The sequence below is a fragment of the Gymnodraco acuticeps genome, unplaced genomic scaffold (assembly GCF_902827175.1).
Source record: "Gymnodraco acuticeps unplaced genomic scaffold, fGymAcu1.1, whole genome shotgun sequence".
Classification (NCBI taxonomy): domain Eukaryota; kingdom Metazoa; phylum Chordata; class Actinopteri; order Perciformes; family Bathydraconidae; genus Gymnodraco; species Gymnodraco acuticeps.
In genome coordinates, this window is record NW_022990295.1 from 1911256 (window position 1) to 1983344 (window position 72089).

The 72089-nt window shown below is 40.4% G+C and overlaps 2 protein-coding genes across 3 annotated transcripts; one reads left to right on the forward strand and one right to left on the reverse strand.

Moving 5' to 3' along the window:
- The first annotated feature begins 12792 nt into the window (after nt 1–12792).
- kiz (kizuna centrosomal protein) lies at nt 12793–40359 on the forward strand. Its single transcript, XM_034222543.1, is given in 16 exon segments — nt 12793–12831; nt 12833–12942; nt 13475–13537; nt 14413–14575; nt 15823–15879; nt 17154–17763; nt 17836–18094; nt 21513–21632; nt 22296–22460; nt 24398–24548; nt 26417–26573; nt 27007–27069; nt 28341–28424; nt 29018–29087; nt 35893–35939; nt 37142–40359. Coding segments are annotated over 16 exon segments (2262 nt in total). The 3' UTR covers nt 37246–40359.
- Nucleotides 40360–63784: 23425 nt separating this feature from the next.
- On the reverse strand, nt 63785–65882 carry nkx2.4a (NK2 homeobox 4a). Of its 2 annotated transcripts, none has more exons than XM_034222445.1 (2): nt 65406–65882; nt 63785–64828 (listed from the first exon to the last, which is right to left on the reverse strand). In XM_034222445.1, exons 1-2 carry the CDS (start codon nt 65773–65775, stop codon nt 64161–64163), a joined length of 1038 nt encoding a protein of 345 aa, XP_034078336.1. In that variant the 5' UTR covers nt 65776–65882; the 3' UTR covers nt 63785–64160. The 2 variants fall into 2 exon arrangements, with proteins under 2 accessions (XP_034078336.1, XP_034078335.1); XM_034222444.1 differs by having other exon boundaries at nt 63785–64855.
- Between the last annotated feature and the right edge of the window lie 6207 nt (nt 65883–72089).

Consider the following 72089-nt stretch of genomic DNA (forward strand, 5'->3'; position numbering starts at 1 on the left):
CACACACACACATATAATCAAACACATGCAGATTATTGAAAAGATTCACCAACCGCACATGGTCTCGCACCCTATCAGAGAGCCATCCGGTCATTTTCATATTCATATTTACATGTATATGAGAGTCGCGCATTCCAGGAATACAGATCTATTTAAATGTAGACAGAATCCGTAAATACCCCACCTCCGGAGAGCCGGGAGAAGGGGAGAGACGGAGAAAAGGAGGCCAGTATATTTATTTGAGTGACATTGTCTAAATTGAAGTTTGACACTCTTCACCACTCTAACCTTTATGCAAATGTGAAAACATCTATATGTGATGGACAGAATTCAATTAACTGAGATGACAGAAAATAATCTAGTGAACTGAATACATCATGCAGTTGAAAGTAACATAATCATCCCAGTAGGAAAGGGTTGGGGGGGCAGTTGGTGAGAGACGGAGAGGAAAAGAGATGGAGAGAGAGAAAAGGGGAAGGGAAGAGGGGGGGTGGAGGAATGGGAGGGAGGGCACAAAGGAAGTAGAAGATAGAGCCCATTTCTCCGGCGTCTTATCGAATGGCACAAGCTCTATTTCTCCAAAGCGGAGTCTTCAGTCCACTAAACTCTTGATCTCAAATGAGAGACCCTGCAACACTGTTGCTAAGCAATTAGGGGGGCTTATTGAGCAGCTGATTCCCACCGCTCAGTGTCCATCATTACAATTTTTCCTCAACCTCATAGACTTCCATACTGATGAACAGCGGCCAGCGCCCAGTGACCATGCACAAGAAAATGGGCTTCTACGGGAAGGCTGCAAATTACCCCGTCGCACACGGAAACCCTTATTTCACCCAATATAGTAAGGCCCCCCCCAAACAACTGTTACTGCTAAGGGTGGGAGAGAGAAATTGATTGATATTAATAAATCCATAAAATTCTGTTGCAAAACATACATATTTTCACAACTCCTGGGTGTTTTCTATTAAATCCCACAGTATAAACAGTAATAATCTTGCTGAAATAATTGAAAGTCAAAGCAAAAATCATAGGTGGTTCAGATAAACTATCATCTAAAAATTAATTAAGGAAACAATGCAATGACTAAGTGGTGGGATAGGAGGAATCAAAGGTGCAACCAAACTTGCCTCACACACTCTGCACACTGCACACACTAGTGAGCTGTTGGCCAGATGGGGGCACCCTTACCCAAGATATGAGAACCCATGCTACATGAATGGAGCAGTCTGCCACAATGAAACAAGGAGGTGTGAGTACGATTGGGAATGGGAAATGCCAAAACTATTCAAAAGTTGAAATGCTTAACAATATAAACACCACTGTACCAAAACAGACTAAATTAAGAGCATGTTTATTGCATTTGGTCTGGATATTCTGTGAGATTAAAATAGAAGGATTTTTTTTGTAAAATGTTCGTACAATTTAGCCCATATGGACTCCAACACATTTCTCAGTGTGTTTTCTGGCCATTCAGTGACAACATTGTATGACCCGAGGCTGCCAGAGGAGTCTATTGTGTGTTTAGTGCAACCACTAGGTGGTTCTGTGTCTGTTAGTATTCCTGGGGAGCCACTCAGCCTCAGACCCAAGCTCCCAGGAAGTGCGCCGGACTCTGAGGAAAATATTCGTAGTGTAGTACACTTCAGTCGCTGGGCCCAGAAATACTTTTTCCCATTGACTTACATTGGGAAAGAGACGTCTGTAAACTGTTGGATAATTTTTTTTAAACAAAATAAACTACCCAGTATGAACATTTGTATAGCCCTTATTAAAAACATTCGGTCCTCAAGTTGTAAAATGTGCTAATAACGTTATTCTGAGAGTTATTTTCCTCGGCATTATGAACGCGGATCTAACCCACGGGACCGCGCCGCCCGGCACGTTCATGTGACACGTTCAGTACTATGAGTTTTACCTTTACCCACGGATGCACAATAAGAACGGATTATATGAATACTTTCGTGACGTTTCGCTCTCTCAAAAGTTGGGCCATTTTGTCTTCATGCGCCAATGAGCAACTCTCATAGGAATGAACGAGGCCCCGCCTCCCACGCTGTATCCAGTTTTTATTATACACCCCACTTACACGCAAACGCAAACACATAAGAAAAAAACCAAATACGATTTCAAAAAAGTCTTCCGTTCACACGAGACCGCTCGGGAGCGTTGGAGACGCTGTAGTACATATGCCGGGCCTGTAAGTGGCGCTGTACTTTTGCCATAAAATACACCAAAAGCAGCGAAGAAGACCCCCGAGCATGGTTGCCCTTCTGTTTATGCCCCGCGGTGGATATAGCAACATGTAGTTCAACTGTTCATGTAATTCTCCATGTCCACTTGTTGCTGATGGTTGTGGTAGAGGAGCTGTATATTTTGCACTAACATCTGTAGCATGGTCGAGCTGTAGATTTTGCACTAACATCTGTAGCATGGTCAGTAGCAGTAGCAGTAGCCAGTAGCTACTGACCATGCTACAGCAGTGAGCAGCAGAGGTGGGGAGAGGTGGGGCTATGGCTTCATCGTTATCAGGAAATGATCGTATAGGGCGTACACACGGAGCCGTTTGGCCCCCACCCAGAGCGTTCCGTGCCATCCACCTTGGGACCCGTTATCGTTTGCGGGGTCCGTTTCTACGAAAGAGAAAAGTAGCGGATACAACCGTTTGCGTTCTCGTGTAAACAGCACATCAGTGGATTGGAGTTGTGTTTACATACTGAATTTTACAAAACTGTTCGTCCTCTTCTCCCATTAAATGTGAAAAGAAATGTAAAAAATCATAATCAGAGATCTTTGCCGATGACATTATGTATTTTTAAAGTACGGAATGTGACACTGTAGTCAAGACAACCAATGGTATCAATCAATAGCATAACACACTGCTTTACAAATATCTTCTCAATTCACACATCTTGGCTAAATTGTATTAGAATGCTGATTTAATCGTCATAATTTACATGAGGCTGAAAAATGGCATAGCAGCACTGAACCGCAGTCGTATGGACGGATAAGTTCTCCTCACCAGATCTCTTACATATAATATAAGTTCCATTAGCCCCGAAATGGCTACTGTATGGCATTTAATTAAATATAGCCTTTCAAAGAAACCCACGGCAAGCAATTTAGAGTGTGGCAATATTTGAAGCCTGTGTGAGGTTACTAGTGCTTTTAACTACTGCACCCACTGCATAAACTGTTAATTAACATGTTTAGAATGAAGTAGATTTGCCATGCACTAATCATTTTCTAATTCACTAACAACTGCTGCCTTTCAAACGCTGGACAGTAATCAACATGGCGGTCCTAAACATTACATAATCTGTAATTATGTTTCCACTGAAAGACGTGAAGAAATATATTAATAAATATACATAAATTAACAAAAGCCTATTGATATGATTGGTTAATGGATGCCTTTACGTGTTGTGAAGGTTTATTTGCCATGTATACACATTCACAGGAATGCAAGAGAGGAAGATTCAGAAGAGAGCGTGTGCGTTCTCAAGTGCTTAATACATTTCACCAATTTCAAATGGAATGTTTCCAGCTCCTTGGAAATATTCTCAACAGCATGCAAATGTATATCTTAATGTGTACAAATAATGTACGTATAAGAAATATATGCTTATTCCACGTCGCTGTTATGGAAATGAGTCCACCCAAGGGGTGCAAGGGGTGGGCCTGTCCCAGAGGCCCCAGTGCACCATGGGTAATATTTTGACTCCTCGGGTATAATGAGGGAGCTGTGGCTCGGCTGCTGAGAGGGAGAGTGGCAGCACTCCAGCCCTGACCCCCTCCGAATCCTGGGAAACCCATCCTGGACTGACTCCCGCCTCAATCACAGCTTTAGGCTCGAGGAGAGACCGACTGCAGCTGCTCAGCCTCAGAGAGGAGCGGGACACTCAGTGTACCTGTGTCAACAGCTTAAACATTGGACTTACTCTGACTTCAATCCTTCAGCAGTCATTCACTTGCAGCTCTTACAGGATCATCTACAATAGATTGGGCCCACTACTGAGATATAAGTACCGGAAGATTAGGGAGATCTTTGCCAATGCCTTTCATTTTATGGCCAAAACAGTGATAATGCAAAAAATTGCTATGGTGTAATAAAATAAATCCTATTTATATTATTATAGCCAGTGGGAAAATTAACCATGTGCTGAATCAAGAAACGTGAATGGGAAGCTTCATAGCTGCAAAGGAATAATACGAAGCTTGTGAGCTATAGGCAAACAGAAGATAAAGAAAGATAAGCAAACCTGCTGGGGTTCAACAGTTTTGTATTACTAATGAACAGTTCAAAAGTAGTTACTTTTTATCTGTAGTTTTGTTGCATCACACTTAGGTACAGGATCAAACACGCAAATATTGCGATTGAAAGAGGACTAATAAAGAGGAAAAGCGCTGGGGGTTCAGATGTATTTATGCATTCCTTCCATCCCAGAGTCCTGCGGTTCAGTCACACCCACACACACACACACACACACACACACACCACACACACACACACCACACACACACACACACACACACACACACACACACACCACACACACACACACACACACACACACACACACACACACACACACACACACACACACACACACACACACACACACACACACACACACACACACACACACACACACACACACATCAGGAGAAGATCACACAGTGGGCAGGCAAGCCTCTGCTGCACTGGCTGTTGTCAGGTGACTCTCTCTGGCTCCGGTGGCGGCGGCAGATCCCAGCAGGAGACTTTGCTGATTGCTGACCACGCACACAACAATGTCGCCTGTGAACCTACCGCTTTACGGCTGCCCCTGCTTTGATGCAACATCTAATTGGCCGAGATGAACTGTTTCTGTGGCAGCTTGGGGGCCCGGCTCCACTGTACGCCAGTCCACACTGCCACTGTCTGCCTTTAATGAGGTCCCCTCTGCCTCTTGTGTGTGTGTACTGTATGTGTGTGCAAACTAATATGTACATCTGCCCCTATGTTTCATCTACTTTTATGTGCAATGGTTTGTTCATTTGAGTATTAGAAACTCCAATTGTAATAAAGGATAATCAGATATTAAATAATTTTGAAACGAGAACGAATTGTGGGGTGGTGACACTTCCAGCTATTCTGTGATATGATGTTGTGCGTGGTAGAATTAAGATGGAGAGGTTTGGGGCTTAATTGCCCGGTGGTTTGTTTTCTGTTCTTAACACAGCTCGAGGTACTAGTGATTGGCTTGGGCGGTGACAGGGTGCGGTCGAGTAGAAGAAAGAGTGAAGGGTGTCATAGTGGTTTGTTGTCGCAGGCCCTTCACTTCTCAGCGCTTGGCGATGGGGCTGGAGCCTGTTGTCACCACGGAGGGGCTGCGTGTGAGTGGCGCTTTATTTAACTTCCTCTCAGTGCTGGAGAAACCAGCAGGGCCTGGTAATGAGTCAGCAAACAGGACTCGCAAGGAAGAGCAGCGTTCCTCATTTCTAATTGCAGCGAGGGATAGCAATGTGTTGCCTTGTATTTCAGCAAGAGGTTATTTTTAAAAGGATACGCTGTTGATCATAATAATTTTTCATAAGAATCAACTTGTGTAAAAGAACATTAGAGCTAATATTATTTCACTAATACCCTACAGCTACATGAACGTTGCGTTGACAATAACATGCCAATAGACGTTTTCATGTTAGAAACGAAGGGCAATTTTAGAAGCTGTGCCGCTGTGTTTATTTGCATAAAATTGAAGAAACAAAAGTATTGTGTGTGTGTCTCAGCTTACTCACCAGTGCACAATGACTGATTATGGCAAATTACTATCCCTGTACGAGCTGCAGAGAATCCACTCTCTGTGCTGTACGCAGCCCTGAAGCAGGGGAAGAGAAATTGTTCCGCCCAAGTACCATAAAAACAGATTGGAAGCTCGGCACTGCGAATTAGCTGCACAGGAAGCCCCCTAAACCCCCTGTTTTATTCATGAGCATGAAGGCTATCGGAGTCTAAGAAACCCCTGTGGTCTTGCTCGCTACATCAAGGTTGCACGCCGCGTCCATGGAAGGTTGCATTTTTTTTACATGCCACATTAAAAAGCATCAGAGATTAACTGCTGCTGTCGTCTGGAAGTATATAAACAAATGATTTAGAGCGAGATCAAACCACTGCTCATGTTGAAAGATTTGTAATGATCAATCATTCAATTCCTGATTCCTTGAAAAGTCCACAAGTTACATTTTGGGGTTCAGGGCTTTGTTTAGCCAACCAGGGGGAGAACTAGTGTTGGAGGGGAGGGGGGGAACTTTACACAACTGTTGAGAAAATGCATTGTTGTTGGTAATCCTTTGGAAATTGAAATAGGGTGAGGCAGTGGCTCCTATGGGAGAGCGATGCAGTGGACACACACATGGCGGCGCCACACTAGAGCACTGCAGAGCCTGAGAAGTTGGTGCTAGCCACAGGGGGTACAGTGGATTGGGGCCAAGTGAGAGGAAGGTGAAGGGGCCACATCTGCAGAGGGGAGAGCACTGTAGAAAATGAGCTTTCAAGTAACCAATGTCTCCTGCAGTCTGTTGGTTACTGTGCACTGTTGATCCTACAACAACTTCTTCACAGTGGAGCATATTTTATTATGACAATACATACTACGTACGGGCAATGCAAAACAACTCTCAAAACCAGGGGATAACACAAACTGTAACAGCAATGGGAATTTCCAGTACAATATTTTTTTGTTTACATCCAAAAATATGATTGAATTAAAAAACGAATACAACCTGCATGGTGTGAACCACCCCAGGCTTTTAATCTCTGGCAACCCTCTTTCATATGCATAAGATCAAACAACTCACTTTACCAATAAGAGGGGAATTCATTGGTCAATTTCCCTATTATGCTAATAAACATGCGGTAAAACAGAGTTGCCGGTCCAACAATGACCCAGTAGGAGTCTAGTTTTTGTTTTTCTCTTTTGAACTCCACTAAAGCTATATCTCACTATTTCTGGCCACATTATATGTTAAATTCAGAGCCCTGTGTCCTTTTTTGCTTGTGTTGTCCCGGTGCCAACATTTCCTAATTGTCCTCTCTGAATTTAGCAACTCGGTCTCTCGTCATTACGGAGGCACTGAAGTCCTAATGAGTAGAATTGTTGTCTGAAAGATGGCCCCATTTTTTCCCTGCTGCGAAAGCACATTAGATCCAGACAGCTCATTTCCATTCCCCCTGTCATCTCTCTAGAAATGACGTGCAGTGCTTGAAACTGTTTATTTCCAAATTCAGACCTCCTCCGCGGCAGCCATTGGCTTCAATTACCAGTTTTTCCTGAGCGGAGCCATCAGGCAGCCTGACACTGAGGTCCAACCTAATTCCCACCTTCTCCAAAGTCAAGAGCATAATGTGCAGATAAAAAAGGTGGAAAATAGCCTACCACTCATTAGCATGCAGCACCTGCCTGTTCATTTGCTTGCTGCGAATGAAAGTTCTGACACTCAGCGCCTTGTGCAATGCGAGAATAGTCCTCTTCAGACTGCCTCCTGTCCTTACTGCCATGGAAAGGTCATCGGCAGAGGTGTGCGCTCACCAACCCACCTGGGACAGGGGTTAGCTGGGGGTATTGATTCAGGGGGAACCTCATTACCTGCTGAATCAACATATTATTGCCATGTTTCACCCAGTAGAATTGTTTACAAGTGTCTTTAGCGCGGGCAAAAGCCTGCTCTGGTGGGTCACGACCGCATTCATTAATCTCTGATCCCGGTGATTATATGTTATCTGATACGCTGCTATCTGGCATGGCCGCATGAGCAGGGCCACTGGCCTGCATCGGCCTGGGCCCATTACAAGCCCTCTCTCTTTCTCTCTCCGTTTTTCTCTCCCTCTCCCCCTTGATCCCTCGTTCCCTCTGTCTGTGCTCCCTATGAATGTATCCATTAGCCTGCCGATGTGTAAATTGTTTTCACCTGCACTGCGGGCAGATGGGGTGCAGTGTCTCTGTCGTGATTTCCTATGCATGAGCTTTCTAATCAGTCGGAGAGTAACATGATTCCCTTGCTCCTTGCTCGAAAAAAAAGGTGAGCATGCACACACACATCGCATACATACACACGCATGTTCTCGCACTCACAATCTGCAATCAATATGCATGCTGTGTTGTGGGGATATTGATGCAGTGGTGCCGGTGACAGGGTTCATTATGAGCTCGCCTTACAACACGCTGATGGCTTAATACAGGGGAGAGGCAGTGGGCCTGAGATGATCCCTGCCTCTTCCATTCCCAATTTCAGTTCAAATCGAAAGGATAATTTGACCTGGAAGACTAAACCCACATAAGCGCCATGATATCCAGTAGCAGTGTCAATCGAGTGTGACCCATGGAAGAGACAGGAGAGGATGCCCCTCACGCAAACAAATAAAGCATTCCCTAATGCATTAATGTGGAAGTGACATGTGCCCTTTGGCATCTCCTGGAGAACGGGGTCAAATAGGCCACCCAGGACTGGATTGGCTCTTTGAATGTAGGAAGAGATGCTCATATAATGAGCTGTCTATTCCTACTCAGACAGGACGGACCCTGGTTTTATATGTAGAATGCCGTATAGAAATTGCTGATTAAATCTTCCATTATTGCATTTTTACTGTATATGAATAATGTTTTTGAAATGATGCTGTAAAACAGACCAACATTCTATAATCCTAGAATGCGATGCATGAAGATACTAGCACATCATCTGTATTGGCAGATAAAGGCTTTAAAATCATATGTTGTTATCGGACAAAAATAAACGTTTCCTTTCATTATAGGCCGATAAAAAAAAAGATAATGCATAGGCAATTCAAAATGTTGAAGTAGTAGGTGCAAAAACAATATTTCTATAACAATATACTGTATGTCGGCGGTGTTGCCAGCCTGTTGGAGTGGGGTAGCATTTTCTGATTTGTTTAAACATTTATCGGAAAAATAATGAAAAAATGTATGTATTACATGTAACTTAAGTTGAAGAATTGTGCCCACTGAATGTGGACAGTTTGAAAAGCATTCTATTTTATATCTGCATCTGCCAATGAGCCGTCATGCTTACAGGAAGCATGGTAATAGTTCAAATGTATTCTCTGCAATAAGGTGGAAATATGGGTGTATACAGGTATCTGCAATCGGCCAAAATAAGTTGTCAAATATCAGTAAAAAATGTAAAAATATTATTATTATATAAGTGAACCCAAGTGTAATGTTTTCAAAAACCTGAATATAATGGAACATACAGATGCACAGTGACACAAGATCAAAAACACACACAAGCTGTCCACTAGTTCAGCACCAATAATAGGTTCACTTCAGTGCAAAATACATGCTGCCTTCCAGCCTGAGCTGGTAAACATGGAGGTGGAAGGGCACTGTCTTAAGGAAGGCCGGGGATCAGTGTAACCAGCCGGGCCAACTACAGGAGCAAACATGAAGCCCCTGCTGTCAGACGCCTGACCCGAACTGCCCAGCCCACAGGAATCTCATCATCTGACAACCACACACGCTGCCCTTACTTGCTGCTGCACACCTGTGTAGCTCTCAGCTGTCTGTCAAACTCCAGGCTCACAGACTCTTGTCAAACTCAGAGATGATCCTCTGCTTCCCGTCTCTCTCGCCCATTGACAGGGTCTGCTTGTGGGCCGTGAACATGTGAAAATGATTGGAAGGGTGAGACTCACTAGTGGCGGATGTCCAAGGGAAAGAATAACAAAAATGAAGGAAAATAAGAGAATGAATCCACTCTGCAAACTACGACATCACAAGGCGTGCATGCACTAACAACAGGCCACTGTCATTAGACCTGGGAGTCTTTGTTCACAACCACACTGAAGCATTGTGCTCTCAGACAGCACTCGAGACTGGCCTGATGTTTATTCAAATAACCAACAAGTGCAGCATCATGCACAATCTGATCTCCTCACTCATCCTGAGTGATAGAAGGAAAGAAAAATACATTTTAAAGAACGAATAACAGAAAAAGTACCTAATGTGTTTTGACACTGCCTAGAACAGACTCTTGGTGTTCAATTTCTTCATAAGTTGTAACTGGAAAAGCAAGCATTGGAAACTAGTTCCCCTCCACCCGATTCTATGTTGTCAGCTTTCTTTTCCGTGAAATTATAAAAGGGATTTGTTGCAGCTTTTCATCCACTTGATAGCACTTAACTAATTGCTGTCTTCTCATAGACAAAATTGCACTCGCAAAACATACACACACAAATAAACCACAGGCAGGCAGGCAGGCACACGTGTGCACACACACACACACAAATGTACTGTTATATTGTGTACCCTTTTTAAAATCAGCCCTGGGTCTGAACAGATACTACTAATATCATCGTCTGGACACATTTAATCTTTTTTAATATATCTTTGTGAAAATCAAGCTATACCTGTGCCAACTACAAGTGGCTACTTTTTGAAACGATTATAAAAGCCCAGTCAAATCTCTTCCGCTAGTGGTATCAGCCAATTATAGAAACAAGTGACCATTGAATTAACACATGGAACTTGAAAGCTTTTGCACTCTGATGTAGAATGCTCTCCGGAAAAAAATATGTCAGACCTTAATTTGCAATTGCACAGGGAGTCACCCGAGTGACTCCCGAGTCCTGTGTAAACAATGGGCTTTAGCTCAGTGGAAACACAATGGCATTGTAAATGTTCAAATGTGTTGATAAATGTCACAGTTCTTCCTCAACATTTTGTGTAAATGCTATCCAGACAGGACTTTGAATGAACGAATAACAAATGTTCAGACGAAGTTCATTTTAAACTTGCAACAATAGGCAACTCCTACGCCTTTTTTCCTTCATAGATGAGAACTGAGGATTTGCATTAACCCCAAACACTGCTTCAGTATCTAGGTGATAGTGAAAGGAGTGAAGGGAGAGCCATGAAAACCAGAGCTGTGGAAGAGCAGCCACAAAAGACAGATAAACCCAACGCCACAGAGAGGTGAGCCAACTGTTCCAAGTCTCACACAAGGGGAGGAAGAAAAAGGGGAGGGGGCGGAGAAGATAATTTAGCATTTGTGTAAGCTGTTTATCAAATTATTAACTGCACAGATGTTTCTGACTAGCTAGGGGCTGAAAATGGGCTCTGCCAGGGAGGGGAACAAAGGTCTGAAGGATTCAACGGAGATGTGCACTGAATATCAATTTAATTTACTAGCTGTTAATTCTTATGCAAATTGTGACCTCTGTTAGGGCATATCAATGGCCGTACGCATTGTGTATGTCTCCAGAGGAGCAGCAGGCAGACACACTGTATAAAACTACAAATAGGAAAACTCATATTTTCAGAGTAGCCATTTATTAAATCCAATTTAAAAAACGTACGCATGGCACTTTTTTAGTTTTTACTGATAAACACTTGTAAAGGCTATACCAACTTTATCATCAAAACTGTTTTTGTTAAGCACCATATAGGCTGTAAACATTTCAGGAAGCAACTACTGAAGATAGATTAATGTAGAGGTATGAATGCAGTTGAAGAAAAAAATCGGTGTAGAAGAGCAAAAAGACAAATAATTATGAGCTTGGAAGTTATGTTGTGCATTTTCCTATGCAAATTAACTGAAATCGGACTCACCAATATGCATTCGGCTTCAACATGTCTTTACTTTGGATGCAGTCTCACATGGTGCCAGCATCTTGATGAGTGTTCTGCCTGATACACAAAGTAAATGAGAAATCATGAGAAAACCGTGGTTGTGAATGTTGTCTATATTGTGAACCACATTAGTCTGAAAATGATTATTGCACAGTATGAGATCCAACAAAGGTCGATCCCCGGCTTCAACCTCAGCTGTGCTCAGCTGGAACAGCAATGTTGCAAGTCCAATTTTCTTCATAACCTCCGAAGTACCGCCTTTCAGCTCTCTAAAGCACAAACAAAAAGCCTGGCATCAATATCAATTATACATGCAGGAGGCAAACAAGGGGATTTATTTGACAACAAATAGCCTCATAGAGAGATGCTGAATAGGGCAGATTAGCATTAGAAAAGGACAACAAAACTCCCCAGTTCAACAGCTAAAGAGCAATTTGATGGGACTGGAATTGGGGAAATTGCTTGATTAGGGTGTGCATTTGGATGAGGCTGTCAATTTCATAATCCCAGCAAGGATGTGTAGTGTTGTCGCTTTGACACAATGATATGCTGCTGCAGTCAAAACATGACATTATAAGAACTGTCAGTTGTGAACTTTGATAATGCAAGACAAGATCAGGGGATGATACAGTATCCATCTGGGTAAATGAGACATCAGTGTGTATCTGATAGAGAGGGGGAGTCTTATCAAATGAAGATACATAAATCATTTTAATGGATGGTATTTAGCCCAGTAAGGTTACAGACAAATGTTGACAGGTTGGGGGAGTTTTCTAAAATATGAGGTTTTATATATATTTAACCTTAAAGGTATAATTTATACAGGATGTGTAATTGCCTTTGCACACCAATTACGACATTTAGAGCCAGTCATACTGTTGAAACTTATATCTAGTTATCACATGTTCAAAGTACTACAGTAAGATGTTTAAGGAAATATTCAAAGTGTTTCTTTGTAGTAAGTACTACCGTTTTTCTTACCCGACACCTAACAGTTCTTTTGAGACAGCAGGAACTCACTTTTGTCGTAAACAATAAAACTCTGCAAGGACAAACAAAATATCGAAGGGGGGCTTGCGGTGAATGTGAGGCTCGCGCCTGCACCACCACCACCACCACCACCACGTGCTCTGTGTTTATCAGCAATGCTTTCTGGGAAGCGGTGCTCATGGTAACCAATGTAAACACCGGCCATCCTCCTCCTCATCATCTTACTCGGCTTTGCAGCGCATAAGCGGGAGAAAATTGCAAACATGGCTCGCAGTGAGGACCAGTATTATGAGAAGATAACATCGATTCAACAGAGCATGCATAAAAGGTGAGGTTTCCTTATGTTGTCGTTAACGAAACGAGGCCAAGTGTAGACTGCGGACTCGAGTTGTGCTCTCGGCCGCCTGGTAGCATCCTCCTGCAGGCAGACTGCAGGCTAGCTGCTTAGCTAACCAGTGAAGTCTGAAGAATTAGCTGCATTATAACTCGTTTCTGGTAGTCTGTTTACTTTGTAGGTTACACGAAGATAACATCAGTTATATTGCGGTTGTTCTTGTAATACATGAATGGAAAGCTAACCCTACATAACTGTGAGTGTTATCGTTGCTAATTAGCTAACGTTCCAATGAAGCTAACCTTCGTGTTTGTAAGTAAGAGGAATATCAGCATACGCATACGCATGTAGCAGATATTTTGCAATCAATTCGCATGCTAACATTAGCACACACACTACGGTTAGTTTGTTAACGAGTAAATATATAATTACCCCTAATATTGGTGATAATTAGCCGTCAATTAGCCTAGCAAACCACGGGGATGCTGCAGGGTGTGGGTGACAGCCCCTCTGACTCTGTGTGCAGGGAGAAGCGGAGGCTGCAGCTGGAGAGGGAACTGTTTGCTTACTCCAGATCTGATAAAAGAATGTAAGTTATACGGATTACTTTATAGAAAAAAGGGATTACTTTACCTTGTTCTCATACCTTGACTTTCATATTAAGCTGTACCTTTGATAGATGAGATATTTAAGTAGAAAGACCTTTCTATAAATGTAGCTTTGCTCAAGTAAATTAACTTAAGTACTGTTAAACTTTAAACTTCTACTACACTACATCACAAAGGGACATCTTGTACTCTTACTTTTTACACCACTATGTTATTATGTGACATATTCAATTACTAGTAACTAAATATTGAAGGAACTTTACAAATATGTTGGTGATGATCTAATATTATTTGTATTACCCGAAACAAGTCATGGGTTGACAGAAGATTAGTTGACAACAATATCTGCTAATTCTAGTAATTGTTTGTGTATAACATGTCATAGTTCCAGCTTCTAAAATGTAAAGCTTTGCTTCTATTCCTAAAGATTAATTGTGTAAATGTAATTTTCAGTTTTGATTAATTTTATGACTAAAGTTAAATGTCAATACATTTAAGGTGTAGTATAAGTACTTCTACCTAAATAAAGGATGTACATATTGTCTCCATCACTGTTTTCAGCATAGCCATATAAGCATTTTTATTTGGAATGATGTAAAAAAGACCCCGGTATTTTATCTGATTTGTCTTTTGTTAAAAATATAAACAGTAAGCTGAACAGCCATTTTTTATTGCAAATTGATTCTAGTAAATATGAACATGCCATTTAAAAACAGCTGATACGAGAGTTGGGAATACGATTTGCATTTAAAGCATATTGTGCTTAACCTATTCTTTTGAGAAGTCAAGCTCTTGTTTTTTTGACAATGCTCCTTGATAATATTTCTCTGGAATAATAGCTCTCCATTGCCTTCAGCTCACAGATAAAGTGTTCCAAACTGCGCAGTTATCTCAAAGAAATCTGTGACAGGGAAGCACGAGCGAAAAGGAGAAACCTTGAGCTTCTGAGAGATGTGGAGTGCATAGAAATTAGCATGAAGGAATATCGTCCTGACCATGGCCCCCTGCAACAACAAAAGGTAAAACACACACATACACACACATGCACACCATTTCAATTGTTCAGTGTAGCAGCTTTCTCATTATGGAGTTTTATTTAAAAACATCTTTGCAAAGATCTTGCCATGGGGGTTTATCCAGGTTCACACAATTGTACCTTTGTCTAAAAAGCAGTATTTAAATATAGTTGAACTATTTTATTTGTATTTTGTAGTACTTTGTGCTCAGTAAATACTACCCAACATACTAGGACAGGGAACAAGAACAATAAACTCACAATATAATGAAACATTTGCCTTAATGATGTGCAGTAATTGAACATGGAGTAGACATGTTTGCTTGCAATTGCTTGATGTGACAATAGTAAACACTCAAACTGTGCAATTTATCACGACAGGCAAATGAACGAGGGAGAAAACAATGAGCCAGTCAGATTATCACTTAAAACTCAACGACAGTGCTTGACAGCTTAATATCAAATTAACAAAATTGGCTAATTATGACTCGCTGAGTTAATTGCCCAATATAGAGGCTGTGAAGTGCTCCAGAGGTTTAGTCATTCTCTCCCCTCAAGCAGTTGGTTTATTTCCTCTTGATGCTTTATGAGTCCGACATGTCTGTTGTTATTTTGGTTGTCCTGCTGCTTTGTCTCCTTTGTCTGAAGTCACCTAGATTTTCACTTTTAACTCTGATTGGGGCAATGAAAAACATAACGGGAAGTTACACATAATGATGTGCTTACATTTATGACATGTTTGTTTATTGGTTGTGCAAAACTTTCAAATACCGAGTGGATAAATTCGAAATTGGGTAAAGCTGTCTTTTAATTGCCTGCTTCTCTGAACCGTCATTGTTTTTATGACATTTTTTGGCATGTTTGAGTTAATCCAAGTGCCCTTAAAATGGCCATTGGTTGTTTTTAATTGAAGTTGGGATTAAGGCAGTTTAGTCTGGCCGGTCAGATAAATGCTAAAGGATGTCAGCAGCTACACAGAGGACACTCGCTTGGGAAAACCCGTTGTGATTGACTGATCCTTGACGCTGTCACATTTTTCTTTTTCAAACCTTCTGATTTGACCCACATTCAGATAATATTCAACAACACTATCACAGCAATATAACATTCACATCCTAGCATGCAGTGTTAGTTTGTCTGTCAGTTAAATATCTTGACTATGACCTTTGTGTCATTTGTCTGCTCTTATCTTAATCTAATATTTTCTTTATTCTGTCTTTACATCTCCTACACGCTGACTTTTTCAAAAAGATTTCTAGATGTATGGAAGCAAAGACGAATATGGAGAAAGAACTTGATGCAGCAATGGTAATGCTAGGATGTTCAAACTGAATACTATAACAAGTGCATTCATATCTAGGGTGTATGAATTTGTACTTGATGGATCTATGTCCTGTGTGACCTCTGTCGTATGTTTGTTTTATCACATATATTTTCATGGTTAAAAATAGCAGTTGCTTTACTTACGTTAGATCCTTCCTTTTTGAAATGTTTACACCATCTATGCAAATCTCAGTTCTATCAAGCTGTGTTTTCAGCTTTGGAATAACAAAGGAAAGTAGACATTATGCCTGGTAAATCTGTAGAGGAGTCTACATTTAAACTGTGTATCTGTAATAGCACAGGTGTCCTAATCCTAGCTGGTGCATCTGTACAAGCGATGTAGTTCAAGTCCATAGCTGCTTTCTCCCTTCACTTAAAGCAGTTAAAGCTCTTTTAGATGAAATGTCTAAGACATCTCATAATAACTTGGAGCATGCTGTCTAGAGCAGTCACTTGTAACTGTGTGCAAAACCCCCGTCAGCTTGTCGATATTGTAATGAGCAAAATGGTACCGTCACTCCATTATGCATACAAGCCATTGGCTGGCAGTGTGCATGTCCCTCAGGCTGCAGCATTCATTAAGGGAAGCTTACCGGGCTGAAAGCTGGAGACAGATGATAACGGGATATGATTTTCATATTTAATACATTCCTTGGAAGAGCACACGCGTGCCGCAGATTGATAGAAGAATCAATTGCTACTTTAGTGAAACACTTTCTACTTTGCCCTGCAGCTACCGATGGAATCACTCAGCCAAGAAATTAACTTTTCCTCTTTTTTTTTACCTACTTTGTGGATCTGCTGGGCAGGCTGCATGGTTTACAGTGAATGTTATTAAGCAGCTAACTGTTTGGTATTTAAGACGCTTATCAGAAAAGAAACAGAAGCCATGCTTTTTGTTATTATGTTTGGAGGGAGGCTTTTTTGCTTCACTCCCCCCCCGTCCCCCCCCAGCCCCCCGTCCCTTCTCGGTGACATTGCCGACATGAATCAAAACTTGGATAAATAATAAAGTTAAAACATTGATCTTGAGACATTTTTCGGAAAGCTGTTTGTAAAAAATAATTCTGACCTTGTCCCAAATGAGCCACGCTTATTCAAATTTGAAAAGTGGATAGTAAACATACTTGAGTGGAATTGTTTTGAAGCAAGAAATGAAATGTCTTTGAAGATCAGTTTTATTTGAAAAAAAAAAACATTTTTATAACGGAATGGAAATGTGTAAATACACAGATTTGTATTTTCTCACTTATTTGCAGGTTGACGCTGTGCACAGACAGCACCAGGACAGCTCCCTCTCTCATCCAGTTAGGGACTCTACACAGCCATCAGCAGTCATTTCTATGGGCCGCCAGACCTCCAGAGGGTCTGACGCTGAAGCTGGCACCACAAGTGTACACTCACACCAAGCATTGCATCGTTCACCCAATCGCAGCATGCACTCCCGCGAACGTCTACCAAGTGGCCTTTTGAAGGACTTCAGAGTTGGCGGAGAGGATGCCGCCGGCAACCGAGCACATTTATCAGATGACATTTCAGGCTCAAACGATTCCCCAGACGGCTGTAATTTGAGTGACAAACATGAAAGAACGATGGTGATGCTCCCATCTGTCCGCGCATTAACAGGCGCAGCTGGCAATGTGCCTTTTGGAAGTGATGATGAACAAGAACCATCACCTTTAGTGACCTTGACGGGGCTTGAGAAGAAACCCAGCAGCAGTAGACTCATGAAGGCTGATAATTCCCCTGTAGAGCACTCTGACCCCCGAGAAGCGGCTCATCAGCCACCCATAATGGAAGATGTGGAGAGAGCTCTCGGCCATTTCCTGCCTCAAACCACTTTCGGAGAAGAAGCTGAAGATATACCAGGTTTGCAATGCTGTTTCTTATGCTTATTATAGAATATCTGTATAGTTTTAACTGAAATGTATTTACTTTCAGGTAGAGGCGAGAGCGTCAGCACACCTAGCTCTGATGTGCAGCTGTCCGAGAGCACTGCAAGCGACCTGTCCATTTCCCTGACACAATCTGAGCTGGATGAGGATCCACCAGAGGGTGTGGCACCTGAGAGAAATGCCACTTCTGAATTGAGCAATGATCAAAATCAACACAGTCCTGAAACCTCCCTCCACTCTGACGGGTCCAAAAACAAACCCCAGTCAAACGGCCAGTCCTCCGCTCCAGCGGTGACCTTGGAAAGGTAGAGTATTTAAGATTTCTGTACTTTGTTGTGTTGAATTGTCAAACTGCGTTGATGGGGGAAAACACCAACACTTCTTAAAATGTGCACAATGCAGTCAGTATTTTTTTTTTGCCAAGATTTAAGGCTAAGCAGGCTGAGGAAGGGGAATGTTGTGCACAGCCGAGCTGAACCACAGAGGGCTGTTAATGATAGGAGACAGCGTACAGTCCTTGCCACCATCACATCAGAGGCTGACAGAGAGGATTGTGGGAGTCACGGTCGGTGCCACCGCGCTCTCTGTGGCTCAGCGGCAGCAGCGGTGGTGGCAGTGATGCATCTTATAGGGAGAGCTCAGGACCTGTCACTAACAATATTGCCATAATCCAAGATAATGCTGTAACAGAGCAATTTTCTGCTCGAGAGACCTCAGGAAGTCCCCAGTGGAGGAGGAAATGTGTGGCACCATAGAGTGTTCTGGAGGGTGGGCATGTGGACAGCACTTACAGCCACAAATCCTTAGCGTGATGATGGCCTCTGAGTTGAAGGATCATTTTGGATGGGGTTAGAGCCACAGAAAATCCCATGTGAATGTTTGCACCCACAGTCTCTGCATTTCCACTACGAAATACAGTATATAATGAACAGGAGCGCCTATGCTCCTAAAAAGAACAGGAACACTTTATTTTTCTTGACCATATTCTGAGGGATAGTGTTACTTACATTATTCCTATTAATCATTATATGCGTGGTTGTTTTAAGCTAAGCACCAAGTTGCACACTTATTTTGTTCTAAACAAAACCATTTTTTATTTTTTTGTGGGCTTTGCAACAACGTAGATACATCAGAGCATTTACAAGTAGGGAGTCAATCACTTACCGACCAAAATAATATTAAATGCCACAATTTAAATATTGCTTACCGCAAACATATTATTTTGTGTATTCAAATGTTCTAAAAATCTAAAAAGTTGAAGATTTGTAATTTCTCTATGAGAGTACTGCATGTTTGTTTGTGAATGATTGTGTCTTTGTGTGGTCTACTATACTGTTTATGGTGTGACCTCAAGAGGAACTGCAGTTAGCCTGCTCCAGGGAAACGATGGGAGGGGGCTGCATCTTTCATTGTTAACACGGAGGGCTTCTGTGTGCGAGGAGAAAACCAGAGGCTTTGATGTAAAGCTCAGAGAGCATCCAGTCTCTCTCTGTCTCTCTCTCTTTCGTAAGGTTAGAGTTTGTATCACTCCCTCCATTCTGCTCACCGTCAGGAAAAACAAGCCTGAGCAATTCATTAGATTATCCCATTATATTTCTCCTCCAGCATGGCTGGGGTGAGTGAGGGTACGACTGAAATATCCTCCAGGTATTTTTTCCCTTCGAGACTCATCATAATGGCCTCCCTGTGTCCTCTTCTCACATGTGTCGTCCCTGAACTGCACGATTCATCGGTGGCAGTACGCCTTACAATTTTAAGTTCTGAAAAATCCAATACTAGATGTAAAATGAAAACAAATATGCAAAAGTTTTGCAATGTCATTCGAGTATTTAGCTTTATCTTTGCAAAGATGACTTGTATTTAGTGGTGTTGTTGCACGTTGTCACACTGTACTTTGTACACTGTGTGGTGGGGTCCATCCCAGATTTTGCCTGGCAATCCCATGCTCAATGTGCTGTTATTACTTGTGGTTTTCCCATTCCTTTGTCTGTTATATTTGCCGTCTGTGAGATTCCTCTGACACTAATCATTCCACAATGAGACCGTTCCGTGTGGTAAATCACACCGGAGCCAGTGCTGTACACTGTAGAGCAATATCGCTGCGTAGAGGCTGACCCCTTCCTCCTAGCTAACAATACGCGCTCCTGATGATGTCGACACGCGGACAACAGCAGCATCTAAAGTGAGGTCGGGGACCTTGACATGAATGCTGGCCCAATACAATGAGAGAGAGGGAGAGGGGTTTGCAGAAAAACACAACTAATTCACTTTCTCCCTCTCTAAAGGTCTCTTTTTGAAGAGCATTGACAAATAAAGTGGAAAGAGAAAGATGACTATTTCAAGGCCCACGCTGATGATAAGGGAGAGAGAGAAAAAAAAAAGATAGCTTTTGCCTATGCTACTTCAGCCACACTGAAGAGGACTTAGCACAGACGGATTGCACACTACAGAATGTCATGGATATAATTCGAGCTGCCAGCTTAATCAGGATGTTACCAGGAAACAACCTGCAAAAAAGAGGGAGCAATTGTTTGCTGACCCCTAACCCAGGAGCCCATTACAGATTGTCATAAATTCTTTTTGGCCCCTTTTATGTAGGGGGCTCAGGATCTCTCGGCTGGGGTTTTCATGGCAGAATTCAAAGAGGGCCACCCAGAGCTTAATGCTCAAAAAAGAGATGGATTCTCAATATCCACATGCATTAGGCATCCATTTCTCATTTTGCAGCACATACAGCACCAGATTAAAGTAAATCTCTAACAAAATGAAGAGAAATCATCTCGAGGCCCACATTTTTGGGGGAAATCTTTCTCCTTGTATTTAGAAATGTAAATGTCATTTTGTTTGACTTTTTACATTGGATATATATATATACTGTATATACTATTTATAATTAAAGTGGATCTATCTATCATGCTATATTTGAAACATATATTGTAGGGCCATAACTATATAAAACATGTCTGTGAAGTTTTTTTTTCAAAATACCAAACAGATCATGCATTTTAGCCATGCCTCATTTCGCTCTATTTGCTCTTTTCCAGCCCTGTTTTTGCAAGGGCTGATTCTGCTTTTCTGGCAGACTACAGCACCACTTACAGGCCTGGCATATGTACTACAGCGTCTCCAGCGCTTTCGAGCGGTCTCTCATTCCCCTGATAGGTGGAGAGTTGCCCATATAGGCGGAGCACCCCTTTTCTGACGTCAGAAAAATTCAAATAATAATCAGCTCCGTTGCAGCCCCGTTTTTAGAGATTTGCGTATGGAGGAAAAGAGAGAGGGTTGTGTTTTCTGACACTTGGTGAGTTCCCTGACACACCGGGGACACATATTCATGTATAAAAGACGTACAAAAGTGCATTTTGCATGATAGGTCCCCTTTAAGTTGAATTGGCCATTTAAATAAAGGCTGATTTAAAGTTGTATTTCCACAATATTCAGCTAATTGTACAAGCTCTAGTTTTGAATGACAGTTTTCAAACACAACCTGTCATTACATGTGGCGCAGACATGCTTTGAATTGCTTGTCTGTTAAGTACCTTTTTTTTCTTCTTCTAATGATCAGATTCCTCAAGCAGTCCTTGAGTGCAAAAATGCATCAAAGATTTTTCTCTCAAATTGCACCTATTTTAGTAATTTATTACAAATATCAAGCATATCGATCACATGGCCTCCTGCGTTTTCTATCTCCTTTCACCAAATGAATGGGAAACATGTATTTAGTCTCTCCCAGGAAGGACTCTTTAATCTGCTAGACGACATCGAAGGACGACTCCATGGTGAGCAGACGTGTGTGTACGAGGATGCTTCGATTGATGGAAGACAACTCCAGAGAATTATCCGGTATACCCTTCCTGTCTTACCTCAGACTTTACAATCTTATCGCTGCATTAAATGCTGTGTTTATTTATTTAACGGCCATGGAGCAGTTTGTGCAGACGAGGAAAACATATTATCCTTCTGCTAAGGGCTCTCACTTTAGATGAAGTGTCATCACCAACATGCACGTCTTTAATTCTGAGGGGTTTTCAAACACACAGGATTGTTATAGTAACCACCCTGTTGAATTGTTAGTGGGAGTTAGGGGAGATGGAGGATGGAGAACGTGTTTCATTAGACCGGGCTTATTTTTCATAAGCCTTTTTATATTTCATAGCATGATTAATTTACCATAATTACAGTTCTTGTTGTAAAGTACGGATAAATGTCTGGCGAATGAAAGCTTTTGCACTCTTTTTAAACCCAGTTTATCCCCATCTATGCGACTATGAGTGTTGTAAATGATGTCAACAACATCTTCAATAGTAACCAGAGTGGCGATCGTGTGTTATGACCCTCAGTCCAGTGTCTATTCTTCCTGGGATATTTTGTGTGCATGTGCATTGATGTGTATGATCACGCTTGTTTACTGTGTGTGGAGTGTTAGCAGCTGTTGGATGTCCTCTGTGTGCACCTGACCCGTGGGGCTCCATGGCAATAGCTGACTGCTCTCTATATATTGAACAGCCTTTGTAACGGTGGCAAGGGCGTGAATGGCGAGGACCTTAAAGCATGTGGAGCAGTCATCCTTCATGAGCTTCAGAGGTTGTCATGGGGCACAGAAAAGGGTTGCCTGCTACCTCAGGATCTAGTGGATGCTCAGCAGTCCAGCACTGAGCCTAATGCAATAAGGTAAGGCCTCCTGGGAATCCAACACTAAAGACTGTTGTCGTGTTTTTGTTTCATTTATTCTGTAGTGTGTGTGTGTGCTTTTTCTTCTCTTAATGACACAGATTATTGTGGAATTATAAAAAGTTCACAATGGCATTGTCAGGTTTAATCGTTTCGTGGAACTCTACTACTCAGGTAATTTTTTCACCTTCAGAACTGTGCATTATGTTTCATTCGGAACAAACTACGACTTCTGAGAAAAAAAAGAAAAACAACGCACACACAAAAAAGATCAAATATAGTGGGGCATAGCAGGGTTCTTGCTGTCCTTAATGGCCCTATTATGCTCATTTTCAGGTTCATCTTTGTATGTTGTGCCTCTTCTGTGACATGTCTCCATGCTTTAATGTTCAAAAAGCTCTTTATTTATCTCAGACTGCCTGTGCTGCAGCACCTCTTTTCACCCTCTGTCTGAAACCAGAGCCCAGTCTGCTCTGATTGGTTAGCTGGCCGACTCTGTAATTGGTCACCCACTAAGAGTTTTCCCACCCCTTAGCCTATCATGTGAATGTGGTGGACGGCTAGCCAATAGAAACGTGTGTGTTACATAGTGATGTCACTATGTTTTTGAAGTAAACTTCAGGCAGTGTGTGGGAAAGACATTTTGGGATGTTAGCCTTTGCACACCATTGACATGCACAAAAACCTATATAACACACTACAGGAAAGAGAAAACCCCAAAAAGTATAATAGGGCCCCCTTTAAATCCTCTTAATTCCAAAACCAAAAACATTTGGACTATGAAGTAAACGTCATTAGCTTCAGTGTTTTGGGGAAAAAAGTCATGATTTTTCTGTTCAAAACTAAATATGGAACCAATCACAATTGTGCTGTCCGGTCAGAAATAATCTGAGCACTTTCAGCTACCATGATGCCTCTCAAAAAAAAAAAAGGCGAAACATCAGTCTTTGAAAGGCAATGAAGACATAGATGAGCTCTTCTGACATTGCTTATGTGTTTACTTGCAACTCATTCTGGGACTTTTCTTCCTATCCTTCACACTTTTTTCCCTCCACAATTGGTATAAAATAGGCCTTAAATTGCATTCCTTACCCTTTAAAGGTCTTACAAAATCCTTAAACGAATGTATTGAAACTTGCAGAAACCCGGTATATTATGTGTTTTGTGATTACATTTTTAACTCTCCTTATAAGTAGGGTTATAGTAGAGCGCAAATACCAACCGACAGCTACACAGTTCAACAGATATATTTGTTCCATGGAAACAGAGAACAGACTTACAGGAGAAAATGAATTCCACTTTCTAGACAAAGAGAGGATAGCTGCATTTTATTAATATTTTCTGGACCTGACAGTGGGGGAGAGGGCTCGCACTTTACAACAGTCGCTGAAGATATCGTGCACGCTACCATTCGATACAGCCTCCCCTTGTCCACAAACATAAAGGTCATCTTTGGTATCACCTCGTGCGGCAACACTGCACGGGTGAATGTCATGAGTAAATTAAAATGCCCTATCTGTGACTTCCAGTCCTTTGGATAATGAGTAATTATACTCTGAGCCAAATCCATGCTTTGCTTCACTACTCTATTGATTTCACCGAGACCTCCAACTAAAGAAACACATCCAGCAGTGTCCCTCACTTTCCTCTGGAGATGCCTATTGGCGCTTTGACCTTTTATCTAGTTTTCAACCTGGTGCTATATTAGTCTCTGTGTATTCAGGGTTGACTGTCATTCTTATAAAGTGTTAGGATTAGCAATTAGCCTTTAGAGAATCATTTATGAGAACAAATCTTATTTCTCTATCCTTATTTCTCAATGTTCCCGATAATTAAAGCGTCTTTTACAGTTACATTATTTACAAATGTCCCTCTGTGTATTCAATAAGAAAAGCCTATGTTTTTCTTTCTCCTAATTCCCCCCACCCTCACCCCAGCACCAGCCTCCCTCCTGATGCCGCTCGGCTGTGGGATCGCTGGTTCAAGCACGCCCTTCTGCTGAAGGAGCAGCGTGTCCTCAGCACTGAGCGCCTGGTCCAGCTGTTCACGCCGCTGCTGCTGGAGCGCCATGCCACCTACAGCCACCAGGTAGCGTTGGAGGCACATACACATGCCACTTCTACACACAAATGCAAGGTCACACACTTTCAAGGCACCCACTCCCAATAGCAAGCAGACATTAACACACATATGACCCCAGGAGTAGAATGCATCCTTTTTCTTCTTTCCAAATAGGCTTGTTTTTATTTCTTTGCATGCTTTTGGTGCCTGGCGTTTGAAACCAAGCCCTGGCTGCCGACTCATCAGATTGTTCCACACGTTGACCTAGACAGAAGGGGAACCCTGACCCGTGCGCTAATCGCAAATTACAGCCTCTGCTTGGCTTCTTTCATCTCACGTGGCGTATTCATCTGAGAAACACTTGCTTTTAATACGGCATTAGCCAAAAGTATAGCCATCAGCTGGGTCCGATTGAATGAGGGAGCCATTTGGACTCTCACCACAAAGATTATTTATAATTTCCTGCTCATTGACCTTGTGCAGATCATGCTCAATTAAACAAAGACAGGAATTACAATTAATATTCATACTTGAAACCTATAGATGTCAAGATATATGTCAGGAATCTTCAGGAATGATCATATACATGCAGTTTTATACGTTTAGTTGAGGACCAATGTTGTTGGGATTCTTGTGGCTCGGAGATCTAGCTCCAGTGTCCCAGACGCACTGAGAGGCACACTATAGAGCCTCTTGAAAATATGAACTGACAAAAGGAAGAGAGCCACTGCCATCTACATCATTGTGTCCAAGTGCATCAGGAAAAGCCTGAGTGAAAATCTTTCTCCCCCTTTATCGCTCTCACTCCATCTACTCCATCTATTTCTCCCTCCCTCCCTGGATTTCTTCTTCTCTGCTCTCTTTCTGTCCACATACAACAGCTTTACTCTCCTCGCACAAGAGCAAACAGAAATGTCCATTCACGTAATGCCACACAGCCTGGCTACTCCGACAAATGGGAGCATGCAGCTCGCATGCACACACTCAAAGAGGCCCTTTGAATATTCAAGTGCTAACAGTTGCATTCATTGATATTTAAAATGCAGTGGGTCCGCGAGAGCCCTCAACCCACAGTACATTTGACTAAAAAACAAAAAAAACAAAGACGGATATCGGGGACAAGGATCAAGACAGTTTTTATTGTGCAGAAACATCAAATACCAAGTGGCAAGCTCAGATTGGCATGTGTTTGCCTCTCTTCCCCTCAAACAGAATGAAAGCATGTACTTTGTCAATCTTCACTGCGACCTACTGATAACAATTCACAATGCACTTAAAGTTTGTCACTGTCAAAATCCTCCTGATCATCCCCTCCCTATTAGTGCTCATTAAAAGTTGCAAATGGCCATCTGAGGCTGAGAGGCAGTCTTTGATCACAAAAGAGAGATGAGGATGATGGCACGATTTGATATGGGGGAGGGAAAAAGGAGAGAAAGGGAAATCGGTGTGTGGCATCTCCATGCTCCTCATCTCCCGGAACAGCTCCTCTTAATTGTGTATCCTCATCTCCCCGGAGATAAAAAAAAATGAGCTGGAGAGGGAGGAAGAGAGCAGTTTGTCTCAATTCCCTCAGCCAAGAGGGGAGATATGTGGAACGTGTTGCACATTAACGCCAGGGTGATTGCATTCTTTAGGCGCTTCTCTAATCTCATGGATGAGAAGAGAGAGGCAGAGCGGGAGCGAAAGTGTGCGAAATAATCTTTTTTTAGTTAAATGACTGAGAGAATTTGAAGTTATTTTCTCTTGGCGTTTGAACACGCGCTTCAGCTGCACCTCCTGTGCGAGCAGCCATGGCCAAAGTAAATGAGTTGCCTAATCGGCGAGAGTTCAATTTGACACTTCCTTCACAAAATGGGAACAATTAAGAGTGTGGTTTTAATTTGTGCTGCTCACAGGCCAAAGTGCTGCTGAGGACACTTGTGTCCCGGTCCAGTGAGGAGTGCCCCTCAGCGGAGGACGAGAGTGACTCGACTCCTTCTTCTGGTCCTCCTTCTCCCCTGGCGGACGCTGATGTGACTCCCGCCAAGCCGGTACAGAAGCAACAGATCCAAGGTTACTGAAATGTATTATTTTTTTTTTAAAGCATGGCATATTCCAATTATCCACCACATTTGAATGCTGGATTTAGTTTATTTATTATGGGGGAATGCATTTTCTGACAATTAAAAAAACTGTTACTGTTAGTATATTCTTCCTAATGTTCAAAACAACCAAGGCTCTGTCTTTGCACAGCAATGTAAAACAAGAACATTACTAGGAACAGATGAAGACTGCTTTTTTGTGTGTAAACTACCTATGCAGAGAACTACGCTTTTATGAAAGAAATCAATTTCACCATAGAGCTTTTTTATTAATCCCTCACAGCCCAGTTTTCCTACAGGCCATTCCATTCAGAGCTAAAGAAAGACCCCCCATTCCCATTTCTACCCCGAGACTCCCTTCCTCCCTGCCACTGCTTCTCACTATGTGCTTCCCTTTCTTACAGAACTACAAAGTACTGAAGAGGACAGCCAGGCCGAAAGCCCTGTGGAAAGTGTTCCTATTAGAGGTAAAAGGCATCACCGGTGCCCCAGCATTCACACTGTCCTTATGTTGTGGTTTGTTTTCCTCCCACTGCAGTGAATAATGGCCTCTTTTCACCCAATGGCTGAGGCAGGACGATCAAGGTGAATCCAGGGTCAAAGTCCCACCTGAAGAGCTGTGCTAGTTCTCTCTAATTATCTCCCAGAAGAAAAAAAACACTAGCTAGGTTTTCATCCTGGTCTGAGGCATTCCGGCGAAATTGATAATTCGCTGGCCCCGGCATAATGCGGCTGCTTTAATTGTCAGGAGGCCAGGGTGGGAAGCGCAAGAGATCTGTCATCGCTTCTCATTATCTTCTAAACAATGCCCTGAAAAGGCTGGACTTGAAAAAATACTAGATGTGAAGGCATCCTGGAAGCAGTTGGTGTGCACCTCTGAAATGTAAAGCGACTGTGTATTACCTTCAGCTATCAGATATCCCACAGGCTGTTTCATGTGTCTGCATCCCCAAGGTGCACAGCCAGCGAAATGAGTCCAGTTACCAAATGCTAGACCTAATCAAAAGAGCCAGTAGAAAGAAAACATGACTAAAGATTTTGTAAGGGAAAGGGGTTTGCTGTGGCGAGCAACATCAATGTCACAATCAAATACCATGACCTTGGAACTGAAAGTAATTGCCCAGACATTATTATTATTATTATTATTATTATTATTATTATAATGGTTGTTTTCAGACTACATGTAAAAGCAATGCCTGTGTAAAGTGTTGTGGGTGGCATAACACTGCACATATAATATTATATTTAGAGCATGATTACAAGTAAAAGAAAGTCAGGACTTGGTCATACAAGATCACCATTGTTCTCTCCCCCTTGATTTGGTAAGTGTGTTTTTTGGATACATGATTGAGACAACAGCTCATGATTTATTATGTTCTCCTGCTCTGTTTATTTGTGTGCCAGCTCCTCTTAAAATGTGATACCTACTTTAGAGTGCCAGTGTGAAAGTAATTATGAGTGTTTTTTTAAAAACCGAAAATCAATCATTGCCTTTCCTGGCAGGGGTTGTTTAGATACAGTAAGATGCTGATTGCTGTCTCATGGAAACTGTTGCTACATGCTGTAGGCTAGAATCAACAGCTTAGCGGATTGAGCGAGCTGTTCTCAGCCACTCTGACACCAAAAGAGTCAGCTACTGGAGCGTGTTGTCTCATCAAACACAGAAACCTCTGAAAGTTGGAAACCTAGGTTTTAAGCAAATATTTGACAGTGACTTTGTGTGTGTGTCCCTGAACAGAGACAAAAGCATATCAGTTACTTAAACAATCAGCGATGCAGGAAAGGCTGCAGAGCTCTGAAGAGGAGGAGGATGAACTCTCAGGTAAGAGATGCAGCCTACTGCAACAGGAGCCTAATGACTGGTCAACACTGGCCTTATGTCAAGAAGGTCTATTTCAAACAATATGTTGGATTATTCTTAATTTTTACAAACTCAGTAATAACAGCAGATACATCACAACTACTGAATTACAATGCAAAACTATCAAAACAGCTCAGTTTTCAGACATACATAGGAGGTTACAGGAGAAGCACTTCTATGATGGCCTTTTCTTATTATTACAGAAGATTCAGGAGGTTCCTTTTACAATAATGGCTGATAAATCAGGTCCAAGGAAATGTAAGTGAGGCTGCCAGATTGTATTGAACTGGTCCCATTTCAATATAATATATTCCAGGGAGAAAGTCCATTTTAGTCTTCAAAGCTGGGTTTTCATCAACTACATTTTTAGCAATCACAGACTCATATTCTTAGCCTCACATAACGGTGTATCACATATCAATATATCAACATCAGGGACCAGTCAAGTCCCTCATAAGCTTCACCGTATGTTTCTATCTTAATACGCATTGTAGATTATGTGATGAGATGTCTAAATCAAATGTTTTTTTCTGGCCCCTGTTTGCTCTTTGAAGGAATAAATCATGACCATGAAGAGGACCTGGGGAGGGCCAAACGCTCCTCACATCAAGACCCTTACCCCGGGTAAGAACATTGTTATTATTCAACGGGCCACAGGAAATGGGCCACCAGACACCAAAGTGGTTGATGTACATTTGCATGGCCGCTCTCATAATTCCCTGTTCATTTCCATAAGATCAAGGGGGCGCCACCCATTAACTCGCTTACAAAGACAAAAGGCCTCTAAAGCCCCCCTCTCACTCACTGTTTGCCCGGTTCAGCCAGGTTTGGGAAATCAAAAAATCAAAATGTCCTGTAATAAATAAATTGGGAGTCATAATGTCGCTGTCTTTGGGTGTTTGTCAGAAGGCAAATAGATATGTCAAGAAGAGAATCAGGGACGACTGTTTGGTAAGAAGGAGTGTTGACAAGGACAAATCGCCTTTCATTTTTCACCCTTGAAAAGCATTTAGGCTTCTCAAATCAGGGCCCTAAGTGGGTTGGAAAAGAAGATCTAATGATAAATAGCTCGGTGGAAGGCAGCTAAGAACAGCACAGCTACATTTGAATATCAACACGACTTCATCAAATCTGCAATTGCACGTCGGGTCCTCCGAGTACCTCTTCACTGAAAACCCATTTGGGCTGTCGTAATGGCTGGGTAAACGTTATGAGGAATAATCTTCTCTGATTTCATGTGATTACTGGGCACCACGCTGACACAAGGGCTGGAGTCTGTATCTCCCTGGCCTGGCAGCTCCCAGTCTGCCTATTAGTCCAGGGAAGGGCCTAATGGGCTGGCTCTATTGTGGCCCTCATACCTGCCACTGCCAGCCCCGGTGACCACCCTCTTTAATAAACATGAGCCAATGTTGGACACAGACCCTCTCAGATGGTGCCTGTCCTCCTGTCTGAATGTGCATGGGAAGCCCGCAATATATGGGATTAAACAACATTTGCAGAAAGACAGAGAATGACATCAGCGGTTGTGTATATTTGACAAATGGGTAGTTATACATGCCTAACACTGTAATCTCACTCAAGTTAGTAAGGACATGAGCTACCATGACCATAATCCTTTCTTTGGTCATACAACCATTTATCTCCGTCTTTTCTTTGCTTCTCCTGGACGCTTAGATTTAAGCATTCCACTTACCACAGTCCCTTCTTGCGCTTTATTGCTTCCACAAGTGGTCTGCAAGCCCTGCACTTAAGCAGAAGCATAACACTGCAGCATGCTCTCGCCCTGCTTCTCTCTGTGTGTGTCTCGCTTGCCCTTTCTCCATCTATTCGCCCCTTCTTCTTCTCTGTCTTCCTGTATTTTCCGCTCCTCCTCCTCCTCCCCTCCTCTCCATCCTACTTGTTAATTATTTGCTTTATTTTGTCAGCGAGCTGATGAGTCTCATCAAAAGGAGGATGGAGCCGGACTCAAAATACAAAAATGGCTTCCTCTCTGTTGTCTCAGACAATAATTATGATTTGCCAGTTAAGCCTGGACTACAGCAGAGGGATTGTAGTTTAAAGCAGAGGCTTTGGTGCAAAAAATGCATTTATAGCCCTTTGTGAGGCTCCTCATTATGTGTGGGCCCGATTCATTAAGTAATTGGTTTGCAGTTGTTTACATGAGTATTAAGGCCTTCTATTCAGGGCCTTTGAGAGATACATTGTGCAAATGTTGCATGTTATGAATGCAGAATGAGAGGCGGGGGGGCCAGTCCTATTGGCCAAACACTGCACTCGGCTGAAAAGCGAGAGAAAAGCACTGGGTGCTGCTTTGCATAGCAATGACTAGGGCCTTAATAAGCTTTACAGATTAAATACATGCAGTCTATACAAGATGCAAAGAGATACTCTTAACACATTTATATGTGCTCATTTCACTATTATGGCATTGGAGAGAATTGAGGTCTTTCATACTCTTTTTTTCTCCCTCTATCCCCCTCTTCCTTGCTCTCTCCCACACAGTGTTTTTCAGTCAGATACTTTTATAGAATGTGCTGTTTATTGTATTATAACTCGTGGGGAAGCGACTGATTTGTCCATTATAAATCTTTTGCTGTCTTTGTGAGTGGAAAAGTAAAATCACTTTGTGGTTGAGTGGCGATGAAAGGAATAATGCACGAAGGAGTGAGTCTTAATAAGCAGCTGCACTCCATGTAAAGACCACTTGTTCCCCTTTGTACGCGAGTGCATGCCACTGCTTCCTCTCGTGCAAAGAATCATTGTGCTCCTTTCTACTGTAGGCATTTCAGATGCCACTCCTTTCTTGTTTTTATTTTGAGTTTTATAATACCTTTCCGTCATCCCCCTTCGTCTTGAATCGTGCATACTCGTACACATGTACACACACACACAAAAACACACACAATCCTCCAGCCATCAGCCGGTGTGATGATTGTTGTGCCTAGTGCCTGCTTGACAAAAACCTTGACTCAACAATTAGTGGTTTACAGCTTTGCCTTGGACAACAGGATGTGCTCAAGCATTCGACCTCAAATCACTCAGAATGTCAAAATCAGAAGCTCCCTCTCTCTCTCTCACTCTCACTCTCCCTCTGTCTCATTGGGAGGTGATGTGTGTGGATCTCTGACAGCTCACTGGGAGGAGGGATGGAGGGGTGAGAGGGACATGAGCTGAGAGAGAGTGAAAGGACCGGAGGGGAGGAGACGTAGAAAGGGGAGATAGATGGAGGCAGAGAGACGGTTACAGTCAAATAGATAGTAAAAGATGTACTCCTGTTCTCCAAAAGTAAATAAATGGGAAACACGTGAACTATTTAAAAGACAAAATGTAATGAGCAGAAGTCAGACATGTGGCAGTGTTGAGTCTGTGGAATAACCTCTGAAAAACAAACAGAAAACTTGGTTCACATGTCATTTGCCTTTTTTTACATTTGGCAATATATAACATGATCTCCTTCAGTTTGAAATAAGATTACAACCAGGCCAAAAAGACAGTGACTACTGAGGAAGGCCTCATTTAGAGTCTCCAACCAGAGGAGGTCACTGTCCTACTGACTCAAACCAGTACATAATGCCACATTATATGCCATATCAATTTAACATTTTAAACACTTTCAATGCTATATTGGTTATTTTAAATAAACGATATCCTTTAGGTTTAGGATTGAATTACTCTTGAGCTGCATAAGCTGTTACTAGGCTGATAAAGAGGGAAAAAAAGGCAAACATTTGACATAATGTCCAGTTTTTATATCTGCAGTCAAGTCAAAGTCAACTTTATTGTTGTATTGCAGTCATTTATTAGGCTGTCATTCCTGATTGCATTTTCTTCTTTCGATTGATGTTGTAACTTGGTCGAATTACATTCTTAAAACACCAACGGAAAAGCCAGTGAATGTCCTCTTGTCATAATACATTCTTAGTTGACTGACACCCATATGATTTTGTCAAATAATAGACTACTTGATTTAATAATCAGATCTGTTGTACTGAGTACTTCCACAAAGAATATTGCAAAATCACCACTATACAACTTGTTTTTACCAGAGATGTGCTCATGTGTTTCTTGGAAATTATGAAAAAAGGAGGAAATAGGCATTCAAAAGGTAGTATTCATGTAAATACATTAAAGTGGACTAAGACAAAAACAACCAATTAGTGAACTAAGAGAGAGCAGCCCTGAACATGAGATGAAGGATCTATCCCTTGCTTTAGCCGTCCCCACTTCACAGCCTTCAGTCAGGAGCAGAGCTCTCTGTGTACAAATCTTTTTCCTCAGTAGCTTCCCTCTGAGTTGCAGTACTTCCTCATGCCCAGCAGAGAGCACTCACATGTTAGAGAGTTCCCCCTCGCACTGCACACAGTTTGCGTCTCACTGTTTGCCCCCACTGAGCGCTATATCCTGCTACCATTCAGGCCCGTGAGAGTACATCTAAACGGAGCCTAAACAATGTTTCTGCGGGGTCATAGCTGGGATGGGAGTAGGAGTTGATGGGAATGATGAGGTGATGGGTCTCCCTTTACCTTTAGACAAGCACCGCTGCGCAAAAGTGCTATTGTGCTATTAGCATTTGTGTGTGGGTGGCAGGAGCTTTAAAAAAAAAAAGCCAGGGTAAATAAAAGCAGTTTTCTCGCTATCTGTGTGCAACACAGTTTTAAATGCTTGGTAAGCATTATTTCCTCTGTCAGTCCTCACATTCCCTAATGCCACTGTTTAGGATTACAAGTCAAATCCGTCACCAGAAACCCTTCCTGGTCCTGCTTTGCAATTGCTTTAGACTGCAGTCTGATAGAACATTATGTTCTATATGAAGATGTCTTTGTCCATGTGCTATTTCTTTCCATATTCAACAACAACATGTATGATTGCAGCATTCTATGCCTAAAGTCTCTGGCTAATACAGCATGCTGTTTCAGCTATGGGAAGGCCTATGTTGTGAAACAAATTAAAACCATAATCTAAACCACAATTATATTTGCAGAAGTAAATACTCCAAAATTGTAAGTAGAATCGGCATGCTGCTCTTGATGGCAACAAAGAAAAATGTCAAAAATAACCACATTTTCGTTTTAAACTCCAGGTTTACAGGAAATTGGAAACCAGTAATAGTCATTGTGTTATTCTATAAAAAAATTACCTTTTCACCATTCCCGAAGAATGATACCAATACCTTTGCCAATGCATACATTATGAGATATGCGGTAATATGATTGTTATATTTTGTATTTGTAATTATCACTTCACTAGTAGCCTTGCATAACTATCTTTTTACAATCTGTTTTGAATTGTTTAACTAAGCTCATGTAGTGTAAATGAGCAAAAACAAGACCAAGGTTCTGATTAAGCAAATGCACTGACTACATAACGTGTGTTAAACTCATCATGCAATTTGAAAGGGTCATTGTAGACTCAGCAGACAGGCAACTGTTAAAACAGGATATAAACAACAATATGAATCGTAACAGGCCAGAGAAAGAGAATGAGCGAGGCATTGAGAAAAGAAAAGAGGACATTACAATAGCTGTAATTTGCATCATTTTACACATTACATTCACCTCTATCTACCGGAGCCTGTGAAACACTGGCCAGCCCAGTCTTACATATTCAGATCATTTGCCTCAATTAAGGGAAACTCAGCAGAAGATGAACTGGCATAAATGTTTATGGAAACGGAATATTAGATTGGTGGGGTCAGATCCAGTCTGGGCTCTCTATGGTAATAGCCCTGTCTTGAAATCAGTCCTGTCCCTCACTGAAGTGGAACAGCTGATAGACCATTCCCATCCCCGGGAGGGAGTTCAAGAAAAGAAAAGCCCAATTTACTCTCCGTAACAGCTATTATTGTGGCAAAGGAGAGGAAGTAATCGTATGGATTATTGCTGTATTTTTGCTGCAGCAGGGACTGGTGCAGATATGTTGCCTAACAATTGTAAATGGATGCAGTAGTCCTCTTGCTTTAGTCGTGCTTCAGAGGCTCTACTTCGTCTCTTATTCAGTTTATAAAGCAGAATGCTTACAGCAGGTGGATCTCGTTTTTTTAAAATGTAGATACGTGTATATTCCTCACATTATATTGCACCCTTAGCCTGTTCTAAAATCTCTCAACATATCATCCCTTTTCTTCCTAGTTTTTAGAGTATATAGGATCTATATATTTAGTTTTACCGGTACCTGATATTATTTGTTGTCATCATCATAATTAGTATATGGCCATCTGTTAGTCTTGTATAGTCAGTATAAAATTAGTCTACCAAAAAAAACCTTTTAACTTTTCAAAAACCATCATTTTGTTCTCAAAATAGACGACACAAAAAAAGTTACCATCTGCAACATTTCCCAAGATTTGATTATTCATTTACAAAAATACACATATTTTGGCCAACAAAATCCTGCCTTCCAATGAAACACAACACCGTGCACCTTTAGTTTGCTGATCATCCATCAATGTGTCTTTATTTTCTTTGTTTTGGCGCAGCTTTTCTTACACAGCCTCTGCTTTTGATTTGCTAGCATTTTAAGTGCCTGAGGTTCAACATGCTGTCTGAACAGATGCAAGAATCCTCCAAATGTCCTGTAGGAAGCCCTATCAGCATATGAAGATAAAGGTTATTTTCTAATGGTTATACGGGCTGCATGGTATATTGCTTTTAGCACCGAGCAATCTGTTCACAGTTAAGAATGGGAGTTGCTTTGCGTTCTGCCTTGAGTGGTGCAAAGCAGCAATATATAGTTTAGAAGATCGCAATTGGAACGCAGCCAGAGTAATTTGGTACTCACACTCAATGTACAGTCACATGTGCCAAGACTTAGCGGAGGGAGAGATGAGGAGATGAGGGTGACTTAGAGGATGACAATCAAAGGGGTCATGGCTTTGAATTGATGCAGATGGAGGAACACGCCACACAACAGTTTTGTTTTTTTGCCAGAGCTCATCTGCTTAAAACTCTGAATCGTTTTTTTTTCACAAGAAAAGTGTCATCACAGCGCTGTATATAGAGGGTCCAAACAAATAAGCCATATGGATTCGTATGCTAACCTGAGAGATGATGAGGATATGTTGTGGGGTTTTGAATAGCCTCTGTGATGATGTAAATTAAAGAGGAGGCCTTTAAAAGTGGAAGGGGGGGGCCTTATTGCATATGCATTGAGGTAGATCAAAGCCTTTTCGGAGGTCACACATTTACATAGCGATATCACCAGAGCTATGGGAACCTGGCAACCCTGTCTCTGGACTATTTTTGAATAAACAGGGCCTTGTGGAAGTCCTTTAGCACAATTATAGGAGTCAAGGAAGTTCCCTGAGCTGCACTGTGCCTGCTTTTTCCCTTTTCTAACAGTTTCTGGTATAAAATAGCAGCGGCTCATTTTCAAAGAAAGCGTAAAATAATAACTCTAGAAGGCTAATAACTTGTCTTTGTGTTTCCAGGAAAGAGAAGACTAACTCAAAAATTCTTTCTATTCTGAAGACCAAAGGTGAGTATCGACAAAGTCATTTCAATTGCATGTGTCAGAAAAAGGTTAATAGGAGGTTTGAGCGTTCACAGGCATGACATTCCCAAATATTTTAAGCCTCAGACGAAGGGCAACTGTTTGATAACATTTCACTTTTATTTAATCTAGGTTACTGAAAGCCTAGATTCTTAGATTGCAGAAACACTATCTAAGTTGTATAATAAATTGCAAAAACAGTCAAATTGTACTAATACTTAGGACTACTGATATTACTGATCAAACCTTAAACACTGCTCTATATAAAACATAAGTGGTGAATCTAATTTCTTTGCAATGATATATTTGCTTTATTAAAAAAAAATATATCATATATAAAAGTGCTTTGCTTCAACAGGGGCAGGTTGCAATTGGTCACATGTTTCACATCTCACATTAAGTCTAGTTAAAAGGAAAAACAACTTTTATTTCCACCTCTGTGCATATATTTGACAACATGTCTTCCAATATTTGTATTCAAAATCCAATCATCTTTACTTCATGTAAACCATAAAGAAAATGTGTGCTTATTTAAGCTGAAACTAATTTCAAACAATAATATTGGCATCAATCAATCTGCAACTTTTTCAATAAGGAAGCTGAGTGAAGCCAACAGTCCTCTGAGGCCCGCCCACTTTTCAGCAGTCCAATCATTCGCATGGGCTTTAAGGGATTGTAATCCTTGTTTTGTCTGTACAGTGCTTCTGTTAAACTCTGGAATACCTTTCAATAAAAAAAGCTTGAGACACTTTGAATTCTGTCTTACTGGGACTTTCCGTATCAACTTTTACTTTACTGATAAAGACTGAACAGACACAAACATCAATTCCTTATCAGGTAAACAATACAAACATCTGATTAGGCCTCAAGTAGTTGGATCCTAATATATTTTGGGTGCTACCTTCACATTTGTGTTTAGATTTTTGCGGCAATTATCAGATCACCCGGGTGCATTTTATTGACATGAGTGCACAATAGACTATCTTCTTTCGATTTAGTATAATGCCGTGTTCAATTAAACTCAAGGTAAGCTTTAGCTGCAGTGCATTCAAATCCTGGAATGCTTATAGCGAGAGTGTACAGAGGACTGGATAAAGAAATGATGTTAACAATGTACTCCTCATGTGAAGCATGGATGGTGAAACATTCTGCTATAATAAGCTTGTTTTCTTTCCCTTTTTATGAAGATTTCTGGGGGGGTTCGGATGACAGCAACTCGGAGATTGAAGCAGCCTTACGTCCTCAACCTTTCAACAAAAACAGCGGTGACAGCGACAGCTTCAGTGACTGATAATTCCCTGTAGATATTTTTGAAATGCACTACATTATATCGCTCCAAAATTCCAGGCAGTTTGGCTCACAGTAATTCAAGTTCTTTTATTGGTCTGCATTGTAAATCATATGCACACTGTATTGTAAAAACAAATAATAAAGTTGACAGCTCTCACGCCGGGTAAAGTATGTGAAGAGTTGTCCAACACTCTGATGTTAACCCTGCTTCAGTCTCTTTATCTGAACAACTCTCCCGGCTCATAATAACAGCTCGAAATAGATTAAACTGATCTTTTAAAGCGATTTGTTTGCACTAGGCTGAAAATCATGCATTTTGAATGCCGCGAGCATCTCCGAGTGCTCTACCTCCAGCATGCTCGAGTGTAGTGATGTGAGTCACCTGTGAAATGACAAAGCACAATGGCCACTCTGCACGCTGCTGCGCGACCTGTGAACCTGCTGAAGAGGCGCATCTCCCAGGGCACAAAGTGTTGCTAACAAACTCCGAATATTTAGAACCTCCGGCAAGCGCTCTGTTCAAATCTACACAGCTGCTTCTTTGATAATAATACCACAGAAACACATGTGTCTAAATGCCTCTCAGTTGTTGTGCCCATGAGTCTCGAGTAGCAGGATCGTTGCTGAAACCACACATTAGTCTTCTCCCTTTTAGCATTTTGCAGCACATTCAACGCTCTGTATCTAATAATAACTCTGAGCTGCTGTGTGGGAGGCTACATTCCCAAGTTTACATTTATACTTCATTATGTCTGTAGTGTACATTTCCAAATCTGCCATTCTGGGATGTGGTAAAAGCCCCCTGGCATTCAGTGTCAGCAGGATTCCATTAGTCAGCTCCAGGTGACTTTACATGCCTGAACCTTTTTAAAGTAGGACTCCACATTCATTACCAATAATGGCTTCAGACGGCCCTGACCCACCACAGAAAAGGGACCATGGCAGAATAATTTGGAGTTTGCTAAAAGGCTCCCTAACATAATATCCATGTTAAGGAGCATGTCAACAGATACTTGTGTGCGACAGATAGCTCACAGTGGAAGCGGAGTTATATTGTACTAATGTGTACTAACACTAATATTAAAAAAAAAGAACTGATGAGGGACACAATGAGGATGACATTCGGCTAATTCTTTAATGTCATTCTGCGTGTAGAGGGAGGTCAGGAAGGTGTTTATCTTGCAGTTAAGGGGCGTTATCCGTACAGCGTTATCAATATGAGTTCTAACAGCATTGGTGTTGTGAAGGGGATCAATGTTTATATGACTTAACACATGGTGAGTCCAGATCACCACAAGAGTAAGGGAGATGGGTGATATTGGTATTTTTTACGACAGTGCTACGACTTCAAATTTTTGAACACTACTTATCCTCCCTTACAATAACTAATAGGAGATCATTTATCTTTATAATAGAACACTTTTTTTTAGCTTAAAACAGCTCAAATATCTGAGAAAAGGCATTGAAACTTATTATGCCAATTATTTTCTAGATGAATCAATTATTTGTTTATAAAATGAGTTTAAATATGATGTTTTGTCAGTCCAAAGCCCTAAAATATGCACTTTTATCTCATAAATAGTTGAGAAAAACAGGATAACGCTATATTTAAAAGTTTGAAATCAGCCTTTTCTCAAATGTTCAGAACTTGACAACCATAATGAGTAACAAGCACAACAACCACGTCTACTGGCAGAGTATGAATACATCTCATGTTTTCTTTAAATGCTATAACCCATTCTTTATGCACCCATTTCCTACCTTATCAAAGGTCAAGGTCTGACACTGCAGCTTTTTTAAATGTACATGCGATGTGAATAACCCGTGGGCTGTTTGACAACACAGCAGGCAGCGCTCAGTAGTGATACAACACTACTGACATCACAAACCTGCAACAGAGAATATTATAACTAATATTGTTTAGTTATCATCAAATATATCAGATCAACTAGTGAACCGCACAAAGAGAAAAGCAGTAAACAGTTTCCAGCTTCTTAAATGAGTCATTTCTCAGTTGTTTCAATTCTTTAATGATATATATTTGATGCTTTTGGCCTGCCGTTGTGACAAAACATGCCATTTTTAGATACCACTATTCACTCTATGAAACTGTTAAGGACTCTTTTTAATATTTGCTGATATTTTATTGATCAAAACAATAAATCAGTTTATCAGTCATTCATGTTTTAAGCAACTAAAACTGATGTTATAGTCATATCTAAGATCACTAACATTTATTTGTAATCAAATCTCATAGAAGCAGTGCGGCTCCTAGAGTACGGCGTATTGAAGACATGGTGTGACCTTCAAGTTCTTCAGAAATATAGCTATGAATGTCATTTCTGTGTTGTACATAAAAAGTGCATTTATCCAACAGATGATGAAACAAAGATTTAAGACCAGACAAGGTTACACGGATCACATAATAACATTAATATGCTTTTGAATGTGCGCTTGCAACAACCACTGTGTTGTGAGTATGGAAGCCTGTTCCTTTCAGTCTGGCACGCTATCAAGTACTGAGCTTAAAGCCATTCATGTTCGGCCCACATCAATTCAGCCTTTTTTTCCTCACCAATTGCTGCCATGAGTGTCTGGAAAGTTTAGAGGAGGGTCTTGCTCCCTCACAAGCCAGATTGACCTACTTTTTGTCGAGACAACTTCCAATAAGACAGGGTCAGTGTTCTTGCATTGGAGTCTCCCACATGTGTCTAATTTGTTCAAAAGACACTTGTGTTACTTACTAGTAACAGGAAAAGTGGATTCATCCCTCTATGATAGTCCATGCATATACATAATCATAGAAATGCTTTAAAAATGGCTATTATTCATTTTGGATTTATGTACGAATAAGAATATAATGTTATCTGTAAGTGGGGGACACATAGATGAAAGCAAGAGGCAAAGTTAAACACATTCATCCACAATGCTGTGGTTTCGCTCTCATATGTTTGTGTAATGTATTCCTGCCTGCCGGACAAACCGAGGCTCTTGAGTGTGCGCCTTCTATTCTCCCCTACCCTACTTTTATTTTTATCACTGAATAATCATTAAGAGCAAGATCATTTTGATCTTCTGCCTCAATAGGCCTCAATTAAATATTCATTCATTCTGATGTGGCCTCCTCGGCAGCTTCTTTGGTATGTGTGTTAAAGAGACAAAAGGCTGTGCTTTTGATTACACAAGCTCGAGGATTTCAAAGAGATCCGGCACCATTATATAGAGTTAAACAATCTTTTCCACTGATCAACAGAGTTGTTGGTAAAATGTTTACTTTGGCGAGGATCCGTGATTTCGTCCTTGACTGTTAAATCAAAACTAATTCCGTTTGCTAAGCTTAATGGAGCCGTGTCTTCAAGGCTTTTGTTTTATATGTTGTGCTGTACTGCTACATCATGACATTTAGCAATCAGCCACGCCATATCTGGTTGTTGTCTAACCTGAATTCATAGCTACATGAAATTATTTGTATCAAGTAAACATCTAAATAACAGTATCAGGGACGTGGGAAAGGAATCACAATCCTAGTAATGTGTTCTGCTATTGCAACACTTGAGTAAATAACTATATGATGGATAGACATGGTACACATTCATTGTCCACAGAGGATAAATTGTAAAGATTTTGATGATCCCTTAATGATGGCTTTGTTGTACTCAATTAGAGGGCTGTGTCCAAAATGTGTTGCACCATATACTTTCTCTTCGCTTTGCCATATCATTTGTCCCAAATGTAAGTGTGGAACGTACACAGAATATATTGCCCCTCGAAATTCATGTACTGAACACTTCTTTGTGATGATGACCCCAAAATGCAACTGTGACACATTTGAAAGATTTAAAATGAACGGTCACTCCACACTATCTGTGTCAACATGACTATGATTCATAAGTCTCTGGAAACACACAGATTTACAAGTGTCAAAATGGAATTCAGCCAACTTTAATCCCATGTTTTTACCGACTGTTATTTCTGTCACTTAACATTTATTAAAAAGGCCTATGGAAGTTTTTTACAACAAAAATGCAAAAGGACTTTGCTGATACAAACAATCCACTTTAATACAGTATATAAATATATATTTGGATTAGATTTTTCTTGTATTCATTATTTAATATTAGATATGGTTATATTTCCCGTCTGTTCTATGGCAGTTAGCATTGCATCATCATTATGTGTTTAAAAGCTAACACTAACGCAACCAAGCTGTTTCCCATGGTTTATGATTTAGTAGTACACCAATGCAACATGTGTCAGAGATATATGTGTAGGAACTCAAAATGATTTTAAGCTGCAAAATTACTTCAATTTTGAGACTTTTCAAGATGTTTATTAAAATAAATGGTCCTTAAGTAAATTAATGAATTTTTCATTTGTCTTTTGTACTTTCAGTGAGTTATAATAATCTCTAATGTTAAAATAAAATAACCAACCATTTTACACCTTATGAAAAATGGTTGGTTCCTGTCAGCAAACATCTACGAGAAAGCACACTGTATCAATTAAAATTAAATATATATGCATTAACAAAACATTATGATTAAGTTGTCTATTGTTCTAGCTAGTTGAGAGTGCTTATTGTTTTACGTCTTATTATAGCTTTTCACATTATGGAACATATCTCCAGCCCTGCCATTACATTTATCACTTGATTCAGCAAGTATCTGAAAGCGCAGTGGGTGAACAATAGGTCCAAGGATGATTTGCACATGAATGATGTCTGTGAATGAGAGTGGATTACAGAGGAAGGCTGTCTCTCCACAGTCGGGGCAGGAAGGTTTTCTCCCCTCTGCCCCCACTCCAAAGACCAGGTGAGATTCTCTGACACAAAGGGCCAAGTGAAAATCTGTTCAGCATGGAAGCCTAAACCCTTATTATGGTGATGCTTTATGGAGGATTTCAGGGGATGTATATATAAAAGCACAGAGGTGCGCTGGATGTCGTGTCTTTATGGATTGCTGTTACATGTCCATCTGGCTTTCATCTTTCCAATACATTATATTTTTGCCATATATTCAATGCCAGTCTCCATCTTGATCTGTGTTGAAGCAATCTTACAGCTCTGTGCTTAGGCAGTACACAATACGTTGAGTGTTTATCCAAAACCTTTCACTTTTCAAATGTGTAATTTCACAAACATGTCACAAAAATAAGTATTTTAACACCAAAATAAATCTCCTAGGATGAATAGAATATTTGATTAATATATTTAATTGTTTTGGTTGACACTGTTTAATTATATACATCTTGAACATAATGCTTTAACCCTTAGATGCATAAGTGGGTCTTCTTTGACCCGGTGAGGTGGTTTTCTTGAAGTATCTTTGTAATTACATTTTTTTATCATTTAATATTCCAGCTATTCCTCAAAAAACATGTTTTGGATATCATGCCATTCAAATTTTAAATGTAAATGTTATACATTTTAAGAAATTGTAGTTTTTGTATTACTACCCCAAGCTTCCATAAGTGGGTCAACAATTGTCTATGGGATCCTATGGGAACCTTTGATTCTTATCACCTGTGGCTGTCAGGAATACATTCACTGTAGACCACACAGACTACATCACAAGTGACACCTCTCAGGAAGATTATTTTACACAGCAAGATCTGATACCTGTCAGTATAATAATAATACATTATATTTGTATAGGGCTTTTCAAGGACTCAAAATCGCTTTTCAATATAAGGGAAGGTTAGGGTGGGCGGTATAGGACTATCAAACTTGATCAACCGGCATGGATTGATGGAGAGTGGGCTATGAGTAGACAAGAGGAGAAGAGATGAGCTTTGAAAAGGGACTGGAATACTGTGAGGGTCTCAGAATAGCGGAGATCTTTCCATCAATATGTTCAAAACGGTAGGGTCCAGTCACTCGTGCATCTAAGGGTTAATAAAATGCATTGCCCAACCCCCACACACATTCACACACAAACTGAAATGCAAATCATGAGCAGCATCATTCTAAGCCGTCATATAGCAGAACCGCACTGCTCCATTTACCAACACATTCTGCTTCTGTATGCAATTCAAATAAACTGCAAGCAGCTTATGTAATATAAGCAAGACCGCCTATTTTGAAATTCAAACAAGTCAAACGTTTAGCTAGTAAACATACACAAGGTTCATCATGCAATTCGGTCAGGTGTCTTGATTATCCGATGCTCATATCTGTTTGTTTTTCCCCATCGTTGTGTCATAAGCTAATTATTAAGGATTTAGGCTAATGCACATGTTGAGATGTTTTACCTGGATGTAAAGGTTGCCCAGCCCTATGGTTCACAGTGATTTTCCTTTTCCTTATACATGTGATGTTTTGGTGTTGTTGTTTTTTGTTGTTGTTTTGTTTCTTTCCGTTAACCGTCAAGTAGAAAATAAGTATTTTTTGTGTTTCTCTTAGTATCCTAAGATACTGTTATGTTTGGCAGTGAACAAAAACAATTATTATGAAGGGCAGACCATCTATTTCTATGTATTTTGTTTGTTTTTTAGAAAGGTCATATAAGATTATTTTCTTCTCCCTGCTCCTTTTCACTCAATGGTGTGTTTGTAGAGACATGTTTTGTTTGCAATTATTGTACATTGGGTTTTGCGTACCATGAGCGGGACAAATGAAAATGAAATGTAATTGTTCTTCTCAGTGTGTTTGCACTCTTTGAAAAGTTAGTAGCCCTTTACCTGTTGACTAGAGAGGCAGATAGGGCATATGGTTAAGGACAGTCAAAGAAGCCTTCATTTTACTTGGTGTTTTTATAGGAGCATGGAATTGTTTCATGATTATTTCTATGTTTTTAAGATGATAGTGGTTTTGTTTTTCAAAAGGAAAGATGAGTGCCAGCTTTCTTTGACCCTACTTTTGTGCCAAATACAGTAATTCAGGTGTTTTCTGAATATCTGCATTAAGATCAAGTTCACACATATCCAATCATTGTTTTTAATTCTCCTATTGAAAAAAATCCATGGAACTTTTGTCATTTCTTGATAGAGCAGGGTGCAGTTTGGTGTCATCTTCATCATTACACAAGTTGATTTTATTGCTTTAAGTATTGTTGCCAAATTGAAGCATTTAAAATGTCAAATTGAGGAGGTCCATATACATATATATGTATATATATATGTATATGTATATATATATGTGTATATGTGTATGTGTGTGTGTATATGACAGCTATGGCACTACATACTTCCTGATAGTCCTTACACTGGTTTGTCCATCTTGTTCTTCCAAAGACTATTTTTAAAGCAGTAAACTGTAAAGATACCAGCTCTTCCTTAGTGTTTAGGAATATAACATTGACCTCATATGTGACAAAGCAAATTCCATGTTGTGCTGCAATTTCATCATTTGTCTGTGAATGCTACACATTGTGTGGCCTCAAAACACAACATTTAATAATTAGATAACTGGATTCGAAAATATCCTTATGTAAGTATTGTTGGATTAACTCACGCCCTCCCTGACTGATTGAAATGAACTAGAGGAGTAGGAGTTCAGGAATCAGAATAATCTGCTCCAAACCTGCCTGGAGTAAACACAACCAATGTGCCCCAGTTTTTTTCTTTTGCTCCTCGTACATTTATGAGGCTAAGAGAGGCACTGGCTATGTTGAGCCATAATGAAGAGACCCAAACTGGAGCTGTGGTCAGAGAGCTCCAAATCTAGATTGCCAGATTCCTGCTCAAGATGCTTCAAATCACATTATAATTAACCACATTTAGGATGGAGAGCAGAGAGTCCCTGCTTAGAGCTATTCCCATGATTCTGTCTCTCTCTCTCTCTCTTTCGCTCCCTCACACTATCTTCCGCAGTCCCCATCTCTTGCTGTCCCTATTTTCAGTTGGGGTAATTAATATGGAAAGATGGAAAGGCATCATATTCTACAAATTCCTATGAGATTGGCTTGCAAAAGCTGTTAAAGCCAAGTAGGTAAATTAGTATTCATGCAGGTTTTCCTGTTGCAAGTCATCTGTCCCTGTGGGACCAAGTAGTAGATTGGGTAGACAGCTCATCCTTGATTATGTGAGCGGAATGCCACCACACAGCCGAAGCCCAGCAGGAAAAAAAAAACATTCCTTAGGCAGTAAATCAATTTCTGTGACCTGCTAAATGTAATGGACTACACTCTAATTCGTTAACCCTGTGTATGACGGTGAAAAAACATCCTGAGGTAGAATGATTACCAGCTATTATACAAATCCATGGTTTCTGTATCAGTTAATAACCATTTACAGCAAAATTATACATACACCATTTTTCCGTGGCAGTAAACAATTGCTTTAATGCACTAGTCATGTCTTTGTTTAGTCAATCAATTGGATCTCAGAAAACCACCTATTATTCAAAATAGTAAAATGGCTTGGTAAAGAGTTTTTTTGCTTTTAGATGCATGGATATTTGTATGTAAATTGATATGTTAATATTTCAGCAGAAAACTGGATATGGCCTTTAATGTTATGGTTCATACACCATAAGGTTCACTGGGAACATTTGATGCTGTTACGCGACATAAAATGCTTTAATGATTATGGATACACATTACTGTAGCTTCAGATATTTTGCACAGCATAGCAATGTTTATACATATTTGTTTATGTCAAATACATTGTCAAATAATTGTTTAATGCACCATGTTGTTGAGGATACCATTCAGCATTCAACCTCTCAAAAACAACAAAGTGTGTTATCTTTTAAATACAAACGGAACAGTGAACATCATTTATGCCTTACTTTGTCATCCACCTAATCTTTGGCCTCCTTTCACTGAACAGTTTTCCTGGGCTCAACTTGACCAGTTGTCAGCGGGCCCAGGACATGGGCTCTGACTTTGGCAAGATTAATTAGCAGTCCATCCTCAACAGTCCATTCCCCAATTTCTATTAGACCCAGCTCAGCAATCTGGTGGAAGGTAATTTGGTGCTCCATGCACACAGGGCGCAGCATTGAAACCTTATGCTTCATGATTGAAGGCAATCTCCTGGGGACATTGCTAAATTTATTCATGGTGCGCTCTCCCACAGCCACTAGAGACGTGTCTGTGCCCGCCTGCCACACATTCACAGGTTTCCTGCTTTGCATCTTTCACCAAATTCACAAATAATACTAAATGATCTGAGGGACTTGTTGCGGTGTCTTACATTCCTACCGTTGCGGGAACCAGGTGATATCTGGGTGAGTGACACTTGTTTCTGCTCTGCGTACGAGTCCCTGAAATGAAGACAATGCATAATGTCAGGCTAGTGAATGTTATTGCATTTACAAATCTTCACCCTCACAACCTCTTCCATTCTCCCTTACTCCCAGGGGAACACACATGTCAGCAAACTCTCACACACACACACACACACACACACACACACACACACACACACACGTCCGTGCTCGTTGCAGCTGGGTCACAGGAAGGGGAATTGATGTAATTCCTTGTTGATGGCTGAAATCTGTTAATAATAGAGATGTTAGCAAAGGTGATCAAAGCAGATTAGCTCAAGACACAGCAGGGGGATTGGTTGGACCCCCTGTCATTAACACAGGCTGTTATCTGGGAGCCGGCACGCTCACTAGTCCACACTGGGGGAATACAGGGTCAGCAATTAGCATGGAGTAAAAATGCTAATGCTCAACTTGAATCAACAGACCTCTGGCTGCCTGCCACCGTTTATTTACCATTGCGGTTTCAAAGCTCTTATTAGCTAGTGACGCAAACAGGTGAACTGTGGCTCTGCTAAGCTTTGTGGGTAGTTGCTTTAGGGCATGCAAGGTCACTAACAACATAATCATATGTGTCTTTTGTCACGATCTATGAAACATCTGTGAGGCTGAAGCGTAACATCACATGTGCAATCTGACCTTTCGTGTGACACATTTTAAACCGAACGAAACACAAACGTTACAAGCCCCGCGTGCGACACAAAGGTGAGAACACACAATTAGATCACGGTAGTATCGCTGAGAGCTTTACACATCCCCTCGTCTCTCGCAGTGATAAAAGGAAGTACGAGCCTTCACTCCTGAGGCTGCAAACTTGTTTTGAGTTATTGAATCATCAGAGCAGAAGAGGCAAACAAGTGCCCTCAAGCCTTGCAGCGCTCGAGGTGGAAGAGGTATTTTGACAATTAGCCTATGAATTTGGTTCCCTCGGCATCAAAACACGAGTGCTATCAATATTTGTTACACAATACATGCTGTCCCCAGACTGAGGCTAGCCTATTTCCTATTACAAGTGACAACATTGTAGCGTTGGAGTAGGAATAAAAGATCTGAGCTTTTGCTATAAGAGGGGTGTCGTGTAATCAAATGATTTACCAGTGATCATTGCATTGTTTATGCAAATGGTGTGAGGATACCTCCACATTTATCATACAAGTTGATTTAGCAACAAGGGTATAGCATGCATGGACATTCTGAAAGGCAATTTGAACAATTCAAATAGTATATGCAGAAAGAATGTATATCTATAAATACTGTGTTATTACATATAATACAATATACAAATAATGCATTGAACATGTTTAAGGGTAGTATTATTGATACAAGAACATTTTAAGCAATAGATAGATAGATGATGGATGGATAGATAGGTAGATAATAGATGGATGGATGGATGGATAGATGGATGGATATATATATATACAGTATATATATATATATATATATATATATATAGATGGATAGATGGACAGACTGACAGACAGACAGACAGACAGACAGATTCTCACTCAGCTACACTGGCTTCCTATACGCTACCGTATTGGCTACAAAAACATTCTACTCATATACAAAGCTCTCCATAACCTTGCCTCCATCTACATCACTGACATCCTTCAGGAGTACACCCCCTCTCGCACCCTCCGCTCTTTCGTCCGTAGGACTTCTCACCGTCCCAAGCTCTCGCCTCAAAACCATGGGTGCTCGAGCTTTCAGCTGCTCGGCTCCCAGACTCTGGAACTCCCTGCCACTACACATCCGACAGTCTGATTCCATAACAACATTCAAAACCCAACTCAAAACCCACCTGTTCAAACTGGCATTTTCTTTATAATCTGTACCCTGTGTCCTTTTGTGTCCTTTTGTAGTCAATTTGCTGTTGTTTGTCTTGTCTTACCCCCGGCTGATACTGAATTCACTTCACTAAATCCACTGTTTTAATTGTTCCCTATATTGCCCCTATGCCCTTAAGGTGTCCTTGGGTGTTATGAAAGGCGCCCCCCCAAAATGTATTATTATTATTATAGACAGATAGATAGAGAGATAGATAGATGGATAGACGGATAGATAGATGGCCAACGGAAATGCTTAACCTAAAATCTTTTTGACGACAACATGCTGCATGTTGGTTACATCAGGCTAAATAAAACCTTTTCAGCTAATGCTTGGATCCTGATTTAGGAATTGATTTGGAAACATTTGTTGTGCTACTTTATAAGTGAAGACTCAAGGAAAATGTATTTGGTCTGCCACACAGTCAGTCTTGTGCATTGAAAATGGTGAAGCTTTCTGAATGCAAACGCTGAAACACAGACATGTATGCCATTCGTTTGTTAGTTCTCTTTTTAAAAGCTCCATACTCTGTGAAGGAAGGTCAAGCAGTAGGCCTATTCAGTAGACCCTGCTTTGATATATCTGCTCACTACTGTGTGGAATAATGCCCCACAAAAAGAAATCCATGGGCAAACATGTCTTTTTCCTTTGGTTCATTCAGTAAGAATACAAGTAGTCTAGCTCCAGCAATACAGTTTTTCTCGATTGCTAACACACATTTTTTTTTAAATCGCTCAGTTTCTCAGAACACTAAACACAATTCACAAAACCACACACCCAAAGTGCAAAACACCTCATTCCTCCTGCTAAGTGAAGAACTGCACTCAAAACTACATAAACACTTTCCAAATGCAAACTTTAGCACCAGATATAACTTCATTCATATGTTTGACCACCCAACTGCACACTGCTGAGCATACTCTAAAGCACTTTCATCTTTTATGGGCTGTGCTCTGTCCATAGAGGTTTCTGCAGAGAAAGATTGCTTGAGTTTACAGAAATACAGTACATGAAGAAATACAAATGAGTTGTTGAAAAATAATCACATTTTATTCAAAGATAACACTGTGCAACATGCATCTCATTCTCAGCACATAGCTACTATGCTTCGGATCTCTCTAAGTGTGATGCATTGTTTGCTAAAACCCAGTTAGTAACTGCTGCTTCCTGCCTCATTGAGAATCCTTAGCCTTCCACCTCTTTGTTTCTCAGTCCTTCAGATAAACAACAAAGACATAGTGGTTGGTCAGTGTCTGTGTTGCATAACAGTGAGTCTACCACAGTACATTGTGCAGGATTGTGTACAGTTATAGTATGCAACATGCCAACAATTCAATGACAGTAATGAAGTAAATACGTTTCACACAACAGACATAAGCTCTGAGATATCATGAACTATGCAGAGCTACAAACTGGTGACTAACCTGTTTTCAAGTCTAAGTGTCGGATTACAGAGGCAACAGTAAATCGGCTTAGATTAGGCTGAACCCTCCCTCCAGCCTCTCTCGTCGTCAAACCATGGTTCATAACATTTCATTTCATTAGAGAGTACTCTTCTTCCTCCTCCTCTCCTCTTGCTCTTGCTCTTGCTCTTGCTCTTGCTCTTGCTCTTGCTCTTGCTCTTGCTCTTGCTCTTGCTCTTGCTCTTGCTCTTGCTCTTGCTCTTGCTCTTGCTCTTGCTCTTGCTCTTGCTCTTGCTCTTGCTCTTGCTCTTGCTTCCATTGTTGCTGTAAGAAAGTACTCACCTGTGTTCTTTTTATAGTGCTAACATCCTGATTGATGAGCCAACAATTATGCTACCAGGTGTTTGGTCAGGTGGAACGTGTTTCTTGATCATTGGTCCATGTGTGAGGCATTTTGAATATCAGTGTTTTAAACCTGCTAACACGTGACTTTATGTCAGATTCCTTACGTGGAGAAACGTGTGCAGTGGTTTGCGAAAAGTGCCATGTTGATTTGCAAATTGTGTGAAAAGCTGAAAACGTGTTTAGTGTTTTGGAGATTTGAGCCGATGTTTTGCTCTTTGAGTGTCAGTTAAAATAATTGTGCTTTATGTAGAATTTTAGTGTGTTAGCAATCGAGAAAAACTGTAAACAAACTATTCAAAGATGACAGAAATGCTAAACTCTTTGTGTTATAATATTGATTGACTGCTTCTATGGAAGTGTATCGATTATTCATATATTAAAATATAATAAAAAATATATTATATAAATATAATATTGATTGTGAACAAAATCATCATCGTTTCAATCATCCCAATTAGTTTGCTTTTAGGTAGCACTGGTTACGTTTACGTAGTCATATGCATCAGCTTAGGAAGGACGACATTGATTTTCCATCCAAGAAAAATATGTTGAAGAGTTTTGATCATCACCATGGAATGAATATAAAGGGAAGTCAGTATATGTCCAGGCTGCTTGTGGATCTGCTGGAATTTAACACATTCAGCCCCAGGTCTGTGTAAAGGAGAACATCCAGAGGCTCTGCAGCTGCATGTGAATTGAAATATAAAGTGTTTGAATATGAGCTTGTTCCAATAACTTTGAAGTATTCATTAACTAATGATCAGTGTTGGGCAAGTTGCATTTTATATCAGTTATTCTTACGCAGCGTCCACACGGCGGCGTGCGATGAAGCTTGCCGGTGGGCGTGTCTGAAACTCGACCAACAACCAATCACATGAATCTCCCGCCCCGGACACACAAGCACGCGGTTTGATTGGCTAGAGCTTGTACTGGCATATGATTCGATTGGCTGACGCTTCCGTCGAAGCTTCAAAAGTTGAACATTGCTCAAATTTTGAAGCGAGCAGGCGAGCAAAGCGACGGAACCACAATGCAGTTCGGCAAACCGTGACGTCACCCCCATTCAAAGTGAATGGGAAGAAGCGTTGAAGCTTCAACGCACGCCGCCGTGTGGACGGGCCATCTACTTATTAACCGAGGTGGTACCAAGTCATTGTTTTGCAAGTCTTAATTCTTAATTCTTAAGTCTCTGAATTAAAAGGGGCCCTATTATGCAAATGTTCAGTTTCATAATTGTATTTAGTGCCTCTACTGTGACATGTTTACATGCTTTAATGTTCAAAAAGGGCTTTATTTTTCTCATGTGCTGAAGTACCTATTTGCAGAAACTCTTGGATTTTAGCCTGGGCAGACCAATTATTTGCTCAAAAAGATACATAATAAACTACAGGAAAGGGAGAACCGCAAAAAGCAAAATAGGGCCCCTTTAAGCCCCAAATGAAGACCCAAGTCAAGACTCAAAAGTCTGACGTCAAGTCTCAAGTCCTTACCTCTGAGTTTTGAGTCCTAAACAAGTCATAGTGCTGTATAGAAACGCTAATGTCATTTACAACTTGTACTTTCTGAAACTGCATTTTGTTATGGACCAGTGAATAGTTTTTCCATGTGAATAAAATCATCTTTGGTATACTTTCACTGATTAATGTCCACGTTATGGGACTCATGTCTAGACTTCTGCTAACAAAATTACCAGTGTAAAGGATATTGCGAGATTTGGCAGAAATGGAATGTAATAGTCCTAACTAAGTACAAAATCACCAGAAGCTAAGATGTGTTGTGTTTTCCTTTTTAGCTTAGAATGAACCCTTTATACCTACATAGGGAGTATTTCCTCTTCCACGCAGTTGCTCTTACCACACAAGCACTCTAGACAACTGCTATGATATGGAGATACAACTCCCATCGCTGATCAGCACCACGGACAGCAACCTAAGAGTCAATTTATCAACGCCAATTTGATTGCTTTCGACTCAGCTACTAAATGTGATCACAAACTACACATAGGTACACATGATATACATAATGGCATCCAAATAACATTGCTATAGGATTCAATGTGTATTTCTAAGTCTATATAACAAGGGAAGACCTGTAACTTATATTCCACAGTTCCACATCTGTTATTTACAAAAATGTTTTACCTTGAGTTCATCCTAAAAAGGCATGTTAGATAAAACCAAGGTTTGCGTATTATCTAACCTCAAAACAGGAATATGTTTTTACCCCAGGAAAAGCCGAAACAAGCTCAGAATTCTGAGTTTCGTGCAAGATTCACCAACTTAGAGATGAAAGAAGCTTATTCCTACAACTCTTACAACAAGCGTTACAACATATATTACAGACTCAAATCATCCACTGGTACAGCCTCACTGTTTGATTGCCATGGCAGTTAAATGGGTCTTTAATTGAATGTTTGTCATGCTTTGAATTATTTACCATATTATTACTGTTATTAAATAGACATTTCAAGGTGTAGGGCTTATGATAAAATACATCCAATGAAGTGAAAACTGAGTTAACCGATATTAAATAAAATATAGCAGGGACATTGATTGTTCCTCAAGTGAGTGTTTGCGACTCTGTGTGCACTCCATGTCGGTAAAATGGCTATCTATTTGAAATTGAAGTTAAAATAAACTTCAAAAACTGAATTAGTTTTCATAGATGTTTTTCATGTCTTACAAGAGTAATCTGTGTACAGGTATTTGATAAGGGCTGAAATGGAAATGAAATGACCTACTACTAGTATTAACTACAATAATGTTTTATTTAAATTCATGTCCATCCAGAGCACTTACATTTACATGTTCACTTTAAAGCGCTGGATCTTATTTGTTACCATGGTTGTGTAAATATTTGTTTTACACGTGCTTGCCTCTTTATTTCATATTACATCTTTTCATTTTGCCTGTTATCTGCACTGTTGCTTTGCTGTAAAAGAACATTTCTGATTCTTAGTCTGAAGACTACTTGCATCCATATATCTTCTCCAGATTTATTTGACTGTCTGAGCTGTCACCTTTCACAACGCTGCTCCTCCAGCCCACTCCTCCAACTGAAACTGTCTCCAGGCAACCCACCCCTGCATGACACACCATATGCATACTGCGCAATAGGCCATAAGTAAGCATCACACTGGCTGTCACTGCTGCTTACTGGGTGCTCTAATGTTTATATTGTTATGCTTTTTCTATACTATATTTAAAGGTGCCCTATTATTCTTTTTGGGATTTGAAATAAAAGAGGGAGTTTCTCTCCCACACACATAATGACGTCACTATGTAACACTTGCGCTTCTATTGGCTATAGCGCTCCAACCCTTTGTACTTGAAAAGCTAAGGGGCGGGACATCTCTAAGCCGGTCAGCTAACCAATCAGAGCAGACTGGGCTCTGGTTTCAGACAGAGGGTGAAAAGAGGTGCTGCAGCACAGGCAGTATGAGAACAATAAAGAGCTTTTTGAACATTAAAGCAACATGGCACAGTAGAAGCACAATATACAAATATAAGCTTGAAAATTAGAATAATATGTCGTCTTTAACATAGCATGAGCAATAATAACATTTCTGCACGTCCCCTGGCAGTTGAATTGCATTGTGGGTAATAAAGGTGCCAGGTTTGGACAAGGAAGAAGAATGTGTTGAATAAAATAGACACTATCTTTGGTTCTGATGCTTCTTTTTTATTCAAAGTGTCCATCGTGAGAAAATGCTAATTCAGTCGAGTACTTTTAAAAATAACCAAGTGGTTTATAAAACATGACAGCATTGCTTAAGTTGAGGTAATAGATGGCCACACATTATATGTTGCAAGGAGTTCATTATTTTCTAATCCTGGAAGATACTGTGAACATGTCTCTGGGTCAGTGATAGCCTTTAGATCAAAAAAAAGTATTAGCTTGATAAATGAAATGCCTGGTTTGAAAACTGGGGTCTAATATACAGTATCTAATTCTACCCCATACACTTAATGGCTTCTTGTTCTGTCCAATGAAAACTCTCCGTATTTAAACCATGTCATGTCAGATCCCCTCCCTAAAGATGGAATCGCAGTTTTAAATTTGACCCTAACATTCATTGTTCAGCTTGACTTCCTTCTCCTTTTCTTTTTTACTTGAAATGTTTTACTTGTGATGCACTTTGAAGCTTTCTGAGAGGCGGCGAGCCTGACAGTACAGAGCTGGCAGACTGAGCGAAGGGTAACGCGGTCAATCAAAGGCCACCTTTCCTCCCTCGGCTTTGCTTTGGGGTCTTCCTGCCGGTAATTCTCTGATTTGACTTTGATGTGCCAATTTGTGCCTGATGAATAATTGTCTGGTTTGCTGATAACTTGTGGGAGTCAAGTGTATTCTGGTGGCACTCAATGCAAATGGGAGATATTTGGGTCCTTCAAATCACGACAGTAGCCCCTCTACATTTGCCTCCCCGTTCCGTGAGTAAACTGACCAATTAGCTGTGTTTGAAGAAGCCATTTTTGATTAGAGCAATCAGTAAACAGCAAGGCCTCTCTGTGATTGTCCCCCTGATTAGACGAGTTGTCACTTGAGAAGTTGCTGGAGATTTTAATTTATGGCGTTATATTGCTGAAAAGTATGGTAATTACCTAATCCATTCTCCACAGTTCAGCACTTGGATTAAAATTCGTCCATACTGTACATGTTGATGATGACCTCATTTTTCTTCCAAAGGTTTCAAAGTAGTGCCTCGATGGACGGATTCAATCAAATAAGACAGCCACCATTTATGTTGTCAGTGGTGAGGAAATCAACATGAGGAGAAACTAAATGTATGAATAGACTATTGAGTAATATACTTTATGACAGATGTTTTGCTTTATGTCACTCACTGTGGTTTTGGTTCCATGCTGTCGGCTCCAGCAACAGGTTTATTGCTCATGAATGATCATGTAATAATCTGCATAAGGAAAAGCTTCTTATTATTCACACCCATCTTTCAGTGTCTCTGCATTACATCCTCATTAACACCAAAGACCAGTTCATGATTTAAAGACTGTACACCTCTTATGCAATACATTTGCCTGTGATGTAATTCACATATTTAAATGTATTGACATTTCAATACTGTTATAAAAGATAAGGACAACATCTGGAACACAATTAGAACATAATTATATCAAAATATATCAAACACATATAAAAGCAGAATAAAACATAAATACAACAATTACAAATATATATGTTATTTTCTCTTACATCAGTAATCACCCCCATACAGTTCAAATAAATAAGACATTGTTAAAGTTATACTCTCAACTGTTTGTCAGCGCTTCAATCCACACCAATTGGTTATAACAAAACGTGACTGCACCTGTAAATATGTCCAAATATATATATATATGTAATCAAATATGATGGGTCAGGGCCCAAGAAAAAATGAGTACGTACTTATTTCACACAACCGATATGAAAACATATTCCCCAATGAGTCCATGACTAGGTCAGAAAGCATTATTTATAACAGAATTGACTCTATGTATGCATACAATTAATATATACAATTGATATGTAAAGCAACTTGTATAGGGGTACACTAGTTCCATGTTATAACTGAGAGAAACTTTGACATAACATATTGTTTGTATACATATCACTATCATATCACACATATCAGTATTAGAAGACGAAGAAGAAGAAGACCTTTATTAATCCCCCGAGGGGGAAATTCAGTTTCCACTCTGTCGTACACACACATGCGTTTTTATACAGGCACAGGTTTTATACACACTTTTTACAACATGCACATACATATACAAATACACACACAGTTATATGCACACATGCACATGCAGTTGAGAGGTCAGAGCGGAGGCAGCCAGTCTAGCCGGTGCCAGTGAGCAGTTGGGGGTTATGTGCCTTGCTCAAGGGCACTTCGGCAGTGGCCCAGGAGGTGAACTGGCTCCTCTCCAGTATACAGTCCACACTCCGTATTTTTTGGTCCTATCGGGATGTGAACCGGCAACCCTTCGGTTCAAAATCCAATCCCCTACAGACTGAACCTCTGCCGCCCATTTCTCATTTCAAGTCAAAAATCAGTTTTCTATGTCTAAAGTTGAAATTGAGCGAATCCACTTGTCTCACAGTATCACTAACATTTCAACAATCATCTGAATCCCTTGCAGGTGTTGCAGAAAGCCAGCCCTGCCACCTATAGAAGTTTCATTGGACGTCTTTGTGCATTGTAATCCCGGGCACAGCTACAGCAAATTGCAGATTGCAGTGTATTGACCACCAAATCCCCAAATGATTCGTTAATCAATACAGCAGACGCAGTAAGTAGGCAGGGGAAGGCTGTGTGTGACACAAAGACAGGATTAGGCCTGATTAGGGCAGTTTTAACATGTTCTGCTGATTAGGGGCCAGTGGATCTGACCGCTAATTAGCTGTGAAGTGTGGCTGTCCGCACAGACAGGACAGCAGCAGGAGGAGGGAGGGGGGGTGAGTTTGGCAGCCCAAACTCACCCCCCCCTCCCTTGTCCGCCCACCATCTCCACAAAAGGGTCTGGGGCTCTTTGATTGGGTGTGCAGCATTGTGAAGAGGGGAGTTGAAAAAGAGTCCCATTTCCCTTTTGCTGGGCCACTACCCCCTGCAGGGCGGAGTCAATGTAGCCTTTCTGTGCCTTCGTATGACCAGCTGGCTGCAGCGGGGCAAATAAACACTCCACATCCACATGGCCAGTGGGACTCCCCTCTGAAACACAGCCTTTGTCCCATGTGGATTGTGCCCTAATTGGTGTCCCTGAGACAAATTCTCAGTGTGATAGTTATTTGCACTGATGAGGTTTTAACAGACAGATAATACACAGAAGATACAAGTTACAAGTAAATAATAGACTAGTAGCTCGCTGGAGGCATACAAGGAGACCCCCCCTTGTGTTTACAACATTTAAAACAAGATACAGTCCAGAAATCCAAATATTATCATTCATAAACTAAATGATTAAAGCGTAGAACTATATAAGTAACCAAAACATTTAGTTAAAACAGTTCCACACTTTTGTGCCTTAAACAGTTTTTGCTCTGAAAACAATAGTTCACATAGTGTCAATCATAGTATCCATCAAACACAGTATTTTAGAGCCTAATTAAACCAAAAATGTGAATTTCTGTAAAAATAAGTGCCACGTTTTTTGGCCTGTGTCATGCAAAAACGATGGACTTCAGATCAGTGGTATCATAACCTGTAATGCTTGTATCCCCTTAACATTAAGCAACGTCAAAGTGTGACGTCTTGTCTCAGGTTTATTATATTTAATATAAGTTTACTTGGGAAATTACCCAACATTTTCCAAGTTAACTGAAAGTTGAGAAGTCAGAAAAAAGTAAACAGTTTAATTCCCTCCTATCCTAAAAATCATCGAGTGACCCATCAGATTTATCTTGTGACCCCTTTGCTTGATCTCAACCCCAGGTTTGGAACCTCTGTTTAAGTGAGGAAGTGAAAACCTTACCCTAATTTAACCAAAATGATTCAAAATGAACCAAACTTCACAGTAATAACTCAAAAAATAAAGTCATCTCTTGTGCAGCATATGGCATCAAAGTGTATTTTATCATAGAACATTTACAAACTAGAGTTAATGCCTCGGCATTACACTAATACCTGAAGTAATTTGTGTATTTGCAGACTTAGCGGGGTATTCCTTTCCCTGCCTCCACCCTGAGACAGCCTGACGACAGAAACTCAAGAGAAAGAAGGGAGAGCGTAAAGGAACATGGGATTTGGGGCGTAATCCTGTTTGTCCTCGGGGTCACAGGCTCTACAGAGTTGAGATTGTCCGCTACAGTCTGGAAGTTTATTGGAGGGACAAACAGCAGTGTAATTGTAATTCCCTCTGGAGAGCAGTCAGTGTCTCCTGCTGAATGCTGGAGAGGAGACAGGTTGCTGCAAGATGATAATTGAAAAGAAAGTGGGTGGTCCTCTTTGGCCCCCGTAGCCCTCTGGGACGGTTATATTGAGACGCCTGCGTGTTTTGGAGGGGGCAGATTACAGAATGTTATATTTGAAGAAACGATTATGTCCTTCTGGGCTTAATTTGACAGACGTAGCTATTGAGTGGTGGATGTCTCTGTTGTCTTTTGCCATTCATGTCGATTTGTGTTTGTGTGTTTGTTGTTGGATCATTGCCGTCCATTAATTATTCTGAGAGCATTGTTTTTTCTTTTCTTCATACAAGCATGTTTAGGCGTCCTTGAATTTTCCAGAGCTATTTTTTTACTTCTACGATTTCTGAATTCTATTTGTTACGTGTTTCCTATATCTACTCCTATTTATCTCGAAATTCATGATATCTAAATTCATCGGTGAGATTGCGTCTATGAAAGGAAATAAAACAACACACTTCCACACACAACTATAACGCTGCCCTAGCCAACACACACTGATCTTATCCATTGCGTACCTTCATTGAACTGCTCTTCAGCCCTGGCCCTATTACCCAGTAAGCCGCAGACTGGCAGCTGGCCATTACTGTGGCAACGGTGAGCTGGGAGAAAACTGCTTGCTGGTTCAAAAGTAAAGAGGAGTGTTGTGAAGGACAGCGATGTACTATTTTTGAGCAGTGAATGTGTCTTTTTCATATTTATGAATGCAAAAACCAGCCATTTCTAACTCATTTTCAACTATGAAATATCCAGAGAAAGGTGATTAAATGTCTTTTATGCTCGCTTGATTAGTTTTTGGTTTGTTTTTGAGTAATTTGCCAACAGATTCAAGGCAATTCCAAGGATGGTGTATAATTATATCATGTGTGGTGCTGTCAATGTAACAGACAGACAGAGCATATTCAAAAGGCGTCAGTCATTTCAACGTGTGAGTAAACTCATTGTCCCATACATCTGTTATTTTTAATCTGTGTCCATGTTGTTGTCAGTGACTTATGTTTTATCTTTTTAAATGCCTTGTGATGTGCTGCAACCCATTTTCCCCTCGGGGACAAATAAAGGAATACTACTACATTTAGAAAAAACACATAAGAAAAATCATATTGTCTTTTTTAATTCCAGACATGATAGTTACACAACAAATATGAATTATGATAAAAGTATGTCACTATGGTCCCACCTGACATACTGTAGCTTGTGGACTACAGCCAGTAATTATGTTTGCTTAAAACACTGTAGTTCATAATTTAGTTCAATATTTTACAAAATATAAATATAATGTTAACAAATATTTAGTGTGAAACAGCAATGATGAAGAATTGAAAGGTTACAATATGTGCTAATGTTTAATTTAGGGCTTAAATAAAGGAAGGAAAGAGGATCCAAATGTATTGAGTGTTAATGTCACACACTCCCACACGTCTTGTGTCCTGGAGCCTAAACACAGTGGCACCTCAGTAGGGGCTCCACGGCCGTAATAGATTTTGGAATTGCCTAAACTAATTTTCTTAAAGAAGAGTTTGTGGGACTTAATGAGGCAGAACTAATGGAAGTCCCACAACCATCAGTGCCATGCTGGAAGCACCGTGGCAGGACAGAGCAGCCATTGATTCTTGCTTCAAACCTCTTGAGTTCCTAATCAGCTTCTTTGGTTGTGCGTTTCAGGCCTGACAAACCTATTGTTGGCCTGTGTCACTGGAGGTCAGTAGTTATTAGTGGCAACTGAAAACAGTTTCTCTAACTACTTATGAGCGAATTGAATAACATGCATAGGGGGACTTGGAGGGGGGATTACTGGCAGCGCAGCGAGGCCGGCCTGCGAGGGAGAGAATGTGACATGGTTTTCTAATAAGGGATGCTGCCCCCCCCAACACCACCACACACACACCCACACTCCTAACCTGGTCCTCTATACTTCACCCCCCCCCACCCAAACCCTTCCTAGTACAGAGATTTGTGAATAGTCTTCAAAAGGTTGCTTTGCCTCATATTGCTAAAATGGTATTCATAGTGAGCAATGGAATTAGCCAGAGCAAGTCCTGGAAAAGCATATCATTGTGTGTGTGTGTGTGTGTGTGTGTGTGTGTGTGTGTGTGTGTGTGTGTGTGTGTGTGTGTGTGTGTGTGTGTGTGTGTGTGTGTGTGTGTGTGTGTGTGTGTGTGTGTGTGTGTATGTGTGTATTTGAGTGTTAATGTTTTCGTCAAACCAAATGCAACAGTGAAAATGTGGTTTCATGTATTTAATTTCATGGAATTCTATTAGAGTGAGAATTGCTTTCAGAGTCCTATGACCTTCTTGAAATGTTTTTTTTTCCCTCTGTAGGAAGATGATTATTTGCAGGCTATTTTTTTCCATTTGAAAATGACTAGAATTAAGGAACTTTCTGCCTTCTGGGTCAAAGACTTGTGCAGTGACTCATTCTTTAGAAACCTAACGAATCCAGCAGGCACAGGTTTGTCATAGAAAAGACAAAGATTGTCTCTTCTTGGCAGAATGCGAGGGCAATATACTAATTAAAAATCTTGCTCTGTGTCTCTCAGAACTTGCCAATTCAAATGCATTCATTCTCACAGTGAAATGAAAAGCGGGCCTCGCCACTCCTAATCATTTCACATGGGGCATTGGGGACCATGAGAAATAGAGGAGAGAGAAGGTAGTGGAATTTGTCAGGGAAACTTTATTGACACTGATTTTAAATGATGACTACCTAAATATTTTTCATTTAGGTACCATTCAAAACTCCATGAAGGATATGCAATCCCTCTGTGGAGTGGAGCCACATTATTTGTTCTATACCTATGTGTGTTTTTAGGGAAAGTCTTACCCATGCACTGTTTTTCACTCAGAAACTAGGTCAGACTCTGCTTTTAGCTTTAGTTCTAATTGCTTTTTTTGAGGAAATCCAACAACACAAAACAACTTCCTCTTCTACGGGCAAAACTAAAAAGAAAACTGTGCATGATGAGGGTTATATTTTCGTGCCATGTTTCTGTGTAAACTATGCAGCCAATAATGTTAAGCCCTCGCCAATTAGCGCTGTCTCGGTTGCTAGGTCGCCATGGTCAATTGAGGAACACATCAATAGGACTTGAAAAGGTTTCTCTGTGATCAGACCTTCTGACATATTAAGTAGAATAATGGGGAGGAAGGGAGTTTGGGGGGGTGCAGAGTATAAAGCAAGGCTTCCTTCTACATTCACATTATTCAGTGCAACCTGCAATTACCTGAGAATAATAGTCAAAAAATATATATACATCAGCAGGATCTATTATCCCCTGGTTCATGCTGTATGTAACATCATTATGGCATTGAGGTGGAACACTCCTTCCATGGAAATATCTCTCTTGTATGTCATGGGCATTGTCATATGTGTTTATTTAATTAAAATGGGTATTTTTGCACATGTGGGTGATGTTCTGCACATGCATGGAGGTAACACCACACAGGAGCGGCCTTAGAAAAGTTTCCAGACAGAAATGATGATGGCAGCACCAATTACAGTGCCAAGCCTGTCTCATATACCCTTACAAAGAGAGGTACCCCCGCAATAAACGGAGAGAAGCAACAGGCACAATAGCCAGTGATTACCAAGCATAGCCTATTAGTACGCCATAACTATGGCTATTGAAAAGAGAAAAGAATGGCTTCACCTCCACTTTCATTTCATGTGGCACACTATCAGGAATCTTTGTTGACAGCTCATTCATGCCCTCAATTGAGAAACAAAATCTATCAGGAACACCTTTGCAGCATCAAAGTGTATATTGTGGAATGCATTTCTCTTTTTAATGCTCTTATCAAACTCCCTTCTGATGGAGTTGCCGAGCTCAGTACCAAATGTCAGGTGCATATTGGCTCTGATGCTTCCTTCGAGTGTAGGGATGATAGCACATATACATACAGCTGCCAGGTATGTGAAGGGGTTGGAAATGGGGGCTCTCCAAGGTCTCCATTGAGACACACTGATAGCCATCATCATCATCACAGGGTGTCATCAGCAAGGGGATTGAGAAGTAATTTCAAAATGTGTTTAAATGACCACAGGAAATGAAATGTTAGATCCTATTATCAGCCACTGCTTGTGTAAAAAATGAGAGGTTTTGGAGGACAGTAAAGGGGAACCGACAGTGATGCTAAGTGATGACCTTAAACACTTTGGAGTTTGTGTGCACAAATCATTCATCTTCTAAAGAGACTGATCAGAATGAGCATGCAAGTGTGTGTGTGTGTGTGTGTGTGTGTGTGTGTGTGTGTGTGTGTGTGTGTGTGTGTGTGTGTGTGTGTGTGTGTGTGTGTGTGTGTATGTGTGTGTCTGTGTGTGTGTGTGTGTGTGTGTGTGTGTGTGTGTGTATGTGTGTCTAGTGCATGTGTGTATGAATAAAAAATAAACTGTAGCTAATGGGTATTTTCAACATTCGCTGACAGTGCCTTTCAATGCATCATAAAATAATAATAATATCCCTGTTATAATAAATCTAAATTACACTCACATATATCAACACTTGCATTTGTTGTTTGAACGTGAAGGAGATTCTTTGTAAATCTTTAGATTGTTGCAATTATGCTTATAATATATTATGGAATCTTTTTTATTATTAAAAGGTATGTGTCAAATAACGAAATTAAAGTTTGATACATTTTTGAAAGATTTGACATTTTGCACTAATTTAGTTTACAGTATTATATTCTCATTGTATCCCCAACAGTGCACTAAATATCATACTCGTAACTTTCTCATTCAGCTTCACGCTCAAATATGATCTTTAATACAAATTCGAGAAATTTGAATAAAATGTCTAAAATAATATACATTTTACAAATTGTAATTAATAAACAGTTTTTCTTTATTCGCATTTGTTTTGCATGGTTGGTGTTGGAATCCATAATTTTTCGAAACGTATAATTTGACGAGTGAGGCCTGTGCATAACAACAATAATACTAATAATATTAATAATAATACTAATAATTCGAGTGTAATTAACCTTAATGCAAGATCATAATAATTTGAGGCATGCTCTTCATTCTTTTATGTAATATATTCGATTTTCCAATAATTGCTAGTCGTTGTGTGTTTTATGGAGCCTCGCATTCCCGATGAAATTGACCAATTACATTACGGCACAACGAAGGTCTGGGCCTATTAAACTCAGTAAGATTAATGTATTTTGAGGAGTTTCATAAAAAAGAAACTATATTATTTATACATTGATGCATTAATTTAAATCACTATTAAACCTGCTTGTGAGTGTTAGTGATTTAAAAAAGGTGATTCCCGGTCTTAGACTCCTGCAGACTTCCTCCATGAAAGGCAGCCCTCCAAAATGTCACCTGAACAATGCTGGCTCCCTCATCGACCTTGCTTTCCTGCTCAATTTGGTCTCAATCACAACATAATGAAAATGCACTCCAAAACAGATCCCTTTTTTAAAAAAAAATACTTCTTCAGGAATAGCTCTCACACTTCCAGTTATTTATTGTTAACGTTCACTTGGTTTTTGAAACATATACAGCAGCCATCACGCATGTGTTCCTTTTTAACTTACAAAAGAATAGAGAAAACATAAAAGTGGACGCAATAACGATTATTATACAGTTAAACGCATTCTTGTGTGTTAGCCAAATATACAAGTCCCTACTTTATTTAATCATTCTAAATGAATACATTAGTTTACAATATTAATATGATAAAATACCAGGTTATCACCGTAAATAAGGAGTGGTGGCTTTAGTACTCCAAACCTGATCCCACCTTTCCCCCTCAAACCCCCCTCCCCCACACACCCCAAATCCGAACTCAAGTGAAGCAGCATTCCTTTTTGTTTCAACAACATAGACTACGTTTAAAACATCATGAGGAAGGTCCAAAACATGGATTACAAAAGGTCCAGAAACGACATAATTGCTTTCAAGGGCAGCCATTTCTGTAATGTTCAAAAATAGACTCCCCTCTCAGAGATGTCAAGAAAATGTGCCCTGATCAGCTGGTGCGCCTCTGTGCCCTGATGTTTCTCCAACACCAAAGGGCCCCCGTTTTCAGTTCCCACAATATTCATATATGATATATCATATATGAAACATATATATATATATATATATGAATATTGTTTTGCTCGTGGGCTCATCCGCAGGTTCACATAGAAAAAGTGGAAAGTGACAGTATGTATTAAGTCCTACCACGTTCTGCCGTAGAGGAGGTTTGAGCTGACCATGTTACTGGTGTAATCTACAGCAGAATTGTCTATCTGGGCCATGTTGAGCTGGCTGTGCAGTGAGGGGGGGCTGGGCGACATCTCCTCCAGGTCCATAGCGTTCACCTGCTGCTGCTGCTGGCTTTGGTGCTGGCTGAGGCTGCTGGTCGAGGATGCGAGCACAACTCCGGCTCCGTTCTGTTGTTGGTTTTGTTGTTGGCTCTGTTGCACCTGTTGCTGGTTCGGCGTCGGCGTGTTGGAGCCGTTCTGGCACGGTTTGCCGTCCTTGACCAGAACTGGCACGGCTACGCGCCTCGGGGACTGCGACTGCTGCTGGCACAGGTTCCCGTCCTGTTGCTGCTGCTGCAGCTGCTGCGTCGCCTTGTCTTTGGCCTGGCGCTTCATCTTGTACCGGTGGTTCTGAAACCAGATCTTCACCTGGGTCGGTGTCAGGTGGATCATGCTGGCCAGGTGCTCCCTCTCAGGCGCCGACAGGTACTTCTGCTGCTTAAACCTCCTCTCCAGCTCGTAGACTTGAGCCTGCGAGAACAGGACGCGCCGTTTCCTCCTGGGCGCTGAGTGGAGAACTGGCATGGATTTGGAAGGGTCCCCCATTCCTGAGAGGCTCCCCATGCCGGACATGTTCATACCTGTGGAATGTCCCATGAATCTAGAAACTTAAAAATATACATACATATACATGCGTTCAATAAACAGAAGAGGAGAACACTGTTTCGCCTGTCTTTATCCATTGTTTTATTACTATAAGCAAATAAAACACAAGCTGGAAAGCATTAGCCTAAAAAACACATTTGATATTAATCATAATACCACTAATAATAATAATAATAATAATAATAATAATAACAATAATAATAATAATGATAATAATAATACATATCATATTAATAATAATGCTTTTAATTATTTGATCATGACAAAGATAAAAAAAGTCGAGCCAGACTTGAAAGAATGATCTCCTTTTCAGTTTAATCGTCAGAAATAGTCCTTGTAAATTAAAGAAGTCTTAAAATTGTGTAAATAATTTGCATTTACTTTTTATCGTTAGCTACCCAAACATTGATTAAATATTATTAAAAAAGCAAAGCATATTTAGCCTTGTGCGTCTGCCCCTCTCATTCCTCATATGTCAATGTATTTATATTTATTAATAATGACATTTAAAAAAAAATAGAAAATTGTGCATAAATGGATCAAATAACTTACTTGTGGAGTATCTTGGATCAGGGTTGGAGCTGTACCACCCTGTTGCTGCTGCACTATTCCGCATGCTTTCCTGGTACGACGGGAGGTCTCCCATGTTGCCAATGCTTCCATTGCAGTATCCCCCCATCGAGCTGTGGGAGAACTGGGAGACGGTGTGCGGCATGTGGTACGTGGTGGCCACGGTGCCGTTATGGCCCATGGAGTGCTGTTGCATGCCGGTTTGAGACACCTGAGGCTGTCGGTAGGCTCCCAGTGGAGAGGTTAGGTTCCCTGCGCCGTCCATGCCACTAAACTTCTTGTAGGACTCCTCGATTGGACTCAAAATATCTGTCACTGAAAAAGGCGTAGTGTGCTTTGGGCTCAACGACATGATTCAGAAAGCAGGTAGATTTTTGTGTTTGAGCAGATCAGCCGTGTTGTTGTATCGGCTCTCTCCTTGGTGGATGACTACGTAAGAGAGTGCTTGTAGAGCGCCTGAGATCCTATTGATCGCCTTGGAGAAGGAGGCGAGCCCAGGGCGCTCTTAGCCCGGGTTTATTGGAGCCAGGAGCCAGGTTTACGACAAACACAGGGGGCGGAGCAAACCTCCTAAACCAGCAAACAATAGTCATTGACATTTTAGCGAAATAATTCATGAAATAAATACTCTTTGCTTTATATTAACTTGTATAAATAAATAAAACGTGTTTTTTTTTTTCACCATCTATTTTCGAATGCCTTTTTTCCCCTGACATACAGGTGAGAATAACCCTGCTGCACATCAGCTGATCTGACCACATTATGAAAAATGTTTTGCGTCAGGAGGGAATTCCACTCTTTCTAGAAACTTTGAGAGCACTTTGAACAGACATAAGGGCCACCGAGTATCATCAAAGAGCCACAATGAAGTTGTATGACCGGCTCATGTATGCTTCTTAAGCATCATTTTGCCCCAGCAGAAAGGCACAAGTCAGAATAAGCTCAACATGCTGAAAGGGAGCTGCAATAGAGATCCAAACCTGTGAGTATATCACAATCTAACTTCCATGATCTGCAGAGGAGTATAATACCCAGGATTTAAACAATATTATCTGTCCAAATCGCCAGGTTTCCTGAAACCAATTCCTGCATAATTTATGAAAGATTACAACTCGACCTTTCTTAGAATAAAGAATATTCTTCATCCACTTAATGCAATTTGGAGACAATATTGTGAGCCTCAAAACCCTCAAGTCTTGTCACTATGTTCCAATGACACTTTGCAGTCTTGACCTGACATTGTAATCTCTGAGCAAACTGACTGGCGCCAGGGGAAGAATCAGAGGAAGGAGACACACAACAGAGGGGGTCAAAAGAGAAAAGAGCTACTACAAATTGCAATAATGAACACCAGTTAATGTAGCTTCCCATTAAAGCCTATAACATGGGTCTCCTCTATGGATCTATAACACATTATTGAGCCTATAGCTCATCATAATTGAGAGGGGGAGAGCTATAATGCTGCTCATAAACGCTAATAATCATAATGATATTTGTATGTTTTTCATCAACACCTTGCAGCAGACAGCAGCAGGAGCAGGTGTTGTGCGTTGAGGTGAAATGTGTACCCATCTTGCTTGTATTGGAGGAAGGAAACACTCGTCTCCATGAAGCCACTAATGTAATTTAGCATGGCATGGCAGCAAGTAGCTAGCTACCCTAATTGAGCAATTGAAGACGTGACATGGTCAGCCATCAATTATAGCGAGATATCAAGAACACCGGTTAACTTGACAGCCTGGTTGTAATAAATCATTATTCTCGCATATTTTTACTACCCGAATTTCTTCTGTTTTTTGTTTGTCCCTCAGATGTCTGGATTCCGCAGCGGATTTAAAGTGAAGTGGTTGGACTTTATTGTTGTTGAGGTAAGGCAAACAATGCGTGCGTATTCCAAAGTCAGCTGGAGTTGACAGAAAGACGCCGAAGTAGGACAAATAAATCCTAGAATTAACTGTTTCGGAGAAAACAGGTGCAAATCTCTTGATAATAATAATAATAAAACACTATTTCCAGGAGAGAATACAAATGATAATGATCACCTTTCTTAAGTTAAGTTAATATTTCATACCTGCAAATATTCCTGCCCTTGTCCAGAATCCTGTGCGTCTTTTCCACTTTTTTAGAAGCAGCAGCATGGTGTCTTTTCATGGCGAAAAGAAAAGGTAGGCCTCGGCCCAGACCTCTAACATTATGTAAATGAGGCAAACCTCTCAACCTTGTGGATTACTGAGTCAGAGAGCAGGACCCTGGTCCACAGACCCTCCACATTAGGATCCCATAAAAATCTGGAGCTGGTTGGCTGCATGCAACGCTTATCAGAGTCTACATTATTATATTGGTCAATCTAAGTTAACTTTTATGTTTTACATCCAGTGAATTTGATGTGGCCAAGGCAGAAGGGAGCGAGATAAAAGGACGCGCCAAGGAGCCGTGAAGAAGGCCCAGCAAAGGTTGGTTCATACATCTGACACATTTATAGAGAACATCATCTAAATAACCAAACCCCTTTGCTAGATGTTCATGTAAATAGTTGTGTTGCTTTGTGCGTAAAATACAACCGGCGTGTAGAATTCATAATGCAAAAAATGTAACATTCATTTAAATAAGCCTGATACTTGCCGCTCCAAGGAGAATCATTGAAGTCCTGCTGGCTGTATGATAACAATTATATTTCCCCCCCAGAATTACGCACGGGATGCTGTGTTATTTCGCGTATTAGCCGTCTTGCTTTCACCTGTAGATACACATTTTAAAAATATCTCCTCCCTGACTAATACATTTGGAATCTTTCTCGATTATTTCACTTGGAAACAATTCAACACGCGTTTGATTGCTTAATTGCTGGAATAAGATTTTAAAAAACAGTGCAACCTAATGTGTCATTATTCTACAGGAAGCGGTTTGTCACGCAATACCTGCAGTAGTGACTTAATCATTGTGTGCATTACTGATAAGACGTATTGCTGCACAATCGCCCAATCCAAATAATCCTATAGGGACATTTTTAACCAATTTTCCAATATATGATGTGTAAGTGTTTGACGGACCATTTAAGTGTTGTTAACCAGGACAAAATAACAATCCATTTATGTAGTTTACATCATACAGAGAACCTTTCCCCGACATCCTAACCCCCCTCAGCTCAGCTCAGCGCAGCAGATGGAGCAAAGCGCCTGGTTTCTGAAGTGCTTTTCTCCATCTCGTCGTTGCTGGTTCAATACCCTGAGAGATGTGGAGAGATGGCTGAAGGGCCAGGGTCCTGACCTGCAACCTCAGCCACACACCGGCCGAGCACAAAGTGCAGAAAACATGGGGATGTATATTGTCTATTGTCTTTCCGGACCTAAGTCTGTAACTTAACTTTGTTTCATAATGCAAGTTAAAGAAATACTCCAAAGGGTTTAGGCGTTATAGTTAGTATCGTGCAGCGCAGAGGCGAATTTGCAAGTGAATAATGCAAAAACCATGCCACGTAAAATATTAGATGATACATTTCACTGCAATCCTATCACAAACAAAATAAACAGAAACTAAAAACAATTAGGTTTCCTTTTGCATGCGTAAATTACGCACGACTTTGGCGCATGCTTTTTTCTTTGTCTTTGTTATCGCCTATTGTAGGGTGTCTTGGGTACAGTTCCTTATAATGAGTTCTAATAACTACAAGAAAAGGACTCTTCTTTTATTTCTAAATTGGAGGAAAAACATAAATATATTAAATAAGAAATGATTAAAGATGATGTGGAGTCCTCCACGTCTTACCGTATACACAGTTAATGTCTGACAACAGAACACATTCAAATAATTCCTTAAAACGAATTTCTTAATTACAAAAAAAGCGATTCAGTGGCGATGAAAATGTAAGGCGTTATGTCCATGGTTTTGAAATATTTTTGTAGCGTTTTTACCCACGAAATATAATAGACCTATACTATTCCGTGAAGCATAAACCCCGTTTTGAGCTTTGAATACGGAGACTGAATCTTGCAACAGCACACATGATTTGTCTTCCTCACTCCAACCCTTACATTTAAACCACATCTGTCCTATGGCCGGCCCAGTGGCTTGCATTGGTGTGGAAAAATGCCACACCTGCAAGTCAGCGTAGTGCCATTTAGATCAAATTCATTCTCTCCTCTTAAATGTCCGGGCAGTGTGAGAGTAAAAAGCGGGCAGGTGCATATCTTTCAGCTGCACTACTTGAAACGGTGCGGTTCCTCAGCTAAGTAGGTTAAAGGTCCTCCCAAGTGGAGAAAGTATGTGCCAGGCCTCTTGAAGACCGTATTCTTCTGCAGGAGTTTGCATTCATTCACAATTAATGTCGCTTGATGGACGAAATGATGCTAATAGGGCGCCAAAAAACAGAATATGGGCTTTAGGATCCTGACAAAAATCTGACAGCTGGGAGGAAGTGTTAAAGAATTCAAAAAGGGTTATAGGATTAGAAGTTCTTTACTGTATTCATAATGTGCACTTTATTTCCTTGATTATGTTAAAGCTAGCTGTAATCAGACACTGGGAAAGGCATGACTGGCTGTACTGTGCATGTTGCATGTAGGCAGACATTTCATTTCTTATTGGAAAATACTCCAGTCTAACGGCATTGTGTTATATTTCTGTTTGTGTTGCCTAGAAAAACAATGTCCCATAACCCAAGGCATCTGATTGCCAATGGAAGATACATACAAATGTTGATGATATAATATGAAAATCCATTGTTTCTCTTGTTAAAAATAATAATACCACAAAAGAGACCATTTTAAGTAGCTTAATAATACCAGCATGCTAATCCTTGCTGTGAGTGTAAAGTGATCAGGTTTCTCAGTAGACATGTGTTTATTTTCTAAAGGAATACAACTACATTTATTGAGGCCATTGTGTTTATCAATTATAATCATAAGCTTACAAAATAAATTACGTAAAAGGACAGAACACCAGCATTCACATGGTTTGTCCTATTTGAAGCAAAATGACCTGCATGTTTCTTACTTTTCTATATTTGCATGTTTTTGGCTTATTAGTAATTTGCTTTGGATAAAAGGGTTAGCTAAATTAAATGTAAATAAAGTAGCTAGACCTAAGACCCTGTCACTTTTTAAACTAAAAGTCAATATGACTCTTGGAAAAAATAATGATATAATCAATTTCAAAGAATGTCTGCATCAAATAGATGAATACAGCTAAATACACACAAACAAATACATTATATTATCTTCTAACCCTGTCACCTTGACTGACATTTGGAAAATCCAACTTTGGGGTATATGAAACGGATTCAGCCCCCTGTCATTTGAAGCACCGAGGGTTCTGTGAGTGCCGCTGTCCTCTGCATTGTTTTGAGTGGCAACATTTGAACATGGCTGCTCTCTTTTGTTACAACAATTTATAAAAAACACAGCAGATCAATGCAGATTACCAAAGTTCCAAGGGTGCCTGGTTGGTCCACTCCTCTGCTGCATTAATTGTGGCAGCAGTGAGGGCAGGTAAACAAAGCTGTTAGAGAGTCTGTCTCTGACTCAGCCACAGCTCTCTGCTCTGTCACCAGTTACTCATGTGGCACAGTGTCTCTGCCAATGTTTTCTGCTTCTAGTTGCCCTTGGCAGACAATTGTTGTGATAAGTCGAGGCCCTGGTTTGACAACACGTACTGAAATCTAGATACAAAAATGTGGTTCACTTCACTGCAGAAAGCATACTTGTGTTCAAGTGCTGGATTTATACATTTTGGTATGCATTGTTGAGCATAATGAAATCACAGTCAGTGCAATGGCATTAGAATAGAGTCTGCAATTGTTTTGCAATTTTTTTTAGAAAACTTTGCATCATACTAAAAGCAATAGAATCATAAAGTTGTTTTTGATAAAACATAATTAGCTAAATGGCACTGTGGCTTTTATGACTAAGTCCACATGCTGTGTTTTTTTCTTTAGTTCACTTCTCTTGTCAGGGGTTTAGAGTTGTCTATAGAATTCTATCTGCTGCATACAAAAGAAAAGGAAATCATATTATTAATAGTAATCAAATGTGGTTTTACACCTGATATACATTCAAGCACAATGAAAAACCTGAAACTTTGACTTTAATTGAATGTATTATGTCAACACATTTCACATAACTGTATTAGGTTAGTTGAAAGCAATAATATGAAGTTGAACCAAATGTTTTTTATTTCAACTTGATGTCATTGCTTTCAACTAAACCAAGCAAATGATGTGAAATCTGTTGACATAATACATTTAATTAAAGTCCACTTTTCAGTTTGTTCAGTGTAGCTGTAATCTGTATCAAGTGTTTCGTGGTGTCCGTTTATGCCAATGATTGATTTATCCGGCTTGTTTTCGTGTTATAGTCGAGAGATGCATCTTCTAATCAAAAGTTTGGAAGCTCTTTGAGTGCTGCATGTGGAGACGGAACTTTTTAAAAGGCTTCACAACTCAACAATGGAAATGAACAGAAGCTGTATATCAGTCTGTTTATCCCCACTTTGGGATGCTTTTATCCCGAAGGCCACCTGATAGCCTACAATTATTTAGATGAATTCCTATAAACACATCACAAAACTGAATGTATTGATCCTGGCAGACACAAGTACGCACCACGTGCCGCAATTTAGAAAATGAAGTCAAACCCTGTTTTTACTGCACTGTGAAAAAAGATTCAAATT

Coding starts and splice junctions, on each gene's coding strand:
- nkx2.4a (XM_034222444.1), bottom strand. CDS start 65,775: ATGTCGTTGAGCCCAAAGCACACTACGCCTTTTTCAGTGACAGATATT. Junction 64,856..65,405: donor TGATCCAAGATACTCCACAA/GTAAGTTATTTG, acceptor TATATTTTTAAG/TTTCTAGATTCATGGGACAT.